General features: G+C 43.4%; 3 protein-coding genes across 4 annotated transcripts; 1 reads left to right on the plus strand and 2 right to left on the minus strand.

The window, feature by feature from the left end:
* Positions 1-12355: 12355 nt before the first annotated feature.
* fzd9b (frizzled class receptor 9b) lies at positions 12356-15221 on the plus strand. Of its 2 annotated transcripts, XM_071530082.1 has the most exons (2): positions 12356-14241; positions 14287-15221. In XM_071530082.1, the coding sequence occupies exons 1-2, from the start codon at positions 12815-12817 to the stop codon at positions 14573-14575; spliced, it is 1716 nt and encodes a 571-aa protein (XP_071386183.1). In that variant the 5' UTR covers positions 12356-12814; the 3' UTR covers positions 14576-15221. The 2 variants fall into 2 exon arrangements, with proteins under 2 accessions (XP_071386183.1, XP_071386182.1); XM_071530081.1 differs by having other exon boundaries at positions 12356-15221.
* Positions 15222-32720: 17499 nt separating this feature from the next.
* Positions 32721-53923, minus strand: baz1b (bromodomain adjacent to zinc finger domain, 1B). The gene is made up of 21 exons (XM_071530118.1): positions 53158-53923; positions 51566-51682; positions 50137-50281; positions 49513-49705; positions 49122-49243; positions 48743-48940; positions 48229-48417; positions 46775-48095; positions 46231-46413; positions 45744-45882; positions 45055-45233; positions 44432-44546; positions 44040-44138; positions 42947-43124; positions 42498-42683; positions 40828-40975; positions 39649-39796; positions 38884-38999; positions 36431-36570; positions 35924-36030; positions 32721-35218 (listed from the first exon to the last, which is right to left on the minus strand). The coding sequence occupies exons 1-21, from the start codon at positions 53274-53276 to the stop codon at positions 34537-34539; spliced, it is 4824 nt and encodes a 1607-aa protein (XP_071386219.1). The 5' UTR covers positions 53277-53923; the 3' UTR covers positions 32721-34536.
* A 509-nt stretch (positions 53924-54432) lies between these two features.
* bcl7bb (BAF chromatin remodeling complex subunit BCL7B b) lies at positions 54433-60559 on the minus strand. The gene is made up of 8 exons (XM_071530120.1): positions 60529-60559; positions 60316-60397; positions 58364-58476; positions 57814-57889; positions 57589-57676; positions 56823-56981; positions 55385-55488; positions 54433-55159 (listed from the first exon to the last, which is right to left on the minus strand). Exons 3-8 carry the CDS (start codon positions 58474-58476, stop codon positions 55088-55090), a joined length of 612 nt encoding a protein of 203 aa, XP_071386221.1. The 5' UTR covers positions 60316-60397; positions 60529-60559; the 3' UTR covers positions 54433-55087.
* Between the last annotated feature and the right edge of the window lie 389 nt (positions 60560-60948).

Below are 60948 nucleotides of genomic sequence, written 5' to 3' on the forward strand. Positions count from 1 at the left end.
AACCAGCCGATACTGCGCTAAGATATACAGTTCCATGAACAGAGATATTCATTGCCATTCCAATACTGTAAATTGCAGCGTGTCAACAGTGCTTATTCCTGCTGTGGATAATAAAGAGGCAGACTTCAACATACAGAAAAGAAAGTCTGTTCTAGTCTCCACCTTCTTGTATTGCCATGCACATTATTTTCATTTTATCAGCCATAGAAAATTCACATCCTTTTCACCTCCTTAGTGGCATCTGGCTGTCCTTCGTTGGTCCTATGGCCCCCCAGCACCCCAACTCCCCCTCTCTACCCCCCGACTCCACTCCAGCTACTCTCAATATCACACTCTCAATCCAACCTCAATCCGAGCTGATCCTGCTTTATCACACCGGACTCGCACCAGAATCCTGGAGCCAGCTCCTATCTGATCGTTTTGGTCTCTGCCTCTCCTCTACCTTTCATTCCCCGTCTGGACAAGCATCACATACCATTTTAGTCACATAAGTAGCAATGTGTGCACATCCAGAAGTCTTTGTCAGGTGCGAGTTTCAAAGTGCCATGCATTTTTCTTTTTCCTCACCATCCTGCACTTTATCAGGTGTATAGTTTGGTTCTATAGCTGTTGCTTTCCACGCTTCTATATGTATGGCTTTTGTCAGGTATTTTACTATATAGAGCTGTGCTTTTCAAGGACTGGCTTGAGACCCCAAGGTGAGTCATGGCAAAAAGAAATTGGTATCTAAATTTGCTGGCTGTGTTATGTTGGCAAACCTTTCTCAAGCCCCTGTAATGTTAAGTAGGCTGATAAGAATACTACGTGAGGGTAAGTATAAAATTGGTCAGTTTTGCTTGATTAACCTGAATAAAAGCTTTCAGTCAAGGGGAAAGCTATTTTTAAAAGGTAGAACCCCTGGAAAAGGTTTACAGAGAACTATTATGGGGTATTTCCAAACCTGCAACTACGTTACTGTATTAAGGGAAGCTGCGGTAGTCTCTGAAGCATCCACGGAGGGTAATATCATTCTCCTCGGGGGCCTGTACTCGCCCCGTAGTACTGTTGGCACCGGGGCAGTAAGGTGATCTGCAGGCTATCAGCAGCCCATCAGAATCAACTAGGGTATCTGTGTCATCTCTGGCATGTTCCGACCCAGGAGCCAGATTCTGTCTCCATTTCCATTACTCCATCACGAAATCAAAGATGAAAGATCGCAGTGTGCTTGGGACCAGACAGCCCACCATCAGCTTTGCAAATAAGGCTTTTGTTTAATGTCGTGCTGCTCAGTGTTTCTACATGCCACCCAAATTCCATAACAGTGCTGCTATATGAGCCTGCCAACATTCATCATATCAGCAAATGACTCCAGGAAACAACCGTTTGTTAAACCTCACATTTTCAGGCACGCTCAAACACAAGCTGCTGCTCAGCCGCTCACTCACTCACTCACTTTGTCGGATGGCATCGGTCTGGTCTTGCATAAAACACAAAAAAACTACCTCGAAATCTTAGACATGTATCGGAACAAGGCAGAACACTGTCTGGCCTGCCACACACACACACCCCCCACCCCAACCCGCTGGCCCCCGCCGCCATATGCCAAAAATTATCATACAAGTTTCTCTTTGTATCCATATTTAAACATGATGGAGAAGAATTGAGTCTTTATATGAGGGGGAGGTTGTGTGTTTATCCAGCAGCGCCAGCACCAGGAAACAAGAGAAAGCCCCCATTGCTGCCGGTGGAAGCAGGAAAGGGTCGGAGTCTGTGGGGCTGGCGGGAGCAGAGGTGCAGCGAGCGAGAGAAAGGACCCTTTGAGTGACAGTAATTTAGGAACCTGGGCTTTTTATGATTTTCCTGCTTTAAGGAAAACATACTGACTTCTGGGTATAGCGTTTGGGACCAAATCAAAGGAGTCTTTTTCCCCATCAAGACACACGTCTGTGTGTGTGTGTGTGTGTGTGTGTGTGTGTGTGTGTGTTTGTGTTTCCCTGTCTGTCTATCTGTGTGTACAGTGTTCATGCATCCATGTGCAATATGTACACAAAGCAAACCGATCATCAGCCAATCACCAAACAAAACTTAAATAAGCACATTCAGTTGTACCCATCATATATTTGGCTGAACAGCCCAAAGGCTTTTTTTATGCATACGATATGAGGCTCACACCATAGCTGTAAACATTATGTTTTATTAGACCGTGTCTCCTCAGACACCACAAGTTCTGCCGCCCCAGTGAAGTTTAAGTATCCTCAGTTAAATTGAAGGATCATGAGGCATCTTAAAGATGCCATCCTCAAAATAAACTGTACATTTTGGTCCTGCTAATTAATGTTGCATATAACGAAAATAATATCTAAAAGCCCTTTTTAATCTCACAGCCAGAAGGCAACATTTAAAGCCAAGCAAGAGAAATGTTCTGAAACTACAGCCAGCACATTGTTGAGGAGGGAACAATGTGTAAGAATGCAAGGTTTTCTAAATGGCCCTACTGATGGAGCTGTGTTTTCGCCCGTGTCAAAGCAGAGCCAGGACTGAATAGGCCTCCTCATGACCCTCTGGCCTCGGTTCCGTGTGCAGGCCGCTCAGGGAGGCTTGAGGTTTGGAGGTTTCAAACCACAACGACCTTCTCGCTCCTCTCGCTTCATTTCTGCACTTTTTTATTCCGAAATGAGACACTGGATAAATTACGTTGACTATGAAGGGCCCCCTTGTTCACTTAGAATAATAAAGAAAGGATACCCTAGTAGAGAACTTCCCAATAATTTTGCCTTTAAGTGTGTGAGTGCGTCTGGGCACAGGAGTTGGCTGAGTGTGGCTGGCTCATACGGAGCGGAGAGGAGAGAGCAGGGGAGAGCCTGTCTCATTTCCTCCATGATGGATGAGCCTATTAGTTGTCCAGTGTTAGCGCGGGTTTAGCCTTACACCTCCGCAGCCATTTGCCTCGTGGCACACAGCGATGTTGATTATGGCAAAGTGAAGAGAAGAGAGGGACTGCTTGGGGGACTGGCTTGATCCATTTTTAGGGAGGCTTTCACAATGAACATTTGGTTACTGCAAAGGCTTGGCCTGATCACTGAGTGGACTTGATTCAAACACCATCCAGTGTTTGAATCCCCAGCTCATTCTTGCTTGTTTTACTTCACTGAACTATCTGACAAATTATTAACATAATTGAAAGAAAGATATGGACTTGGGAATCTGTGGTGATAAAAATAATGCAAAAGAAGGATAAATATGAACACACAAAGAAACAGGGAAACTGGTATTCTCACACTCATATTGTGTGGACTTGACAGATATCTGTTCTAGCAGCAACACATTAGCGCAGCAGAGCAGTAGGTCTTGGGACACATTCTCATGCACATTCATAAGGGGAGACGTGCATATGCAACCCAACCCCCCCACCCACTACCCCCCTCCACACACACACACACACCCACCCCTACATTAACACATACACACACCCTTCAGATGTGGACTCGTTCCAGAGGAGAGTCCACCTGATTCCCTCATCCATCCACAGGTTATAAATAGGACTTGTTTGGCCCGTCAGACTTACCAGTGGCCTTAGGGTGGGTAGATAGGGGGATGGGTGGGGAAGGGGGGGGTTCTCTAGAAGGCGATGGGGGTCAAAGACAGTTGATATCCCTGTACTTGTCCTCTATAGCCGCTCCCTCTATCCCCTTCTCTCTCCGCTTCAACACCGCCCGCTTTCTCTCACATGCCTACTTCTCTTTCTTCCTTTCTTTCTTTCACTCTCTCTCGGTCCAGCATGTGTTCTCTCTCTCACTCTCTCTCTCTCTGTCTAACATGTGTTGTCACTCGCTTTCTCTGGCATGCACACTATCTTGCACACACTCTTTCTCTCTCAGTGTCTCTCTCTGTTGCTCTCTCTCTCCAGCTGACAGCATGTAATTGAAATGGTCAAACACATGAAAAGATGACAAATGGCAAGAGGTATTTGTGCTTCATCATCACCATTGCAGAGACTAAATTGCTCTCTCTCCCTCCCTCCCTCCCTCTCTCTCTCTCTCTTTCTCTCTCTCTCTGTCTTGTCATGTGTTCTCACTCTTTTTGGCAAGCGCTCTATCACTCACACGTTTTGTCTCTCTGTCTTTACTGATTGCTCTATTTCTCTTTCTCTCTCTGTGTCTCTCTCTGCCTGTCTGTCTGTCTGTCTGTCTGTCTCTCTCTCTCTCTCTCTCTCTCTCTCTCTCTCTCTCTCTCTCTCTCTCTCCCTCTCTCTGTCTCTCTCTCTCTCTGGAACCTGGCCAACAGCTTGTAATTGAACTGGTCACACACATGGCAAATGGTAGGAGATATTTGTGCTTCATCATCATAATTATAATGGAGCCCTAAACCTCTCCCCCCTAAAATATCTGCACACTTGGCTGTAACACAGCATGAGTCTACATGTGTTGAAATATGAATTGATTATGATTATTTTGCCTGCACATGGTATTTCCCAACAGAGAGTTTCTGAGAACAAGGATATGCAGATTAACAAGATTAAGCAAGATTAGCAAGATTAAATGCAGAGTCTAAGTGGGTGGAGAACAACAAATTGGTTTTAAACCCCTCTCTAGACCAAGTGTATAATTTCTGGCTCACAGTATATGCTTACTGCTGATCCACAGCTGCAGTGGTCTGGGTGAGGGGGGCCTGTGGAACACGTCAAGAAGACCAAACTTCTTGATGTCGTGTTGGAGGCTTGTCTTGGTCACTAGATAATACAGTAATCAAGAGGGGGGTGGCACGAAGGCTCAGTGACCGGGGTTTGATCACCATCTAGAGTCTACCAAATACACCTAATTATCAAACAAGGACTGCATATTCATGTCACTTGGCGTCCCGCTAGATAAAGAACAAATTTCCTTAGGCACTATTATTTACAAGGTGATTACAGAGTGGAATTCATATACAAATTGCATAGATACAAAATTAATCCACCTTCTAAAAGCATCTGAAACAGCATCTACATCACAAACCAACTGACTGGAAACCACTGATTTAACAAACCGTGTGTCTCCAATGCCACATCTTGCCCTTAACATGGGATGTATTGTACTTGCCATATTTCTCAAAATGTTTATGTTGCAATATCCATGTGTATTAATGCTTATTATGCTGCACTGTCTATTTGTCTTCTGATGCCAATTGTGTTATAAAGTAATTTTTGTGGAGACCAGGAAGACTAGTTAGGTATCAGCTAATGGATTTCTGAATAAAGAATTATGGATAAATAATAAATAATATAGGTCTCTTTCATGCTTATGTAGTACAGAGAAAACTACTACTGCCACCAGAATGAAATCATACAGTCACACTAGTGCCTTGTAGTTAACTCATGTCGATAATGATTTGATAACACGACACTACAGACAATTACACATGTAGGAATGCAGGAGGGGGAATGCGACGTCTGGAATATCAACAACTGCTCTCCACTGCCAAATGCATAATCACGTTGTTTCGCTCTCTCCAGCTATCTAAAGCAGCCATCTTTCAGCTATCCTAAGCAGCTATCTTATGTCTCTGTCCCCTCAGACATCAGACAGGGACAGAGCAGCGAGAGGCAGACAACACTGGATATGCTGATAGTATGGGGGTCTTGTTTTCCCATGTGCGTTGCCAGGATGTGGTGTATAAATAGGCAGCAGGCTGTTTGTGTGTGTATGTGTGTTTGTGTGTGTGTATGTGAGTGTGAGTGCAGGCACAAACTATGTGACTATAGCTTGAGAGGGGCTGTATGTGCGTGTGAGAGCGTGGCTGGGCAGGGAGCGATGGTGGGCCGGGGCTGTCGGTGTCTTCTCATGTCCTGAGATCTGAGAGGCCTCTCCCAGGAGGTGGTGACGGGCGGCAGAAGGGCACGGATTCAGAGTATTTTGGTGTTAATTGAGCTTATTGGCCTGCTATTCACAGCCTTGACATGTGATTGATTTAAAGGCTAGTGTGAGACTGCTACGGGCCTGACCTCTCTGGTGGCGGCTCCTTAGATATGGCCTTAGGACTGCACAGCTGTGAGGAATAATCCTTTCCCTTCGTTTTTTCAAAGAAGGGTGAGCCATCCACCCTCCTTCAGTATTTTATGAGTTTTTCCGATAGTACGGAGAGGGAAGAAGGAAAGGAGAAAGAGAAGAGAGAAATGTGAGAGCCTGGCATTAGCTGGGATTTGAACCTGTGCTGCATCTATGGTTTTCCAGACCGGTGCACAAGTTAAACTAACCGCCATCAACTATCAGGGCCTGCTCTCTCAGTTCATTATGAATAGAGGACAGATCCTTAAGTAGGACCCACTGGCAGGTTTTAACACTACAGGATTTCAAGAGTTCTACTGTGACTGTTTCAACCAAAGAGCACTTTTGTTAAAAAATAAAAATTAAAGATAATTTGTGTGTTTATGTGTGGTAAAAGTGTGAGGATTTTAAAAAATTAAATTGCAATATCCAAAGATCCAAATATTATCATAAATTCTTCTTCAACTTCCTTCAGTTTGATCTCAGAAGCCAAGGAAGCAAAGAGCATTTACTGGGCATATTGGAAATTCAAGTAGAATTTCCTAGATGTTTTTTTTCACCCAGTGTGTACAATTTCTAAAGCTGATTGACAGATCTTGAAAAGAGAAATGGCAACTGCTAGTGTTATTTCAAGTCAGATATGTTACTTGTTCCTTTAACCTTGTTGGCTCCATTCCCCCCCAGTCCAATTTTAGTCCTTCCAGGCTGGCCCGGCCTACAGTCTAAAGTCGTTCACTAGCTGCTCTCCGACCCATAGTGAAATACAATCAACCCCGGCGCTCACCAATGCGGGACGCCTGCTGAGAATTCATATTCTGGGAAAGCAGAATATAACATCTTCTCCAGTTATACAAGCTTGGCAAACCGGCATTGTTTCTTCTCCTATCCTCCCGCAGAAATGTTAACAATTCAAGGGTGCACAAACAGCAAAATATCATTTTTAGGCTGCTCTCTCCTAAAAACGTTATCTTCAAATTTCCTCCTAAATCCTCTGACCCCACTTTCCCTCTGTGCAAAGCCCCAGCCATTCAAAACACCCCCACCCCTCTGCACTACAGCTGTATGACCACACAGTAGTATTGCTTTCAACTGCATTGCTCCCCAAGGACATCTGAGAGTGGACCTGAGTGTGCCCAGAAATTTCAGCTTTGAAAAACAAAGCGGAGAAGGTTAACTGTTGCAAATTGAGCTATTCTTCTGCATCAGCCTTCCTATGTGAACACACACACACACACACACACGCACATACACACAAAAACACTGATCGTTTATTTCACTTTGGACATGGCTAAAGGATAGATGATAGTTCAGGGTTGGGGATTAAAATCCATGTTTGCTGAAAACTTAATTTGGATTTCTTTATTTTTCTCTGCATTATGTGATACTATATATACAGATATTGGGATGCTGCTGATACTTAAACCCCTAAATAAACCCCTCTCACATGAACTGAGAAACCCTGTTTATTTTTTGAAATCTCTCAAAAATATTTTGCTCTTGTTGGCACCTCACATTCAGTTCATATTTGCGGGCTGCTAAGATTTCACGTTGTCTCAAAAGCTCAAAAACTCCTCTTCTCCCTGACGGAGTATGGTTGGATAAACACTCTTTCTAAGTGATACCCTGAAGTAATTAAGTTTAAAGATGTTATCCTGGCAAAAATTTCAAGGTTGGGGTAATTTGCTTAAGGTTGAGATTGTGCTGAGTCTTCACTCAGGTGTTACACATTCAGTCTCATTCGGTCTTATTAAAGATAATTACCATGCTGAACTTTATGCTACCCTTAATCTAACTAGGGGACAAAGGTCAGTTTGTGCCTATCTACGCTCTGGTACTCTTCCCCTGGCACTTGGTTTTAACAGAGTTTCAGAAGAGGAGAGGAAATACTTATGTAACCTAGATGAAGTTGAGAATGAATTCCATTTTGTGTTTTACTGCCGTTTGTACGACGACCTGAGGCAGCGTCTGCTCAGTAAAGTCTTTCAAATGGATCCAGTGTTTTGGCTGAATGAAGAAGGCAGGTTGAAATTTATGTTCAGATCTGAGATATTTAAATTTGGGCACCAGAATTGGTGTATGACACTAATGAAAATCAATGAATCAATCATATAAATGTCACAAAGCTTTTGTGGGGCTAAATCAGATTCAAAGTCTTGGAGCTTTTTCTACTTAGAAATGACTGGATCTCAAGAAACTGGAGGGATATTCACTGAATGTACAAAATATTAGGGACACTTCCTCTTCATGAAGTACATGATGAGGTGAATCCAGGTAAGAGCCATTATCCCTTATTGATTTCCCTTATTAAATCTCTACCAATCACAAAGCAGAAGCTCTAGTGACTTTTTCCAACCATGGCGTTGATCCCCAAGGCAATTTGGCAATAAAACTGTACATCTGATGCCATACATTGTACAGTTTTGATCCACTAAGAGCACGGGACTGTAGCAAATAAACTGATATGCAAATGATTGTATGATGTCATCTGGCAATTTCTAGTGACTTCTTGAGCCAATAGCTACTTTCTTGAAAAGAGTGAGGATCTTGCCTAGGTAGCTAGCTAGTAGCTACCTGGCTAACTTCTCTGCTAAATTCAAACAGTCATAGTTTTTGTCTCCAAGATTGCCAGCTAATTTGATAACAATAAGGTCTATCTGAATTCCTCACTTGAAGTAACGCTAATTTTACATATATGCCAATCTTCCAGGTAGTGTTTCCACCCCGAGTGTCACAGTAATTTCAAATGGCCACCGTGGGACTAGTTAATTCAATAGCATTTGGATCGTTTTGAATTTTCACAGTGGTGATTTAACAAAATGTTTGTTATGTTTGATTCCTGAAACACTGACATTCTGAAGATATGATATAGTCATCTACATCTAGTCATCTAACAGCAGTGTCATTCTTGCTACCTGCCACCATAGGCTGTAAAGGACATTATCTCACTCCAAAACACTGGAGGATGGGGAACACAGATGGGCCAAGGAGACGAGACAATCTGTCCCATTCACGCTAATGCACAGTCACATAACAGCAATATGTAAGACTTTATTAACATTATAGATATTTCCTCACTCTGCACTAAACAACAAGTTAAAATCATGGCTTTGGAGCAAAATGAACAACTGTGAATACGGAAATCAGCATCATGATTCTGTACAAGTGATTACAAAACAAGATTTTTGTGCTACGACTCCTGCTAACTTTCACCCACCGTCTCCTTGTTCTCGTTGCAGTGTGTGAAAACGAACAAAGAGATAATTACACAATCCGAGCCTCAACAATTCACTATTATACTCCCTGTCAAAGGCAGTATGCTGGTCCAGATGTATTGCTTTAAGTGTGAGGTGTCTCTTATTACACCCATAACAATCTCAGACAGCCAGTGTCTCTGGGATAGTAATGTCACGCCGGGCTGTGGCAAGGCTCTCCCATTGTTCTCCACGGGATGTTTATAGCTATGTGCCTGATATATGATAACCAATAAGTAAGAGGTAGTAATTACAAGGCCCACACTCCACCGGAGCGCCTGACGAATACGTGAAATAAAAGACGGGGGTTCTTTGTGGAGGCTAGTTATTACAAAGACATACAAAAACTTGACACACGGCGGTCTTATGAGACAGAGAAAGAGAGAGAGAGAGAGAGAGAGAGAGAGAGAGAGAAATAAATAATGTATATCCATTTCCTGTACCAAATGGCAAAGTAAACAGTAATGACCTTCCAAAAACAAATCATTTGTGGGTCAAATCAAAATACTCAGTTGTACATATTCCTACTCTTTCACCATTCTTTCTTTAGGTCCAGAAGAAATAACACAATTAGCTGAAAGAAAACATAGAGAAAGCACAATGGTCTTCTATTGTCCGACCCAGGACACCGAGCCGTGTTGTGGTCAGACCCTGTGTCTCCCTAACTAAGCAATGGCTGTGAATCCACACGCTCCTCCTTTATGGACGTGGACCCGGAAATATAACAGAATAAACCCAGCTAACCTCAGTGTACCCACTCTTTTATTTGAGAAACAGAATTTTGTCGCCTTTTGAATTCAACTCCTTATGATAAACATTTATAGTGTGTGTTGTAGTACGTAGAAGTTATACAAAAATACGTTTTTTTTGAGCAAATAAAACATAACCACAAATAAATTGATATTTCTTGTTCGTCTATATTGCTATTTGCTTCATGGGGATCACTGTCTTGAGCTCAAATTTGACCTTCCTTTTTATATTCCACTACAACCCATAGTCACAAACCCTCACAGCTACAGGTCGGTTAATAAGACCACTCTGATATAATCCAATTCACTTTAGAAGACAAACTTTGATCCATGATCAGTGCTCCCGCTTTAAGTAGCTTTGTGAATACAGACCCGGGTATTTCAGCTGGATGCTAATGCTTCTTGATATGTGCTGCTTACCTTGAAGCGAGAGGTATCTTTTTGATAATCATCTGTGGCCTTCTAAGGGCACACTCAGGCTTCCTAGGCCCTCTCCAATGGCCCCTCTTTGAAGTGTGAACTTAAAAACGTTTAAGTGGAGAGGCTGCTAAGCGGTAATGGGACTTCAGTCAAAAGCGTTCTATTTGATTCACCAAAAGTCTCTGTGCTGACGTAAAATAAGATATCATCTCAGGGTCTGGAATGTATTTCCTCCCTCGCTCGATCAGGCTTAATTTGAAGTTGGAGGCTAAGGGAAAGGGGTTTTTACCTCATGCCAGATCTGATACAGCAGCACACACTGCCTTCATCTGCCTCAATTTGTCACCAAGAATGCATAAGAAAAAGAGATTTCCTTTCTTAAGATAGGGGTAAATTCACAGTCTGATAATAAAAAGTGCGGTATGTACGAGACACTATTTTCAGTATTTTCACACTTCAAAGGATGTGTAAGATGTATGTTAAACTATATAAAGAAAACTGTGGTTGGGGATGCAGTGATCTTAAGAAAACACTTTTTTGTGTTAGCTCTTGCATAAGAGGCCACAGCTTCATGCTAATTTCTGACAAATATTTACAGTACTGTGCAAAAGTCTTAAGTATATGTAAAAAAAATTCTTTCAAAAGGCTTTCAAAAATAATGAAATCAAAAGTTTCTAAATATTGGAAAAATTTACTATAAAGAGCAGTCTGACACACTAATGCAGAAAACACATAAATGAACATCTAAGACCAAATTTATATAAAAATTCTAGGGTGCCTAAGACTTTTGCACAGTGCTGTATGTTTGTGATCTTTAGCCTGCTATTTTACGACAGGCAATTCTCTGACCAGGCTAGAGCAGATTTGCCCTGAGTTTTAACAGGGGCTAATAGAGACAGCAGGCAGTTGACAGCCAATTCAGTCCTGCAGGGCTAGAGGCCAAAATCCTCAAGTTCCTCCCCTGTTCGAGAAAAGATCAAATGCTTACTGGAACAGTTGTGGAGTTGTTGGCTCTCCCATTCAGCCACTAGATGGAAACAATAGTCTTTTCCTCAGCACAATCACTTGAGCATTCATTTGTTGCATGTTATGCTTGATTCTCTGCGCTGGTTTGTCTTTGACAGCCAGGGGGTGATTTGAATTGGCATGATAGGCGAAAGCAACCCCCTTGTCAAAACAATTATGATCCCTCTAACCACAAACACACACGCACATTTTGTTAAACGTGTGTGTGGTTAGAGAAACCATCCCTCAGCTGGTCCATGCAGCTTCCAGCATCTGCCCTGCTGAAGTGTCCTTGAGCAAGACACTGAATCCCTACCAGCTACACGGCTGCTGTGATTATGGCTGAGGGAATTTCCAACTGGGATCAATAAGTGTCACATTACATGAAAATGTTGAGTAATAGTGACATCGATTCAGGTAATTCTGAATCACTAAAAATCCGCTGGGATTATAATTTTACCAGTAATGTGGCTGTCGTAAAGAACCATTGCAGGTTATTGTCTATAACCATTAAGGGGCAAAATAAGGAATTATTGTTTGATTCAATGCAATATTGTAAGCCCTCTCCTGATCGGGGATCTAGTGGAGGGTAAACCCACCTAAAATCTGATTACCAGCTTTTAGAGTTTACCCATTACTTTAGTGTTGATACTGTTAATTGGTAATTAATTAATTGTTACAGGTCATATTGGTTGTTAATATGGTGCCTCGTGATGATCACTGACCACTTACCACTGTATCTCCGCCCCCCCTTCAGAATAGACTCGTTTGAGGTATTTTGACCAGCCTCCAAAAAATGTCAGATAATTTTCCTTGTGTGGTGCGTTGCTTGCGCGCCAGGCGAATGTGCGCGTCACGGAGTGCCCACCCCCCTCTCACTGAAGTCCCGGAGAGCTGCAGGCAAACTTCAGTGTCGAGTCCGAAAGCACTGGATGAAGAGCGGACCAAGTCTCAGCCAAACAGATCCGGACCCACCGACACGAGAAACAGCCGCTTGAAATCTTCTTCTTTTTTCAATTAACAAGCGATCGATTCGAGGATTATGCTTAATTGTCGCTCTCGGTGTCTCGGTGGTTCGTTTTGATCCTTTTCCTCCATTGTTGGTCGAAGTTTCCGAGTCTCACGTTTTAATTACGGACATTTATCCCGATTGCGGGGGGTGTTTGTTTTTTAAGACGCTTCCCCGGCTCAGTAATTAAACTCTGACTTTATTTGTGTTTTGCGTCTGGGAATGTTTTTTGTAACGGAGCGATAACGCAAAATTGGGACCTGCCTTCGCAATGTGGAAATAGTGGGGAATCTCTCTTGACCCGAACCTGTATTTTTCACTTTTTGCATGGACATTGTTTCAGAAGACAGAGCTCCGTTTTTTGACACATGACTAAAAATGAGCATGGATGGCTGTCCATTGAAGATGGTGATTTTCCTGTGGTGTCTGCTGGTAATCTCTGGCTCCAGCTTTGAGATAGGATCCTATGATCTGGAGCGAGGCAGACCAGCCAAGTGCGAGCCCATCGTCATACCCATGTGCCAGGGAATCGGCTACAACTTGACCAGGATGCCCAATTTCATGGACCACGACAACCAAAAGGAGGCTGCGATCAAGCTGAATGAGTTTGCCCCGCTGGTGGAGTACGGCTGTGATGTGCACCTCCGTTTCTTCCTGTGCTCCCTCTACGCCCCCATGTGCACAGACAAAGTGTCCACCTCCATCCCCGCCTGCAGACCCATGTGTGAGCAGGCCCGGCAGAAGTGCTCCCCCATAATGGAGAAGTTCAACTACGCCTGGCCCGACTCGCTCGACTGCTCCAAGCTGCCCACCAGAAATGACCCCAACGCTCTGTGCATGGAGGCCCCCGAGAACGACACCAGGACCGAGTCCAAGAAGGGAGAGGGCATGCTTCCCGTCCCGCCCCGGCCCAGGCAGCCGGGCAGCAGCAGCGGGCGCGCGGCGGGCAGCCTGGGGTCCTGCGAGAACCCGGAGAAGTTCCAGTATGTGGAGAAGAGCCAGTCGTGCGCGCCGCGCTGCTCCTCTGCTGTGGATGTCTACTGGTCCAGGCGGGACAAGGACTTCGCCTTCATTTGGATGACGGTGTGGTCCATCCTGTGCTTCATCTCCACCGCCTTCACTGTCCTGACCTTCCTCCTGGACCCGCACCGCTTCCAGTACCCCGAGCGCCCCATCATCTTCCTCTCCATGTGCTACAACGTTTACTCCGTGGCCTTCATCATTCGCTCGGTGGCCGGGGCGGAGAACATCGCCTGCGACCGTGAGAACGGTGAGCTGTACATCATCCAGGAGGGGCTGGAGTCGACGGGCTGCACCATCGTCTTCCTCATCCTCTACTACTTTGGCATGGCTTCCTCCATCTGGTGGGTCATCCTGACTCTCACCTGGTTCCTGGCTGCGGGGAAGAAGTGGGGCCACGAGGCCATCGAAGCCCACAGCAACTACTTCCACATGGCCGCCTGGGGCATCCCCGCTCTGAAGACCATCGTCATCCTCACCATGAGGAAGGTGGCCGGGGACGAGCTGACGGGACTGTGCTACGTGGGCAGCATGGACACGGGGGCGCTCACAGGCTTTGTCCTCATCCCTTTGTCCTGCTACCTGGTCATCGGCACCTCCTTCATCCTCACCGGCTTCGTGGCTCTCTTCCACATCCGCAAGGTGATGAAGACGGAGGGCACCAACACGGAGAAGCTGGAGAAGCTCATGGTGAAAATCGGCATCTACTCCATCCTGTACACGGTGCCCGCCACCTGCGTCATCGTCTGCTACTTCTACGAGAGGCTCAACATGGACTACTGGAAGTTCCGGGGGCTGGAGGGGAAGTGCGTGTCTTTCCCTGGCCGCAGGAACGAGGACTGCTCGCTGGAGACGTCCGTGCCCACCGTGGCCGTGTTCATGCTGAAGATCTTCATGTCTCTGGTGGTGGGCATCACCAGCGGCGTGTGGGTGTGGAGCTCTAAGACGCTGCAGACCTGGCAGGGCCTGTGTAGCAGGAAGCTGGCGGACAGGACTAGTAGTAGGAAACCCTGCAGCGGCGTCAGCTGCGGCAGCACGCACTGTCACTACAAATCCCCTGCTGTGGTCCTCCACATGGCCAAGACAGACCCGCACTCAGACAGTCCCACGCACGTCTGATAGGGAACACACACACACACGCACACTGCCAAACTCATACACAGACACATACATGCAAACACACACACACACGCACACACACAAACCTATGCCCTGTGTAAGGAGCTGCTAAAAAGACTTGAGGAGATGAGTGGTTGAACTGGACTGTCAATTACTGCTCTGCTGTTGCCAAGGGACACACAGGCATCAGTGTGAGGAACTATCCATAAACAGTATTCAATGCATAAAGGGAAATGTTCAGTATTTGTTATCCATAGTTTTCTGTTACATTGTGTTCTGTGCAGTAGACATGCCCAGCATTGCAAAGAAAAGAGACTGATATGGGAGGTATCCTGGGAGATATTAGCCTGTTCTCCTCCCTGAAAGTGGCATGAATAACTGTATAAATTTGTATAAATGTTTTATTTATTGTAAATATATTTAATTTAAGTTTACCTTGGCTATTACCAGATCTGATGTTTAGGTGCATTCATTAAAGCTTGAGTACTGAAGGTCGAGGGAAATTAAGTGCCTTTTATAAGAACTCTGGTTCTGGCCTTTTGGAGGATAATAAATTGTGGAATTCATGTTCAACTTCCTTACTGCCTGGTTTTATTGTTGTTGTTTGGTAACGTATGCAATAGCTATACCCCTCTCCCAGTGGCTTATGATACATATTTAACAAATTTGAGTCTTAAACAGTTAGTTACAATTAGCAAATGTTCATTTCAGTCTCATCTTTGCCTCTTCCTGATTCTCCTATCATTCTGTTGCTGGGATTCACACATTTTTACAGTGGGACTTCCAAATGTGTTGTGTTGCAAGTGCATGCTACATCCCAGAGGCGTCCCCAACAATAATCCTCAAAGAGAATCATTGATGAATAGAGTGACAAACCGTGGCAAGTATTAATGTTCGCATCATCATCTTTAAAATGCAGGAGCAGTTCGCGGAAGAATATATTTAATTAATGGCTGTTTTAATCCTTCCCCAGAATCACTATTGTGCCCTCTCACTTTCTCTGCTCTGTTTGATCCCCATGCAAATACTCAGCACTTTGATCTAGGAGGACAAATCTGAAGTGGATTTCAGCCTTATTGCATGGATCCGCTGGCAGCTTTAAGTTTGGCACTAGCACATGAAATTGCGGTTGTCCATATAGGTGGTTTATAAACTGTTCATACTCAAGTTTATAAGTCATTTATGAGTCTATGTGTATCTGCTTGTGCTAGGAAGCTATATGTCTAATATGTTTGGAGAGAATTCCAATAACCAACTTAAAATGACTATTTTTAGCAAAATTTCCCAAGATCTATATAATGTTTTAATTGGTGATGTCTCCATTTTTAAATTTAGTATTGAGCAGTTTTTTAATCTGTGTTGCCTGGCTGAAGAATTCATATGCATTTAATTCTTGAATAACTACCAACAGATATAATTAATTTGTAATCACTGAGTGATTCAGAGGAAAAGTATGCATAACACTCCTCTCATTTAAAATACCCTGAGTTGGAGAGATTTGTCTGAGATTGGGTTTGAAACAGCTAACTTTTCACTAATAAAGCACATTTTTATTATGTGCAACAGCCACCATATTCCTAAACGGGCCATAAAAAAGTAAAAATAATAATAATAATAGCTGTTACCTTATGAAATCCATAGACGGTACTTTAACAATTTGAATGTCAACGTCAATTGCAGCCACACGCAAGTCATTTCACAGCAAAACATACTGGAAATTATAGTGTTTGACAGTGGATTTGATTGTTTATTATGTCTGTGTGTAATTGTGTGCTGTGTCACCGCCAGCGTATGGGAATGATAGCATGGAAAAGTGTGATGACCAGGAGCTTGTTTTTCTAGGTAGCGTCATTACATTACTGGAACCTTGCTCAACAGAAATTCTTCTAGTGTTAACCGGGCACGTGCTCACTGACATCTCCAAAGGTTAAAAGTTGTTGTTTTTGTTTGCAAGTTCATTTTGTCCTCCATTTACATTCCAATGGAGTTAAAGAACATTTAAAACTTGTACTACAGCTTGTTCCATGTGCATTTTAGCATTCATTTACTTTCCACACACACCGGAGTAAATCAAAGTCGAATTTAAAAATGTCTCTGTCGTAAATTAACCGCATTTCCACTTGGTGCAGCGCCGTGTGGATGTATGTAACGCATGAGTTAACTTAAATTACTGATTCCTTACTTATTCAGAACGAGATGTGGGTTAACGACCAACATCCTCCCTTTTGTTTTCATTACTTAGCCATTGTAGACGTTGTCCACGGCTTGGCAGGCGAGCCCTGCGAGCTCTGGGCTCTGACACTGTGTGGATCACATTTAACTATTAAAAAGGAGTGTTTTGCTTGGAGCATGTCGGCAGCCAGAGACTCGGCTGGTGGTGTTGAAGCCACATGTTCCAGTTCATGGGCGCCTGAACGGGGGCGCGTGCTTCCTCCCCGGTTTACACTCCAGTGACATGACCCAGAGAGGCCAAACACTTGCTCTGTGAGACACAAACCAGCCTGTCCCACCTGCGCTTTGATTAGATAGGAAGGAACCAACTGCAGCGGGTTAAGGACAGGGGGATAGTACGGACTACAGGGCAAGTTTCTTTTCAGTCTTCTGCAGCATGGCTTTGTTTTACTTTCCTTTTTTCCTTCTCAGCATTTCTTTTTTCGTTTTGTTTTTGCTCCCTTTGCATTTCTTTTTTTTTCATTCATTCGATTTATTGCTGAACGTTACCAAGACAGGTTTCTACGAATTCTGAAGGTCAACAGAAATAGCTGGTTATAGTGGCAACAGGATGTTGTTGCAGCAAAGTCTTTGCTCTGTTTCTTTTTCCACAGATATGAATTCTATCATTACTTTTTCAGGTCACTGGCAGCTATTTTTAGCTCGCTGTTCTGTCTTCGCAGAGGAAAGAAAGAAATCGCACAATATGCTTCAGATAGAGGCAAGAGAGGAGGTTCGTTCCAAAAACAGAGTTTGTTTGAGCTGTGGTTCCTTTGGCGCCAGAGTTGTGGCTGCCGGTGCAGGACAGAGCCGCTGCCGGGAACACCTTCCCTACACACACACACACACACACACTCACACACACACCTGAGGTCTGCACTGCTGGAGCCGGGCCAGCCAATCAGCACAGGGGCTGCCCTGAAGACCCCACCCCATCTTCCAGTAATGCCCAATTTCAGGAGTAAGTAAGCTTGGTCTCGCTCGAAAGATTTAGCTTGGCTGAGTATCCGCAGTGTTTTTCTTCTCTTCTGGCTCAGGAGGTTAAACAGTGTCAGAGTCAGTCGCCCTGAGCAGCTACTTTGTCTGGGCCAAAACTGAGACTACTCCCTGAAAAGTGAACATTTTTCCCTCTAAATTTCCCAGGAATACTGCATTGTGTTCACTGTGAGCCTAACAGCGTATTTATTGACAGAAGAAATATGGTACAGTTGTATTTTCTCAGGATTTGTAAAATTTGTTTTCTATAAAAAGGTGTGTGTGTTAAAAACTTAAGCGGCTATCCTGGTTTCACTGCTGACACCATGTTTTTGTCTGCCGATGTGGGTAGAAATCCCTCCATCTGGTCATGGGTCTGATTAAAGGCGATCATTACGGCATCAAGGCCCCTCCCTCCCAGACTCCAACCCCCCACCCAACCCTTGGGGGGGGGGGGGGGATAAAGCATCCTTCATTACCCTGCCCTCCCTCCTTCTACGGTCCCTCACCCCCCTTGAGCGCTATCCCTTTCCTGTGCTGTTTTGATGTGTAAATGAGCGTATTGAAAACCTGCAGGCCCCCAAAGAGATGCTTTCCATGAAAATGCGGCAGTCAGAGAGCACCAGAGTTCACACAGCTCACCACTCCTCGCAACCGGACTCCAATCAGACACCCAGTCTGCCGCTGCTGTCTCGCCTCCCAGAACAAGACACACACACACACACTAGCACAAAACCGCACACACAAATGAACAGACACATGCTGACTCATATCATTATGCAAACATAAACATTTACATGGTGACCTCCAACATGAATCAGCTCTAAAGGTGCAACAGAGGTTTGTTTGAGAGTTTGGCTTTACTGTAACAAATTGTTGAAAGGAGGGGAAAGTCTTAAGTATCTGGCTGAAGAGATACAGCAGCTGAAATTTCACTGCAGTGTTCACCAAGTCAATGAAACGAAAGCTCACAGACCAAGAGAATTAATTATTTTTTGCAGAACAGAGCAGTGTCTTGGAATTCCAGAAGCATGGCAGAGGAAATACTTTAAGCAGGATCGGTAGCGCAGTGCCATCCACCAAGACTTTGATACTGTTCAAAATAACATTATTATACGTCATATAGTCACAGCAGCACATCTATCAACATTTGATACAATTCAATCATCCAAAAAAACTTCAACTCTGTAATTTCATATTCCTCCTCCTCTAGGCAGAGTGTAAGTTGTAACTGTATTTGAACGGAGCTCAAGGATGTAAATCGTCAGCCTCAATCAACATCCCCAGTCTTTCTCCTTTCATCTCAATCTAAAAAGGGTTGATACATGAATACCAATGGAAGGAATCTGAATTGATTTTTGACAGATCTCTTTTAATTCAAATCAGAGTGAATAACTAATTAAACATTCTAGGAAAGACCAAAAATAATTTTAATTTAAATTAATAGAAAAGTCAGATCAAATTAAGATGTTTTTACTGTATGGCAATGAGCAGTGTTGTAACTGAAAAGCAGTGACGTTTACATATACATTATATATATATATATACATGTGCTAATGCAGAGGAAGCTACAGTAAGTGAAGATTACAGAATAAATGAATAGTTTTATATTACCATTATAACAAATAGCCGATAGGTTGCTTCCACTTTTATACATCAAGTGGTAGGAATCTACAATTATCAGAAAATCAGAATGAGAGATTTCTTATGCAAGATAGTTACATTTTTTGACCACGTGCAGAAAGTGCAAAGTCAGGAACAGTGTGCAAACCAGAGGAATAAGTGGATATTTTTATATTACCAACATTACAAATACCATATGCATTACTTTCACTCCTATATTTCTGAAGACCCTAAATGCTTAAGCTACTGACAAAGATGCGAAACGTTCATCACAGACGCAGACGGGAGCCAGTATAAGTAATAAAGAAGTGCAAAGGCCGGGAAGATTATGTTAAGAACCCAGTGCAGTAGGAGGAAGTTTCTAGAAAAAGTTTCCAGCTTTTTGCTGTATCTTTCTTCAGTGGGTTTTTTCATCTCCTTTGATCAATAAGCAGAAGACAGAGAAGTAAAGCTTTCTCATCCCTCTGTACTCATCCCTGTGCTCTGTCTGCCTGTGGCTGAAGTGAGAGATGAATCAGTGAACAGAGGGAGGTTCCGCCGCTCTCTCGCTCTGAAGCGTACAGCATTGCTGTGATCACTGTTAATCTCCTTTGCCACTCTGCTGCCATCTCCTCAAATACATTCATCTCATTTCCAATAGTGTTCACAGCCTCCTCTTCCTTTCCAATTAGACACCGTCAAGATTTCAAAAGTCACCCTTTGGTGTTCTGCAGCAGGCGAGATTGGTCTTTGAGCTGGGGGTCAGCGATGGCAAGTATTTGTTTGAGGGTTAAATCACGGCAGGCCTTTCATCATGTTGTTATGTTGCACGATCACAGGCTTGGGATTATGTAGGTCAGACGTTGGAGAGCGAGAGCGCCCCTTTTGTAGCTGCCATTTTTATTCAGTTGCTAGGCAGCACCCGCTCTAATCTCTTGTACCAAAGAGTCTCTCCCCAGAGAAAAAGAGAGGGAGCAGGAGTTACAAAGGACGAAGAAAAAATCTGAAAACAACATCAACAAAGAACACGAACCCATGCAAGGCCTGCTTTTCGAAACGCTCTAAAGAGAGGGAGTGGAAAGGGACAGGATGTGAGAGTCTTAGCTCGGCCCAGAAACCTCCTCCAGCCTGCCTCTCTGCGGCTGAGCGTCTTTACACCCCTCTGCTTTTGTTTGTGCCGCTAACTAAATAACGAAAGGAGGATCGCCCAATCACACAGCGACCCCTTCAAGACAGCATGGCAGATCACAGTGTCTGCTGAAGCTGCATTTGCACTGCTGCACATATTGTGAAACAGATTTTAGCATTAGAGTAAGGGTAATGCAACATTTATAGAGTTTATATATTAACGGGGCTTTCGTGAACGCTTTCCAGAAGGTTGCAAAAAATCACAATGAAATGTGTTGCAGTGGGACAGTGAAAACAGGGCAGCGGCGTGATTCACATTTGGGCGAAGCGTCTGTCAACAGGTACGGAGAGGGATCAGACCGGTTCGGATCTGGGGCTCGGCTGCCTGGCGAGTGTACGGCTGCTGTCACACTGCCGCTGCACCCCCCATCCTAAATGTGCTCATGTCACGCTCCGCCATCAAAGGCTCACCCCTCGGGTCTGTGTTCTGAGAGAGGAGGCACAGCCCTCCCCCATCCGCTGATCCCCCCGGGTCGCTAAGGATCTTCTCTTCTCCCTTGCATTTCTCACTCTTTGATTTGGAGTTTTGAAGTTTTTTTTTTTTTTTTTGCTCGTCTATGTTTTTTTCTTTGGCTTGGTTTTGTTTCACGTTGTCTGGTTTGATTCATGAAGCAGATGATGTACCTGCTACAGAGTTGGCATTGGGACACTGATGCTGCCTTCAATCGCTGATAATCAAACTGTAAAACTTTTACTTGTAGTGTTCTCAAAGAAAGAATTTGAATTATCATTGAATGTCTGAGATGAAAGAACATTTGGAGGTTGCAGGACGTAATGCTGCTGCAATGTCCCAATGTGTGTGAGTGAAGGTCCTATTTACACTGACAGAAAATGTGTCTTTTTACAGCTGGATCTCACATTTATACTCCTACAAATAAGCCCTGTGGTGGGTGAGTGAGTGAGTGAGTGGGTGAGTGAGTGAGTGAGTGAGTGAGTGAGTGGGTGAGTGAGTGGGTGAGTGAGTGAGTGAGTGAGAGAGTAATGTGCACTCCATTCCTTTTTTGGCCTTAAATTGGACTTAAATTGTACTTGTCTTGGTCTTGGATTCTGTTGGTTTGAATCTTGACTCAGTGTTGATTTGTACAATTTGGACAGTCTTAATAATAATAATTAATTACATTTATATAGCGCTTTTCTAGGTACTCGAAGCGCTTCACATATCGGGGGGGGGAGCTACTCAACTCATCCACCACCGATGTGTAGCACCCACCTGGGTCTTGACCTTGTATATAATAATTATATTCTTTATTTATATTTATTAAGGTGGTCTTATCTCCAACACAGCGACTGAGTGAGTGAGTGAGTGAATGAGTGACTGACTGACTGACTGACTGACTGTTTGAGGTGTGGTTGGCTGATTGCAGTTTCCCCTTGGGACACATGAACACAGTCTCACACACAGGAGTTATTTTACTCAACCAGACCATCTAAAGGTCTAAAAGTCCTTTGTGAGGCTGCTGATAGGTTTGTATGGAGGGATGTAATGAGACAGCCCCCCCCGCCCACATTCAGTACACTGCTAATTAAAGAGATGGTGTGTGTGTGTGTGTGTGTGTGTGTGTGTGTGAGAGAGTGAGTGTACGTGTGTGTATGTGTGCACATGGTTTGGGGGTCTCTGGAGTGTCACCCAAGTTACACCAATGGAAACAGTGTTCTGTGCACCTGGTTTGTGTCTTCTGTTTCTCCAAGTGGACATTTTTAAATTAACATCGATCAGTGCATGTTAGCACATGCTGCGCGGTGTGTACAGTGGGGAGGCTGCTGGTGAAGTTGCCCAGTGTTCTCTGTATTTTGTGGGCAAAATGAGACAGAAAATTCAATGGGACAGTTCTGGGCAGTTCAAACACATTTGCCCCAAAAATTTCCTATCATCAATTAAGCCTGTTTTCCGGTGAGAGCTGTTGACTTAGGCTGATCACTGTACATTAGCCAGTCTAGTAGTAAAGGGAACCAGCTGGGGCCACACTCACTCACACACTGGACCTTTTGTCAAGGTCTCAGCCCCCCTACAACCCAAATAAAACCTTGTTGCATGAGAGATATTCTTTATGTAGAGACAGACATTGTTCCTATTGTGGCATGTCAAAGCTTACACGCCAGGTCCAATACAGCGCTGAATAAACTGTGGTTTGTGTACATACTGTAACTGTAGGCTTTGGAAAAGGAGCAAGGCAGCGGTCTGTGATGATCTTGGCGGCTGGTGAGGATTTGGCATGCAGAGCAAGAGCTAGAGCAGCAGCACCACATGCAGCCTGTTCCCCCAGGATAATAACTGCTTGTGGAGTGGAGGGAGAAAACCTGCAAGGATCAGCCTTCCTGTTCACACCCCATCATGCATGAGCTGGCATGATCCTTGTGTTGTTATGGTCATGAGACATTTCCTGTGTGTGTTTTGGGGTTGCATCTGGGCTTGTTTACAGCCTGAGGTAGAGCCTCATTAAGTGGAACATGGTGCTGGGCGGATGTGGGGGGGCTGAAGTGCCTATTAGTGGGGCCAGACTGTAGCCCCAGACCAGAACCCAACTGGGCCAGGTGCTCCACTCTGCAGCCTGGTTTCCACAACACCGCCAAACAGAACTCACTCATTATATCATTAATTCTCCCCCTCCCAGATTTGTGTTTTGTTTATTTGTTTTGTGTCTTGTTACCATCAGTGATGATTTGTCAGATATAATTTGAAATTAAGGGGTTGTGAACTTGCAAATGCAGCCACTCAACCTGGAGTTTGCCAAAAATATGAATGAATATGGTTTCAAATATCTGAGCTAGTCGAGGTGTTGATTCATCTTATCTTTGTATGTGTACATATTTGCACACTTGTGTATGTGTATGTGTGTGACTTGACCTTTTTCCCTGTGCGTGCATGTGTGTGTGTGCGTGTGTGTGTGTGTGTGTGTGTGTGTGTGTGTGTGTGTGTGTGTGCATGTGTGACCCTCAGAGACAAATGAAGCCCCTCTCAGAGAAAGCAGCCACAGGAATTCCTCCACAGCTCCAGTGTGAAGTGTCCTGCAAGAGTAAAGCAGCTCGGCAGAGGACAAAGCAGAAAGGGATTAGCAATCTCTTCCCCCCCCCCTGTTTCTGCTCACGCACACCCGCGCCGTGCAACGCTCAACATAATCAAACACTCGCCCAGTGTGACACACAACACAACCAAACACTCTTCTGGGGCTACGCTACTAAAACAAACCGCTCCGCTGGAGCCCCGGGGGCCGAGGCGAGTGGCGGAGGAGCTGCGGGGGCGGATGTGAGGGAGGCCAAGAAGCCGGGGTGTTTATGCTGAACAGCCAGAGAGTGGGAAACACACGGAACACGATCCCCATGTTTTCCTTACCCTGGCTAATCCGACAAAACGACAGAGGGAGCAGATTCCCTTACAGAGAAAGCTGCCACTTAGATATTTATCCTCGCTAAGGCAAACATCTGGCCCCGGCGGGCTCTTTTCATACGGCGATATGAGTGGGTGTGATACTCTGCTACATTTATTTGGGTGTGAAGTTTTAATTAAAAGTGAAAAGCGATGCCCGGCGGCTCACCACCCCCGGCTTTGTCTATCCCCTGAGTTTCATCTAGGCATGGAATAGAGGCATAGAGAGAGAGAAAGGCATAACTAGAGAGAGAGAGAGAGACAGATGGATGGATGGATGGATGGGGGGCAGAAAAAGGAGAAAGAAGGACAAGTAGACACACAGAAAGACAAGAGAAACAGGCGGGCAGGAGGAGAGCGAGAGGCAGAGGGCATAATCTATCCACTCAGGAGGTGCTGATGGTGTGAAATTTCCCTTCTTCTTGTTTGTTTTCAGTTGCAGTCAGACGGAACAGGCTGGGTCACAGACAAGTGCTCAGCGCCCCCACACAGAGCGGCGGGGCGGGCTGCTTACAGAAGAATCTGCTTACTCTCAAGGGCCTGGTTTCCCTAAAGTGCCCTTGCATGCAAGATCACCTACTGGCTTAGAACAGATGCGCCTACACCTCTTCAACCCAGAACCCCAGGCAAACAATGGCACAATCCTTAGTTTACAAGTGGTAACTTACAGTTCAGCAAATGTGATTTTAGTGCTACAGTGTTTTGGGGAAATGTCTGATATATTAGACTGATCTATTCCCAACTGCCTTGCTTCTTGGCTTTCACTCCGTTGGAACTGTTCGTTGATTCAATGTTCAATGTTGATTCAAACATTCATTTAAATTAAAGTGAATATATTTTGAGGAAAGTAAGTTTGACAGCACTGCAGCTTTTGCACATTGTGGTCATGATCAGACCTGCCTCTGGAGTTTAGGAGTGGGACAGAACTCATTGGCTTGAATTTATCAATCGCCTCAGGATACAAGTGCTGGAGCTTCATTTATGAACTGGTGCTTGGATTCCCTCACCACTTTGAACTAAAAAAAATCTTATTGTACACCTTGTTTATAGAAATGCAGGTAATAAAGCTGTACCTTCCATCTATCAGTTGCAATTGCCTCAGGAGGTAGAAAGTGTGTGAATGAGCGTCAGTACTTTTTTGAAATGCAGCAGATTTAGCATTGAGCATGGAGGGTTTTTTTTTTTTACATTTCACAGGTTTTATAATTACAAGTTTTATTATAATGTAGATGTGGTTTTCTACATGTAACCCAGATGAGGCCTTGTTTATATTGTCGATAGATATTGTGATAGATTCTCATCACACATAACGTCCACCCAGGACCCGTTGCCCCTAGGTTCAGGTTACAGTGCTTAACAGATAAACAGATTATTATAAGGGATTAAAGGGGTTACATACATATGTAATCCATCAAATCTCTATGATTTGATTAAACTGTAGGATTTTTTTTATAAATGAAGTTCCTGATCTAGAATCAGTTTTGCTCTTCTGAACATTGTGAATATAATGAATGAGATATCAAATGATACCTGTTGTGACTCTAAATCAGCATTTCTGCATTGAGAAAACTGATAAATGAACTCCACATTGCAAACAATCTACTTGACAACAACCCCAAGGTTTGCTGACCAGACTTTCTTTTGGATGGGATTGTTGGTGATAGGACCAGCCAGAGTGTTTTTATTCAGACATTAAAGCAGTAGAACAAAATGTGAACACAACATGTGTGAAGTTAACTAACTGTCTAGAGTGTTGCCCTCTTATCAGCCCTCTGAGTTATTACCTTGACTCAGCCGGTTTTTGAACTTTTGAACTTTTCTTTCCAAGGTCCCACATTTTCATAATATTCTTTTCTTGTTATTTCTATTCTGCCTTTAGACTCCTACCTGACTAATCAACAGCATTTTATTCAGCTTAACTTACCTTGTAGGAACATAGAAAGGCTTTTACAATATAACAAAACCACCAGCTTTAAGTAGCAGTTTCTCCAGCGTAATCTGGAGACTTATGTTTTTTTTCTTCTTCAGTGCTTGAAAAACACTTGCCTGGGGTCGCCCCACTGACAGATGTCCTGCGTATGGATACGGTAATGAGACTTACCTCACCTGACTGTCACTCACCAACTGGCTGCTGCGGCTCTTTGTTAGAAAGAGTCTGGCCTATCGTGTGTTACCTGGCCGCACTCTCAGTGTGAGAGGATGTTAATTGGCGGTGAGGCGCCAGTCTCTCCGCACCCCTCCGCCGGCGTCAGTCAGAGCCAGGAGAGGTGGCATGGAGCCTGCATGGCCTCAGAGCGCTCCAGACTCCCTGGGTCCACAGGGAACCAGGAGGCATGTTCCAATCTGCGGAGGCCGTCCCCGAGGCCGACACCTTGCAGGGAGTTTTATACTTTCATGGAAAACCTGCAAGCAGCCCAGGGGACTCAGAGTTTCTAAAAACTTTACATAAAAAGGACAACTATTTGTGATTTAGAAGCCAGAGTGGCTCAATGAAAAGCTCTACTCTCTCCTGCTTAGCGCCCTACAGAGGTCCCTCCTGGCTGATTGGAATTCACCCAACGTGTGTGTGTGTGTGTGTGTGTGTGTGTGAGTGTGTGTGTGAGTGTGTGTGTGTGTGTGTGTGTCTCTCTCTCTCTCCTGGCTCCTGTCTGCCATCCGTCTGCCTCCCCTGGATTGGACTCCTGTCGCCTCGCAGTGAAGGGCCACTCAACCTGGGCGGATATTCTTTCCTTCACATCTGCTATGAATTTACCAGAGCCAAGCCATTCAAAGGCTCCTTTATGGAGCCGTCAGCAGCGCTGTGACTGCTTCCTATTAAGACACATGCACACTTAGTAGGCACGCACACACACACACACACACACACATACACACACGCTCATGCTCAAACACACACACCTTTGTACTTGCACACATTCACACTCACGCTTACACACACATTTGAATAAGCATTTTCCTATATGTTCCCTGTTTCTCTCTCTCTCACTCTCTCTCTCTCTCTCTCTCACACACACACGTATACATACACCTCCAGTTTCTTACTAAACCAGGAATCTGAACTTATGTCAGGCCCAACAGCTGCAGCCTTTTTTTTTTTTTTAAATGAATCACCCATGTTTGGTTGAGCGGTGCATTGGTGGTTATGGGACCATTACACACTTTAATCTATTTATTGCTGACATCCCCTCACCAGGCATATGCACACTCCGGAGAAACATGAGCCATCAGGTAACTTTAGATGGATCTGATCTGTGAAGGAGAGAAAATGTAGATTTAATGATGAAAAAAAATCTGTATGCTCCAGGACCCATGTTGAATGTGACTTAGTGCTGCTTTCTAAATTTGTCATTTCAAAATTTACATTGTAAAGATTTTGATTTCTTCACAGAGAGGAATGAGAGACTGAGCTTGACTTTGGAAAGTAATTTACCAAAGACATGGATATCTTCTTCAAGGATAATTCTTAGTCCACTTTCTTCAGATATTTCATCTTCACTAACACACAGAGAGAGGAAAATTTAATAAAGTGGGGCTCGTGTCAGGTGCACATGCTATGAGAGAACCATTACGCCAACTCTGAGCATATTTTGGCCATATTTTTTAATAGCCTTTTACTCTATGTGCCTACTCATAACTGTGGGAGAGAGAGTTAATTGGCTTTCTATCATCCACAACTAAGCTTTATAAAGAATACAACAGTTCAGCCCAGAGATACAAGCCTGACCAATATTTAGGATCACTAACTTGACTCAACCATAAGATGAAGCCTCAGTATTTATCATGAAACGCCTCGACCTGATGATTAGCTCTACAGGTTTGATTGCCTTTCATCTTCCCCATTGCACGTTCATCCAATTGTTGCTACTGCCATATATATCAATCCCTGACTTCAAAGAAATCCCTAGGTGATCCCTGGGTTATTCTTTTCATTGTTTTTTACAGATATAACTATGTTTTTTTCTTGTGAGATGCATCCATACAGTAGATAAAATCCTTTAATTAAAATGTGATTCACAAAGAAGGGTGCAGCATGTAGAGGAACCCTTCATTTACCTGTTTGATGCGAAGCCAGGCAAAGGGATATAAGCATTGTAACCAGGCCAAGTCTGTGTGATGTCGGCTTGGCACTCGTGTGTCTGATTGCAGTCATGGCAGCGAGGATATATGACTGATATGTAAATGCTGCTGTTTGGAGTCTGGTCTACAGGAAGATTCAGATGAGTTTCAGAAGAGTGCAGGATCCCCTTTGGGATGAGAGCTCCGTCTTCCCAGGAGAAAACCCCATCCTCTGAACTCCTCTATTTCTGCACTCACTTGCTTTTTTCCCCTCTTACTTTGGTTATATCATCAAAGGGAGAGGACGCACATCAGTGGAGAAAATTGGGGGAGAAGGGTGGGGTAGCGAGCTCTGTTTTGTGAATAATGCATTAATAATCATCCATACTTGCATTGAAAGCAAAAGGAAGAGAGGAATTTAGGGCATGTCGCTGCTGCGGTCATATGAGTTGGTTTTGGCACTCAATTTTCAGGTCACCTTTATGCTCTGTGAATGATTATGTTACTGTGTCTCTCCGTTCTGGCAGACTGTCAGGATTTTTCTGTCTCTTTTCCCTGTCCTCATTTTCCTTTTCTTTCGCCTATGTGCCTTCCTGTGACTGCCAGTGTGATAGACTGCCGTACGACTGGCTGAGCTCATTCGAAAAGAGTGCCATAGCATGACACAAACTGAGTTTACTCTTACAGCTCAGACTTCCCTTCACACACCACAACAATGACTCCAGCAGGAGAGCCTGATGCACTATGAGATGTGGGTGACGGCACCGTTGGGACAGGTGTCAATAATGCTGTCAAGTGCTATAACCTCCTCTTAGTCTGTCTCCTGCCAGTATAACAGAAAGCCTCACCTATTGTTTAACCCATTACACACATCGTCATTTTGATATTAAGTGGAAGAAAGGGAGAAATCTCTTGTATCTGCATTTGTTAGCTTGCAGCATCTGCATCATCACACTGTAGGTGTTGCAGAGAGAAACATTGCATTGATGAGCAGTCAAAACTCTACAATAGTTGATTCAAATTTACTGTGATCATAATAATGTCAGTATAGGCCACACACATCATGAATATATACCGGAGCCTACAGGACATAATGTTTCATGGAATGAGAGCGGGAAACACACTCGTTTGCCCTCTGCACTCAGCTGGGCCTTCTAGCTGTAGGTAAATATTTGCTGGGTGGGTTGCATACATACAGGCTGTGGATGGCTCTCTCATTCACTCCTGCTGTCAGTTTGCACAGGGTTCAAAGATTACTCTGCGCGTGGCCTGTGTTTGCGTGTTAGAGTGCTAGAGCACCTGGTACTGTTTCTGTTGAGTCAAACTGTGTGAGATAGTAGCTGACACAACCTGAAACCTAGTAAATAATTCCTTGTGTATCAGATGGATAGGATTTGCTGCACCAAGACAGTTCACATCACAATTAAATATTCTAAATTGAATTTCAAGTACTTTCCTGTAATTATCTAAACTTTCCAGTACTGAATGTTTTGTCCTGTCTGTCAAACCCCACCCGCCTGGTACTCCAGTGTGACTAAAACAAACACCAAGAATTATTTGCAAGTATTATTTGAACCAGGTGTGACTTCGACCCATTGGACTTATATGCTGATACTCCGATAATTGGGCTGGGTTCCCGAAAGTATCTTAGTCCTGAGATTATCTTTCTTTGTTCTGCTGTAAGACAATATGTTAGTGGTGAGGAGGGACAGTTTGAATGTAGAGCTCTCAGTCATAATATGAATTTATCCCTCTGAGACCCACATGCGTGTCTGCATTTCAGCAGAGAGGTCAGAGTGCAGGCTGCAGTGTTTTGTGAGCTCTGTCACCTGCCACTTAAGTTCTCAACCACTCTCTTGTTCAATTATGAATTATGAATCAAATTTACCACTTGTGCCAAAATGATTTTCGTGAACAGGGCCTTCATTTGTGTGCAATGTGCCACATTTGCACAAACATTCAATCATCTCCACACTTGCTCTGTTTTTACTCTTTTGAGAAATGGCAGCCTGCGCTCCTGTCACACACCTGAAGGGACGGTGTGTACAAAGCAGACTGAAGGCAGACTCGTCTTCTGGCCACAGGCTGATACAGTAGGCAGCGTCTACAGTCACTGATTGCTTTGGCCTCAACAGGGAGTGAACCTTGGCTATTTATCGCACGTCTCTAGCATTGTACACTGCGTAGGATGCACAGCGTGAGGAATGTACGCTTGTTCACATATTTTATGAGCTTGGAGAGAGAGCCTGATAGATTCAACACACTTCTAAAAGCAGAAGTTAAAAGGTTGGGTAAACTGCAAATAATGTTAATGTGAATGCATTGTATTGTATGAAATTAAAGTCAACAAACAACAAATGCCTGAATGCTAAGAGGACCAAGCCTTCCAAGAGCAAACTGATCCACTTCTCAGAGTTCATCTGAAGTTCAATCAAAACATATTCATTTTGGTTTATCACAGTTCAGTTGGTGTTGGAATCCATTTCCCTGTGCGGTGAACAGTCAGCCACCAGAGCTGTCTGTCTGTCTGTCACAGTCAGCAAATCTCAGCCAGCAAATATTGCTTCTAACACAAATAACAATAAGACAGTCAAAAGACTGCAACACCACACCAACGCCTCAGGGCTTGTAGCTCATAATGTCCTCAATCTGCCATTAGCTTTTTTTTCTGGGTCAAGATCATGTATTGTCCCATGGACCCGCATCCTGTTTCTTCCTCCATGGCTCAGTCTGGGACAGTTACAAAGATATCTGGGTGGACGGACACAGAAACAGAAACAGAAGACACACACATACCCACACACACACACACACACACACACACATACACGTAAGCATTTCAAACACAATTCATCTTGACACATACAATATTTATATGGAGAATTATTTAAAAGTTATGACATCTAGTGGTTAATACAAATCCCTTGTGGGTTAATGTGAGACTTTGACATTTTGTGGTGTTGAGGGGAGAGTCCTGGGGAATTAAAATGTACCAAAGTGAAATATCACTTTAGGTTCATTAAAGTTATAGTTTTGTTGGGTTTGGTACGTCCTTGCTTCAAATCCGAACCAGGACCCGTGTCACATGTCATCCCCCGGTCTCTCTTGTCTCTCTCTACTTTGAACTGTTGAATAAACGCAAAAAAAATTGTAGCGCTGTCACCAATTTTCCCCACATAACATCATTGGAACTTGCACTAATCAAGTGCTACGTTTCCACTGACTTTTCACATCTGTGACCTTTACTCCGACCCATCCCAGTCTCTGCACCTGTTGCCAAATTACAGATGGCTCACAGTCTGTCAACACCTCACTATATATTTCCATAAGAGCTTGCTGTCCTACTCTCTCCTGCTCCATACATCACTATGACTTCAGTTGCACTGTGTAACTGTGGAAAACTGTTTTCCAGTTGGTAGGGACTGTTCCTTTGCCCTGCTACCTGTATGGGGATATTTTGGAGGAGAAAGTGCTCAGTGAAACCAGCTCTGACCACTGAGAACACTGAAATCGTTATTTTGATCCTGAAAGTACATTTACCAGCAATCAAGACACTGTAACAGCTTTGTGTAAAGATCCCATCTTTCCCGGAATTGTTGTTTTTATTCTTCAAATTTAGTCTCACTGTGAAAGCCAGGTTCATGAAAATATCTCAAACTAGTGTCATGTGGGGACCTACTTGAAAAGGTCCACAACCCAATTAGAGTTGCAGGCTACAGTATAAGAAACTGTGATGAGTGCAGAGCCTGTGTTGTGTGGTTAGACTCATGTGGAGAAGCTGTCCCGTCCCGTCCCACCTTAACCAGTGTAACCCACCAAGCTCCTGAGTTACAGAGCAGCTTCACGTTTTCCACAGAAACAGCTTCCATGGAACAATTTAGGGCGAAGTCTCTCATTCCTCTCAGTGAAGAATGAAGCCATTTGTCGTGTAATGAAAATTTCGGGCCTAAACATACCATATCTGTACCCAATTTAACTACTGCGTGAAGATTTGACCCATTTATAGCCTTAATGAAGATGACTGCAGTCAAATGTGACAGCACACGTCATTTGTAGAAACTGTTGAGAAAGAGTCCACACCAGAGAGTAAGAAAATTGTAGGATATTTTATTAAAAAGTAAAGAAGACATAAGTCTGCGGTCATGGCTACCCCGTTCTCCTCCCCATTAATTATCAATCACAAGGTTTACAGCTGGCAGTGATGTCTGGCCTGGGGACCTCAACACAAAGAAACAAGTAGGACTACGCTCTTCATCCATTGCCTTTATTGGAAATTCTTTACATGTGAATCCCACCCCATACCTCCCCAAACCCAGTTTTAGAGACTATAAATATATATATATCAAAAAATGAAGTGTAAAAGACTTTTGTAGTTCCTCCAGAAATAAAGAAAGCATTTACAGTCAGGTCTCATCTTGAGGAGGGCAGTCACTTTTGCATGTTTTTTTTTTAAAGGTCAAATAATTATAATAGTGATTTTAACAGCCAATGATGAATTCTCAATAATGTCATGTACAGAGGTGAACGAAAACAAAAAGCATTCTGATGCACTTATAAAAAAATAAAATAAAAAATAAATGCAGTGGCCAAATTAAATCCAACAGAAATCAGAAAAGGCTCGATGACACCAGCACTAGAAAAATACGTAGGAAAACAGCACAGCACAGTACAGACAGAACAGGGCAAACCAATATTTGTAAACCACTGCCTAATCAGTATATACATTGCTGCACCCCCCACCCACCCCACCCAAAAAAAAAGAAAAATCTTGACATTCAAAAGTGTGTCAAAAAGGTTGTTTGATGGGAATTGTGCCCATCTGATTGAAAAATGTACTTTCTGCTGCAGTTTTTCTGTCAAATTTATTTTTAGAATAGAAAAGAAGCTTGCTGGTTACTGAGCGACTTGACGAACTCCAAGCCAGAACTGACCAGCGCTGTGAAGCTCCCCAGTTCTGCAATCACTTCACAGTCTGAGTCGAGGCCACTGGATTGCTGTGAGACCTTTGGAAAAGGTATTCAGAGTGCAGGAATAGAGCACCACCTGGTGACACTGACAGGACATATGCTGGGAATTAGTCAACTGACCTCATTTGGGGTCTCGCCCCCAAGGGGTTCGGTTTCACCCGTGTCTTTCTGTGTCTCCAACTGAATGTGAGGGACACAAAATGTTTGTTGCAAATGTACAGATTGGAGCTGTGTTAAATGAAAAGCAAAGGATTATGACACGTGTTCTCTGTGCTGACTGGGACAGCCTTGGTTGGACCTCGCAAATCTGTAGGATGCTATTTAGACGAACTAACAAGTATCATATACAATATCAAATAAAATGTGCAAAAGGTTCAGAACAATTTCAAAATGCCCATTTTCTCAACAAACATAATATTTGTTGTTTTAAACACTGGTTACAAATGTTTATGCACATCATTTCAATAGAATAAAGCCTGGTCCTGCAGCGGTTGGCATTAAGTGGTGCACTTTTTTTATAGGGGAGTGCAAACTGACAGAGTATTGTGGTACCAATCCGATATTGAGGCGAAAGGGTAGTCAGCTCTAGACCAAGAGTGAGACTTCAAGAACAGGGATCCTGTTCTTGAACTTAGACTTCTTGGCACCAAGATCCAGGATGAAACTCAATTTTCAGCGCTAACCTGATGAGTCTAGTTGTGTCATCTCTAACCCGATAATAAAATTATGGCTTGTGACAAATGTGTATTGTACTAACCTGGGCTGAAAAAACATAGCCTCGGGCTATGGGACTAGTAAAACTTCATCAAGTTTGTCCATAGATTTGCATTAGAACAAAGTTCTAGTGATCTTGGTGATAAGATGCTTAGTGATAAGAGCAATGGGGACAGGAAACAGATTCATGTCAGCCATCTGCGTTCCTTTTTATAAAACCAGGACAGAAACCTCAGGCTGCAGAGGGTTTAAGCAACAAAAAAGTACTTTAAGTCACTGATCAGACTACGAATCGTATCACAGATATGGGCAGGACAGTCCTTTTACAGCTACAATTCTCCATTTTGCAACACCCAAGTCAAGTGATGGCTGGACTGTTTGTGTGGCCTGAGGGAAGATAGACAGACCTCTGATAACACTGTAGACTCGTGTTTCAGGGTGACGTAGAGCAAATATAAAGCAGAAGATAACGGTTCACATGACAACATTCTCCTGGATTATTATTTACCAGCTCAACCCTTCTGGCAAATTGAGTTAAATTACACTTTATAAAGACTAACATGGTGTGAGGTTATTGACTTTGGACTGAAATTCAAATTAAAGTCTCTTAAGAGCTTTTAGGACATCTCCATTATCTCATTTTTCTTGGTTGAAAAAAAACTTCACCAATATTAAACATGTTACAAATATAAATCAGTTTTCTTTTCATTTGTTTGTTTTTCAAAATACGAACATAAATTCCAAAACACAAAAAGACTCCATCTGAGTATTAAGTCTCATTTGTGGGAGGAGGATATGGGGGGGTGTTCTTGATCATTTTTAGAAGAGCGGGAAAGAAATTAAAAGAAAAGGGAGACAACAAAACAACAAAAGCACCCCGGACTTCACGAGCGTTTCTGCCTCTTGGAATGTCGCAGATCAGAGTTGTCCTCATCGCTGGTCCCCCCCCCAGCATCCCTCCGGGCCCCCCGCTGCCGAGTTCTGCGCGTGTCCCGCTCGCCATCGCTTTCCTGCTCCCTGTAATCCCTCTTGCCGGAGGTCCGCTTACTCCTCCTCCTGCCATTACCCTCATCCTCCTCTTCTTCCTCGTCCTCACTCTCGCTCTCCTCATCCTCCTGTCCCCTGCCATGTCTGGTTTTCCTTTCCCGCTCCGCCGCCTCTCTCCTCGGCCGGCTCGACTTGCCGTTCTGCATCTTCTTCACCTTCTGCTCCTCTTCTTCTTCCTCTTCTTCTTCTTCTTCTTCCTCCTCCTCTTCTTCTTCCTCAGAGGTTGCAGGGGCCCGGCTGACGCGTTTGCGTGAGCGGCGGCGGAGGTAGCTGAGGCCAGGCAGCAGCTTTTGGAGCAGCTCGGTGAAGCTCTGCTCCGTCTTGGTCATGCAGGAGAGCACGGGGCTGCCCTCCTGGTTGTACTCCTCGGCGTTGGAGAAGACCAACTTCATGTCCTCCAGGAAGTCCTGGGCGTGGCGGTAGGAGCCTTGGCTTAACTTGCCCAGCATCGTCTGGAAGTCCATGGGGGTGGAGATGATGTCCAGGTAGTCCTCTGCCTCCTCTGAGGACACAGGCTCTCTGTAAGAGGAGGAGAGCATGAGGCGAAGGCCGCAGTGGAATATAGATCAAGGATCGTATAATTTTCTAACCAAGTTCCACACTGCAAAACATCATCTCTCACCACCCAGACATTATTTTTGCAATAGCAATATTGTGAACACATGTTTTTAGACTAAAAAGCACCAATTAGATTTAACCCAACCTACATCATGTAGCAAACAACAAAGTTGGCATAATAAGCATTTTCTCCAGGATTATTAGATATATCTTTATCTACCACTTCTAGATCCTAGTCTTTGAAAACTCTTGCCTAATCAATATTACAGTGATGTTTGCTATGAGGTAAAAATGTGGTGATTAATTTAGTCTCATTAAAACATACTGCTAATCACGTGGGTTTCAAACCAGTTTGAGAAGTGTGATACAGACCAAACCACATATACACTCAGTATCCAGTTTATTTAGGGACACCTGCCCATTTATACAAACAGCTGGCTCCTCCAGACAGTGAGTTAGGTATAAATCAAGCATAAAGTATAAAGCATGCACAAGGCATGCAGAGGTTCAGGTACTGTACTAGACAGACAGTTATTTAAGTCTCTTTGGACGTGATATGATGGTTGGTGGAGGCAAAAGGGGTCCTACCTGGTACTAAGGTGTACTTAATAAACTGGATGCTGAGTGTAAATAAAAACATACAGACAGAGCAAGTTCTGTGTTCACCTGAAAGGCCAGCTGTAGCGGAATTTAATCAGTTTCTGAAGGATTTCCTCACACCTCTCCAGCTCCAGCGCCTGCCTGCGAACTCCTGTCCGGGAGCTCTGCCGCACCTGCACAAACAACACAACCAACAATTAGCAGACAACACAGCTACAGAAATGTCTGCCTCTGTCTCCATGTTCACACAATTTTTAGACCACAACTGCAAGTAGGTTTCCTATATGAGGAAAGGAGGTAATCTATATCTCAAATACTATAACTGCTGTGTGTGTGTGTTCTTGCACTTCTATCCATGTAAGGACCAAGTTCACATCCTCACAAACAGAACAACGAGGAATCTTCACTTTGACACTGGACTCTTTTAGAGTAACGGTAAAGTTAACACTTTAAATGCCTAAGTTAACACTTAGGCATTTAGGAGCTCTGGGAAGGAAAAGGCGTCAGTGGAATGTGCTGACATGTTTAGCGATGCCTGTGTGCACGTGAGAGAGCGTGCACGTGTTTTCTTACCAGTTCATCAATGTCTGCAGGGCTGCTGGGGCCGGTCCTCTGCTTGCTACTCCGACCACTAGAAGGCGACTGCTTCTTGGATTTGCTCTTTGAGCCTTTGGGGCGCGACGAAGACTGCTTGTTTTTCTTCCTTGGTCTCACTGTAGAGCAATAATTAGAGAGGTGATCAGAATAAGAAGAAAAACAGACAGCAGGATCATGAAAAGCAGAAAAAACGATATCTCTTTGGAAGTTTTTCTAAGCAGCTCATGTGCTCCCTGAAACTGAAAACTTTAAGAGCACAGGAACAAAATTCAGGAGCATCTGATGTATGACAATGGAACACTGAAATTGAAAATACCTTCAAAAAAACTCAATCATGTGTAACTGTGTCAGGCCGTGGTTAACTGAAACTGACTGAAGTCACTCATGCCCTACAACCTGCATATAGGACATTATTTTGCGCTGAAAACAAAGACCAGGAGAACTTAAGATCTTTGTGCCCCATGCATAATCTAGAAATTATTAAGGTCTAGACAACAATGACAAAGTAATCATGTTTCCATGAGAACAATGCAGACATTTGGCAACACTGGGGCCGGCGCTGGGACCAGATTTGTATTCGCTGTATTCCAACCTGGGCTGGAAATTAACTTATCCATTGTACACAGTGGCCAATGGTTTTAATAGGTGATTTTACAAGACAAATGTTACCTGTATGACACTGGTCCAATGTCAGGCTATAAGTTGTTTACTTTTAATTGTGATTCAATGTTGTCAGGCAATGTTCCCTGGCAAGTCTCTCCTGCTTTTATTTGCTGTGATAATGACCTTCTACAACAGCCATTTTGTGTCCATCTAAACAATCCTTTGGCTTAAAACAACCGGGAGCATGAGTGGTAGCGAGCCACTTGCCTAATAGACTTGTCACAACATTAAGGACTATATCAAGAGGGGAAGAATCCACATGCTGATAATTATTGGTTGTCTGATAAGTTTCTGTTCCACCAGCCTTTTAAGCAGAATAACTATCATTCAGTGGCTGAATTTTGAATCCTCCAGTTACTGAGTGAACAACAACTATAAAAGCATCACTTGTAATATGAAAAGCAGATCCTGATAGTTAACCATTTTCTACAGTGGATAAATGAAAAATCGCTCTCCGCAAACATTTTTTCTTGGTCTGTCGAGCAAGTTGGCCCTGTGATGAGTATGCACATCTTTACAAGGGAAATGCCTTGTGACCTTGAAATGCAAGAGGATAAAAACACAAAACAAGCAATGAAGAGCTCCTCAAACGATGTTCTTTTGGCAGAGATTTGGGAGGGATGGATGGCAAAAATAAATGTCACAAAGCTTTAGTTTCAGGCGTCTAACACAATAGCCCGTCACTACCTTGACATGCGGGCCTGAACTCACAGAGGGATCACCCTGCCACATACTCTCAGTCAAGCCGGACTGAGAGGCTGTAACATCAAAGCAGGGTCCGGGCCCGAGCAGTGCTACACAACAACACAGAGACAATGGAGACGGGGAGAGGACAGGGGCCGAATTTCCCCCTCAGCATTCCTCCCATTCCAAACCCTCAGCACCCGGGCCCCGTTTCCCAAAAAGCATCTCAGCTCTTAAACATTTATCTTATCTTTATCCACCAGCCAACAAAATAACTACAATGTCCTTAGCATTAGGATGCTTCTGGAAAATCCCACCCCAGTTATGGCTGATGGCTAAAACTCTATTTCATGCCATGGCTTTTATTATGAAAGAAATTGCAGACAAATTTGTGCTAATTGCACTATAGAGACTTAGATAAACTTAGATAACTTGATTAACAGACTACAGAGAGACAGCCAGGCCCCTTCCAGCCCATGGCAATATTAGCCAAATGAAATGTGTGTCTACAATGAACATACAAAAGTGCTCACAATCGCTTTCACTTGTACCATTTTGTGTCTACATATCAATTAAACAAATGTTTGCTGGGAAGGATGCAAAGTGGCACTTAAGGCTGCAGAAGACATCAAGCAAAAGCAAATGATAGTACCTAATATTTTGACATTATTAAAGGATGGCAGAAGGATTCCAATTTTGAGTGGGTGCATACACAATAACCTGGATAGGATCATATCCCAATGACAGCTGGGATGAGTCCAAATTTTACTTGGATGGTGAGGCATTTATCCATCTTATCCAGTTTGTCTATTTTTATGGTCTGTAGCTTCCATTTTCATTTCCATATTCCAAATATTATTTTTACTGATGTATGCAGGGACATAGTAATATGGGTATGGAGATATATACACTAAAAGCTTATCCTGGTTAAGTCCTTCATTGTGAACCATTAACTAGAATACTACATACAGTGCACTCATCAAGATCATCCACAACCATTGGCTTTAAATGGATTCAAGATTATGCTTGCTGAGACGGTTTTGTGAAACCTAGACTTAATGATTTCCTCCACTGATACTCACAGCTGTGCCCCATGGCCGTGTAGTCATTCTCTTCATCCTCTTCATCTTCCTCATCAGAATCCTCATCTTCGGAATCATCCTCATCATCTTCTTCATCGGTGTCTTCGTTATAGTTCCTGCAACGCAGAGAGGTTGTCATTTAAAAAGGGATTTCACGTTACTGCTGACGACAGAATATGATCTGTTATTAAAGCAGTCGTGGGTAGGTTAACATCAAAAAGGTAACATCAAAAAGCAGCACATAGTGTCTTATGTGCTGCTTTTTGATGTTACCTTTTTTGTCCAGAGTTGTCCAGATCCATTTAGGCCCAAATTCAACTTAACAGCAAGGTTCTGTATGTGTTTGGCGCTCAATAGTGGCTGCCATGACAATGGTCTAACCAACTCTTCCTTGGGCCCACAGGTGTAATTGTAAATAAGGTGTCAAGTTCCTCAACAGAAAAGAGTTGCTTTTGTTTTTCATCTGTTCAGCCCAAGATCTGAAACACTATTATGGGTGTGCACACAGACAGTCACTGTAAATGTCTTTCTTTGAGAGGGATCATTCGTAAAAATCAAACTGTTCTCTTTTTAGTTGTGACAACATACAAGCAATAGCCTGTCAAGTAGTCATTTGAGAGATACAAGTTATGTGTAACAAAAACCTATTCAATACTACTACAGACGTAAAGTACAATGCAGTCGCAGTGTAGTAGCATATGTGGAAAATGGAGGAAAACGACAGCCTCAGCTGCACACACTCCACTCAGTGAGGCGGACGGTTACCTCGCACGGGAGCAACGCCTGGCCACAGCGGGCTGGCAGGCCGGGCACAGCCACTCCCCGGCGGGGATGCGGTACAGGGCCGGGCGCAGGCAGAACAGGTGGAAGGCCTTGTTGCATTCATCGCACAGGATAAGCTTCTCATCGTCACCTAGAAGAGATCAATACATATCGTTTAAATTGAGTTACAGAAGAAATTACCGTTTGTAGCCGTTTCAGTAAACTCTTACAACATCAGGCATTGGAAACCTTTGAGATTCATGCAATTCCATAGGATTTATTTAGTATCCTAGCACCCATATCCTTGTTCTCCCAGAGCCTTACTTGTCCTAGTCTTCATTCCAACAAAAGGTCAAGAGGTCGTGATACGCAGGGCAAATATTTGGGTGACATTACTTTGGAGACTCTAAGACAACTTGTTTCATACTTTGCCCAGTGTATCTGTGTTGCTGGGCAAGTGGCTAAGCCTTTATCCTCATCTTATCACTACACGTTCACCTGTTGGACTCCGGAGCTGCCGGCACTGAATGTAGACCTGCCTGACACTAATAGCCTGTTCTGCCCTGAGCCTGCTGCTGCAGCCCTGTCTGGATCTGGGCCTAATCTCCGTCAGCTGCAGCACAGAGAGGCTCTGCTCTGGCGCTAGACAGGGAGCAGAAGACAACAGGTCAGCAGGCTGGAACAGCCTGGGTTTCCTCTCGGTACAGTGGGCATTTCTGCCCCATTAACTTGCAATGGCAAAGGATGAACTTTGTCTTGAGGCACTTCAAAACACCCCAGTGGTGTCCGAAAATGGTTTTCTACCGCTGCCTACTGGTGGGGTTTGGTATGGCACCGCTTCAATCAATGGGCAGGCGGGACTGATCCAATGACTAGATTTACATGCAGGCCACAACTCAATCTACCAAACCTGTTAGAGTCAGACATGAATACTGTATTAACTGTTTAGCTGAGAGGAAAAAGAAGAAACCATGGCTTGTGGTAGTATGCTACTTCTGTTGAGGTGTTTTGAGGTCATTTTAATTTGGAATCAGAGCTGATTTTTCCTGTTGTTGGTTTCTGAACTGCATGTAAATACATGCAGTACAGTTCTTACTGTGCTAATGAAAGCAAAAGTCTCTACATTTCAGCACACAATCCATCATGCACATTTTATTTACAGCAAATCTCTAACACCCTTACCTTTCCTGCGGCAGACTTTGCAGCGAGCGTTCTCAGCAGACATGTCCCACTTGATGCAGGCGTCCAACATACCAAGCAGCACATGCATGCGGGAAAAGGTCTGGGCCTCTCGGATCGCCGTCTTCCACTTCTCAACTGCCGTAGCCACCTGGGAAGAAGAGAGCCAGACTTCTTTAGCTCAGTGGAACTCAACATGGAGAAAGTCAATGGACCACTCATTATACAGAAGCTACAGAGAATGGGACCTTGTGCAAAGCAACAGCATGACACAGACCTGATAAGACTGTAATTGCATGTAATTCTTTGGGCCGTTTTAACCTGCATAGACCCTCAGATGGGTGGGGTTTAATGTAGCAGGACAATTCAGAACGGTCAAGTAAGTCATCAGTAACAGCTAGGGCTGGGCGATAAATCGGTTTTATCAATTAATTCGAATTTATGGTTTAGGACGATGTGTAAAAATGAAAATAGAGTTTCACTTTAACCTGGGTAAATACGGCACGGAACCGCTCTGTCAATCAAGCCCCACCACTTCCCTGAGCTTCCGCAGTTGATAACAACGACCACCGAGGTTTCCCCTCAGACACAAACACAGTATCAAGATGGCAGCACACGCTTCTACAAGTGAGGAGCTCGTTTCCAAAAAAGGCAGCGTCTCCTCAGTCGTTTGGAAGTGGTTCGGTTTTGCAACGTCCGACATCAAGCAAACCACTGTCTGTAGTAAAGTTTGTCTAAAGTCTGTGGCAACTAAATGCAGCAGCGCGACAAATGTATTCCAGCATCTCCGACAGAGGCAGCAGCCGAGTGGAGAAGCGTGTGACACTGCGAGACGCACAAGCTAGCGGCAGCCCCCAAACGCCTGCCATAAAGCAGGTAACATTAGCGGCATCATTTTTTTATTTTTAAAGTTAGGTTTTCACTTTATTGATCCCCATGGGGAAATTCATCCTTTGCACTTTTACCCATATTAACTACTAGGAGCAGTGGGGAGCCACTGAGCAGTACTCAGGGAACAATTCCAGTTCTAAGCCACTTCCTACATGTCTTTTTGTACAAAAGAGCCTTCAAGAAGTGTTTGTTTTCTATTCTTAAACATCTTGTTGGTAGATATTGTTAAAATAAAAACAAAACATTTGAATAATGCCTTTGTCTTTTTTTAGTTTGTTTAAAAAAATTGCTTAAAATCGTAAACCGGGTGTAGGTGTGAAAAAATCTGAGATTTATTTTTAGGCCATATCGCCCAGACCTAGTAACAGCAAAGTATTTTCAATTGATATTCAAATACTTAACAGTGAATACCACAAGGGGTTAGGGTGTTATTTAACCGGGCAGGCTTGACAATTTATCTGCTACAAACAAGACGGCCATCATTTTCGCAGAAATTACAACACGCAGTGCAATATTGTGACAAGAAAATAACTGCTATGTCCGGCAGCACGGCAACACAGTTCTAAGTATTTACAATTGAATCTAAATCTATTAAATTGTTTTAATAAGGTCTTGAATCTGTTAGTTTTGGTAAAACCTTGATTTATACTATTAAAGGGAAGAAGAATAATACATGACAGAGCAGTTAAATTAACTTTTGAAGGCCCCTGTTACTTGGGTCAAGGGTACTGTGAGAGACACATACTTAAACCAAAACCAATTTAACTCCCATCTCTTCTTACCCTGGCCTCCTCCGCCAATTTCTTCTCCTCATCCACCTCCTCAGCCTTGCTGTTCTCTTCCCCTCCGTGCTTCTTTTTCTTCTTCTGCTTAGGGGCCATGAATCCCTGCAGGAACTTCTTGATTACACAGGCCTGGATAGTGATGATGCACTCTCCAAATTCTTTCAAGCTCTCCATCTCAGACACCTGTGTAGGGAGAAGGGACAGACACACACATACATAAAAGAGTCAGTTTTATGTATTATCCTGGTTACAGGCTCTCACAGATGTTGGACTTATTCCAGTGCGTATTTGATGTTTTGTCCACAATAATGACTCGCTACATGAAAAATCTGAATAAAGACATCAAAGACTTCTCAGCGTCAGCTGTATATAATGTAGGGTTGAGAGGTCAGACGAATACACAAAATTCCCTTACCAACTGGATATGAACAGACAAAACCAATCACCTGATGTTCGATGTTCGTGTTGTCATCCAGGTATCCAAGGCCTCCCTTCTGGAGTCGGGAGGCGACTTCCTGGATGTCACTGCGCAGGTATTTGACCAGCTCCTGGTGGCCGTCACAGGTCCTGAGGCCCATCTTGCCCTTGCGGCACAAATGGATGGAGTGGAGGATGTCCTGGTACCTGCAACAGGGACGGGCTCAGAACCTTAGCTTTGCATTGAGCTTCATATATTTTTATTGCCTCTGTGTTTTTAAGCTTTGCAGCAGAGCAAGCATCTACGTCTAGATCCCTCTAGCCTGCCAAAGTCGCTAAGTGACTGTAGGATTATTATTATTAGGTCCTGGTTGAACTGCACATGTCTGAAATGTCTGTTCAACAGCCCAAATTTAATGTCATTTTCATCTTGAAATAATCAAGTAACAGGGGGTTCCCCAAGTGCCGGCTATTTAGCCGTCTACCCACCTCTGTGTGGCCGGCTACTTTTAGAACTGAATGTCACTAAGGCTACGTACACACTGCCAGAATTTGGTAGTGACAACCGAATTGACTGAATGCGCATATGTATGGTACACGGGGATCTAGCGAGGCTATTGACTGAACAATGTCATGTTAATCTGCGCGAGCCCTTGATTTTGATGTTGCCACACAAATTTAACCAATCCTGACAAGTCCCACTTGCACACTGACTCCATTTTGCCAATGTTCAAAATATAAATAATAATAATGATAATAACTTTATTTATAAAGTTAAATAAATCGGAGAAGTAAAAGGAGGAACAGGGAAAGATCATCGGGGCTTCTGTTTTAGGAGGGTTTGTTAAAGCCCCAGTATGCAGGTGTTATGACCATGTAAAATTGGGGCATTTCCTCATTATTTAAACTGATTTATGTTTCCTAAATTATTGGATCTCAGTTCTGTGAGTGCAGTAGTACTCAGGAGAGAGATCCAATATTGCTCTGAGAAGCATAAAATATGAACTTTGTGCACAAACATCCCTTAGCCGGTTACTTTTCCCATCTGGCTGGCTACTCAAAAATTTGGGGAACCCCCTGAAGTAATCATCTGTCTCAGTGAGTGTGAACACACGCTTTTACCTGCTTTGTATCTTTGCCTTCAGTTCACTCTCTCTGACCCCCTGAGGATGAAGGTTCTCAACCAGCTCCTCTAGATCTGCTTGGGCATCGCATACAAACCTGTAAATATAGAGAGGCAGGATGATTAGAATTGTTGTGTCTGTTCATGTCAATGATCAATTGTAATTGGATTTTAAACAAAAATTGTGAATAGCAGTCTACTCCAAATGCCATTTTGTTGTACACATCACCTGCTTCGCTAGTTTTGCATCATGAAAACTTATTTTTCTCCATGTGACCATTGGAAAACCATTAAAATGCTTCCATTTTAGGGATGGTTGGGAGAAAAAGAAAAACAGACAAAACAAAAAGTAGTCATTGCCATACACCAGCTGACCATGCTATGCTCTTACCAGAGGTTTTGTCCCTGTTTGGGAACAGTGGTCTCTATGCAGACGTCTGCTGCTGCTCCCTGCTGGGCTACCTCACTCATAGCACCATCTGTGCTGCCATCATCCTTCTCAGCTCCTAAAACATAGATCATAATTACTAAAGTCTCAAAAAGAAAATAGCCACCCATCTCAAAGTTTCGCTACTCTAGGATTCATAGGAAGAAGAAAATGCACTGTGTCCAAATACAAAAAAAAACAACCCAGCACCCCTTGCTTTTCATAACAAAAGTACAATTGTTCATTTACCAATTAGAAGAGACAAGACAGCATTAAACAAAAAGGACAATCAGCAAAAGCCATGAATCTGAAAAATGGGTGAGGAAAATAGGAAGAATACATAAACGTGGAAAAGCTGGACTGAATGGAGTAGAGAAGTACTTCATTAAGAAGAGACATTAAATTCGCTCTGATGAAAGAATTAAGTGAAAACATGCACCCTGGAAGCTATTTTCTGAACTAATTCAATTTGTCAAAGAGGCATTGACACAGAATTTGTACAACGTGACATGTTGTGGTCACAATGTAAGTAATATCTGTATAAGTGTTAGCAGACTTTGTCTTGTCATGTGTAGTGGCAGACTCACCATCCTCATCCTCTTCTACATCAGCCTCTGCTGGTTTGTCCTCTGCTGGTTTGTCCTCTATTGGTTTCTCCTCTGCTGGTTTCTCCTCAGGTGGAGGGGTGTAGTTGTAGTCGATGCTTTCATGCACCCAGCCCTTCTCAATGTACAGACCAGGAACCACGTCAGAGAAGAGCCAGTACCTGACAAAAAAAACAACAAAACCCACCAAGGTTAAAAATCTACTAAAGCTATTCAAAGTATTTACATTTTCTTACATATATTTAATCTCATACATATTTCATCTCATTAGCAATGAGTGCTTGGCAATTTTGTGAGGCACTGCATCAATTCAAGATATAATATTCACTTGCACTAGCACAATACATTGGTGTGTATATTGCAGTAGTACATTGAGCATTTAACATACAGAAGGGACAAAGCCTTTGTGGTTCTGGCCAGTGGAAAAGCATACTTTCCCTCAAAAAATCCAAACATTTTCACATTCAAAGCAATCAATTTTGTTAGTCACCTTTTGAGTTGTCTTAAAAAAAAAAACTCAAAAAAAAAACTCATGCAACTTCAATGTATGTCATCGATCAGTGAAATCAATTGAGCTCCACTGGATGAACACAAGTTTGCCAAGCATCCCAACCCTGACTCAGTAAGACTCAGGGTTTGGATGGGTAGGACTGTTTGTGTGCGATTCTAACCTGTTATGATTCCTGTCAGTGCCCAGTGGCGCCCTGCGCAGGACAAGTTTGGCTTTGGTTATACCGTCCTGGAAGGCCCTCTCTGCGGCGGCCTTCTGCCTACGGATTCGCTCCTCTTCTGCCTCCTTCTCCATGCGCTCTGAGGGGAAAAAGAGGAAATAACGCATGAACAAATACGGGTGATGGATACCGATTTTTATGTATAACACATATGATGACAAGAAATTTATATTTACTTGCAATGAAGATCAGATCAGTAATATCTCACAATTGCAGCATTCCTAACTTGTGTGCTGCATGACTGGTGTCAATCAATTTCCAATTTAATCAGTTAGGGGTTTGCATTTTCTTCAAAATTCAAAAAGTAGAACAACCTTTGCTATAAAGGCTCTCACATCCAATAACATAATCAAGAACACACTATCATGAGTAAATGAACTACATTTCAAATCCACATTTTGAAATGAATGAACTGCTCCAAACTCACCTTTGTTCTGTCTGTCCTGCTCCTCCTTCTCCTTCTTCGCCTGCATGGCCATCAGCCGCCTGCTCTTCACTGAGCTGATCATGTCCTCCGGCTCTGGCTCCACCTTCACCTCCTTCTTGTTCTCCTTCTTTGCGCTCCCGTCTTTCTTCTTCTCTCCTTTGGGTGTGCCTCCCTCCTCTTTGACTAGGGATGGAAAACAATGGATACAGGATAGCGATAATTCAATACACTGGTGTCAAGTGACAATACCTGCATGCGCATTTCAAGGCTGTTAATGGCAGATACCTTGATGATTTTTCTATTCACTAGTATTGTTAAAAATGGATAATGGTCCAAACATCTTAATTTCAAATGTATACCCGATTTCACTCAATAGTATAACAAGTTTTGGCATTTTATGGGTATTATTTTTGTATTTTGTATGCTTTTTAGTGCAGCCAAATCAGAGGAAAAAACAGTAAATCACACTATTAAAATCCCAACATTTAATGCACTTTTACATTATAAACTGCAGTTAGAGCTCTCTGGTGATTCCCACGCCTACCTTTGCCCTCCATCTCCTTACGCCTCATCTTCTCAGCCTTCTTGCGGTCATTGACCTCCTTGAGTGTTGCCAGCCGCTCCTTCCACAGCTCAGCCGACCGTTGCTGCATCGCGTCGACGTGGTCTTCAACCGAGTAGGTCATGAGGATGCGGTGGCACAGCGCCACCAGCAGGCTGACCTTCTCCAGGGGGTTCAGCTCAAACACTTCGGCTGTCTCCAGCCTCTCCAGGAACTCGTTGGTCACCACGTCATCAAAGCCCCCCAGGGCCCCCCAGTCCTCCGAGTCCTGGCCGCTCTCTTCACCGTGAGCGTCACACGGCCGCAGGCACAACCGCACCAGCTCCGACACCGAGTGCATGGTGAGGGGGATCTCCGATAAGGGCATGTCCAGCTCACTGTAGCCCTCCGCCAGCTCATCCTGTAGCAGCGTCTGGAGCAGCACCACCAGCACGCGGTTCAGGTAGAGGAAGCCAGACCTTTCCCCAGCCAGCGCCTCCATCAGAGCCACTCCTGTGATTGGGTACTGGTCATCTGGCATCAGCAGCCCCGCGTAGCAGTTGAGGAAGTCCACTACCATAGCCACATCGCCAAACAGGGCGTTGGGCAGCCCCTCGGGCATGTCTACGAGTCTGAATGTCGGCAGGTTCTTGCCACCTTCGATCTCCTGGTCCTCGTAGCGGCGCGACTGTTCGCGGCGAACCAGCATCTCCTTCTCACGCCTCTCCTTGGCCTTCTCCCGCAGCTTCTCTTTGAGTTCCTCGCGCTTCTTCTTCAGCTCTTCCTGCCTCTCCTCTTCGCTCATGGCCGCCCAGCGTTTCTTTTGCTCCAGTAGCTCCCAGCGTTTCTGCACCAGCTCCTTGAGCTCCTCAGGCAGCCGGCCCCGGTCGTCTGGGGACAAGGTCTTGGCGGCCTTGGAGATGAGGGAGGACAGGGCGTTCTTTTTGTCCTCTTTGCCCTTGTTCTCCTTATAGTAACGAAGGAGGTGGAGAGCCATGGGGTGCAGGGGCTTCCCCAGTTTAGGTGTACCCGCACCAGTACTGCGGGCTCTCTTCTTGGGGCTGCCAGCGGGGGTGCTCTTAGCCAGATGCAGCAGAGTCATTTGCTTCATCTTCGGAGTCTTGGCACCCGCTTTACCGTCCTTTTTAGAGGCTTTGAGGCAGTTGAGCTTCTTGTCGCTGCTCTTTCCAGCTTTCTTGCCTTCTTTTTTGTCCCCCGACTTCTTGCCTGATTTTGGGGTGGAGGGGGCTGAGCTCTTGCCTTCTCCTTTCTTAGGGGTTCCTGAATTCTTTACCTTTAGTGGGGAACCATTCATTTTCATTTTCTGAAATAAAGAACACATGGAATTACATCTTCATCTGACCCATTTTGCAAAATTTGAGAAGAGCTTGACTTTTAAGTGATACCCCATAACTGAGTAATAACTCCAATAAGACTGCATAAGCAAGCTGGCTAACCTGCATGTGACCCCAGATAGTGGGACTCAGGGGCATGGCGAGAGCGTCTTTCTTCTTTTTCTTCTTCTTCTCTCCTTTCTCATTTCCAGACTCCTCTCCTGGGGTGTCAGAGGTCTTGAGCTTCTTGCTGGGTTTACCCTCGGGAGACGTTAAACTCTTGCGCTTGGCGGAGGGATTCTCAGCTAAAAACTTTAGACAAGCAGAAACAACAGTTTTTAAATCAAGTAAAAGAAATAACAAGCACGTAATTTGTGATGAGTTGCAACCATCTTGGTGCTAAATTGACTCAGTTGGGATTAGAACCTGATATCTCTGGTGTGGCAAACCTATGCTTTACCAACCAAGCTAAACTCAAAGTGATGCAACCAGGCTCAGAGTCTTTATAACTGTGTCCCGCAAAGGCACGTGGGCAGTAAAGTGTTTTTTTGGTTTTTTTTTACTTTTGGGACCGACAGAGTGACTTACACTAGCTTGTGGTCACAACTAAAAAAAAAGAAACAAATTGGTAAATTACCTTGTGTGGATCAAGGAGGAAGTCACTGAATTTACTGGGCAGGTTGAACTTTTTCACGAGTTCATCCTCGACCACCCAGGGGGCGCTCTCTCCCATGCCCAGCCTCAGAGCGTAATGCCTGATGAAGTAACGCATGATCTCCTTGGTTGGAGGACGCTCTGTTCTGAACAGGCTGTCTACTGGGACATCGCTGATCACCTATGGGAGAGTCGATTAGACACAACAGTTTAGCATTCCTAGTACCAGGAGCCCCTTTCTAGGAAAGTTTTATATGGAAAAAGAATATACATACATAGTGCAGGGCTGATAGGGATGATTTGGGGGGTTGGGGGATAAAGTTTAAACACCATTTATTGGGAGCTAACAAGAGGTAACAAACCTTATCCTCATTGACCAGCTTCACGTCGTACTTATGAGGAAGGAATTTGGGCATCACCCATTTCTTCCTCTCTTCTTTCATAACGGTGGGAAGTTTCCTTGGCGAACGTCGTGCTCGGTCACCTGATAGGACAAAAAAACAATAGATATCAAACAAATTGATTCTCGTATAAAAAAATATTTAAAGACAGAATATTTGTCAAATATTAAGAAGAACAGGTTTAAAAGCGAAAGAGTGACAAAAAGGGGAAAAATCTAAAACATTACATAAAAGCAAGTCTATAAAAGTGCATTCTAAAACAGTGATTTAAAGATCCATCTCACATGGAGAGATTTTGGATGTGCCTAAAACCTTTTTTTTTCCGTTGTCAATTTCTACTGACAGTACTCACTGAGACTTTCCCTCCGGCTCTCCTCCTCTCGGAGCGGAGGTTCCTTCCTCTGGTTCTCCTGGCTGGCGTTCTCCTTGTCACTGGACGGAGAGTCGCAGGCTCCCTCCAGCTTCTTCTCCCCTGTCTCACCCTCTGGATTGTCTAAGGGATGGATCTTCACCACCTTCGCTCGCAAACTTTTATCCTTCCCCACCTGAAGAAAACATAGGAGTGGGAGTTGTTAAGGAAATGTATTTACAGTTTACTATAAAAGACGTGATCAGTAATGATCACATTAAGATCTTTAGGTATCAGAAGGAGGAATTCCCACTGAGTGTCCTTTCATAAAATCAAGTGTGAATGCATTTCTTTTTCATAACATCCTGTATGACCTGTACATAGTGGTTATGTTTAGCTCAATGGGTGAAGCATGACAATCACACTGCTAAGGCTATGGTTCTGATTCCCCATGGGGACACCATATGTCCCATATGCTAGGTTACATAACAATCATCAAAACAGGGAGATGCGGGGGTTTGGAGAACAAATTTGGACATGCAAGGTCTCTGCAGGATTAAGACAGTTTCAAACTTATATAAAATGAATGACAGCAACATCTACTGTCCATCAAGAAGTCAGACTGACCAGGAAGTCGCACTCTTCGCCCACAGCGTACTTGGTGAGGATCTCCACCCAGGCCATTTCAACGAGTTTGTCCAGAGATATTGTGTTGTGGTGGACCATCTCCAGCACCGGCTTCTCGAACCACTCGGGATACTCCTCCTGGAGCCTGCGTGTGCAGAAGATAAACAGTATTTAGTCTATCAACCTACTTGAGTAGTATTACTTGTCTTTTGCATCCTCATCATTCTGTCCTTCACTTTATATGGTATAAAATCACTGTTTATTGCCTTAATGTAGTTTAAAAACATGCCCAGGACGGCAGGTGAAAATTCACTAGCTGTCTGCTCAACTTGACTGTAAATGTGCCAGTATTAGCCAAACGACTCAATAATGTAAAAAAAAAAAAAAAAAAGTTAGTGGATCCACTTCCATTCAAGAAGATGTTTTCTTTCACACAGGTTGGGTTTCTGTAGACCGTCATTTTTATTAAACCTATTTTATATTGTTTGTGATAGTCGAGTTGGAACAGTTGAAATTTAACCCTTTGATCTGCCAGCTACACTGACTGGACATCTATCACAGCCGAATTATCCACCATTCACTAGGTTGGTGTTGCCCATTTTGTCCAACCCTGCTTTCATCACAGGAGGACCAGAGCATTACATAACAACGTAACAAAGAGTTGAGACTGACCAGTAGAGGGAGCAAAACCTCTTGGCTGGTATAAATAGACATTGCTTAAATACAGCTCATGATCCTGCCTGATTGGGCTCTGGGCAGCTGAGCATTACCCTGCCCTGCTTTTGCTGTGAAGTCTCTCCTGGACACAAATGTAGCCTGGTTTGCACTCCTCTCTCTGACAGCACCTATAATTAACCTGGATGGTGGTGAAAGTGGACTGTCCACGGTGCTGAAAAAAATCAATTGAGTCTAATTCGCATTAAGTTCTGTCCTCTCCTTTCGCAGAGCAAGATAAAGGTATTCTCTCCAGCCCATTCCAGATTCAAGGATGACTCAATCACACACCCTCTAAATAGAATAAGAGGAGGAGCACCAGATTTGCCCAATCAAAGCACAGCAGCAAGCCTTGTGACCTTCATCGAGAGAGAGCAATGCTCGTTCATGATGCTACTGTACTCTGAGCTTGTGTCTAACAGACTAATTTGTGATAAGAACCAAAAGTGTGAATTTTTGGGCAAGTGCCTCTTCGTATCCAGCGCTTGTTTGGGTATTCAGAGACAAATGAGATAACAAAGCTTTGCTGGACCATCGGATGCGAACACTGCCATCTACCTATGTGTATGTCTCACTGTACCTATACTGTGCTATTGTAAAGACTGCCGCATTTTTGAAACCTCTGACTGTAATCACTAGAGAGTGGACTGCTGGTTCTTATTTAACAAATCGGATGGCATCATACACACACACACACTTCAGAATCAATACTAACAGTTCGGTGACTTCTTGCTCCTCCTCCCATGCTTCCTTGTGTGTGAGCTGGTTGCTTCCAGTACTCTTGCATGTCCAGATGCGCTCACTGTACCTCTGCAGACGTGCCTCATATTCTCTGTAGTCATTTCATCAAGGATATTGCAATAGTCAAGAATGTGATCAGGACAGAGCATAAAATCCCCATTCAAATCTGAATTCTTCACTACAGGTAATCCCCCATGTAAATAATGTGTCCCTTTCTTTAGCCTTTCTGCTCACCAGCAAGAAGCTAGATACCCCTGATCCATTATTAACGAAAGATGTACGAATTGATGTCAATAATTTAAAAGGGCGAGGCACATGGGTAAATTTCAACACAAGAACATATTAGATAATCTCATAACAAAACCAAATTACATGGCTATAAACATCAGAATAGAGAAGAGTGCAAGGGATGTGATCAAAGACAATAGAAAACTTGAAGCAAAAAAGGCGAGGGGGGTTGGAAATGTCCACTTAAACTGAAAGGAGGGTATTTGTGTAAAATATGTAAAAAGTAAACAAACTTCCATGTGTGCTAGATGGGAACTAGGAAACGCTTGACTATGCTGCCTGTGATAAATCTACAGCCAGTAAACAATAGTTCTCCATTTAGCAGGGCAAATTTGCGATGTTACTGTATTGTGGGAGAGCGAGAAAGGTTGTGGCCTGCGCCTCGGTTAGCAGCTCTTCAAGCAATGACGATAAAAGTCACCCATTAAAGGTAGATAAGAAACGTCATGTCAACAAGTTAGCTGTCATTGCACGATTCATACTCCAATACATATTATGATAATGACCTGTCCATTCTTCATCGGATCTAAAGGCAACAAATAGCACTTAGTTTGTCACATCTTGACGCTGTCAACACCCGGCTTCACAAGTTTGCTAATAGTTACGGACCTGTCACGTTTGACGATAACTTTTCATATTAACAATTTCCTAACAAGTGTGTAGTGTTAGACGATTTCTAGCACAGAAAACCAGTCAGTCAACAGCTTAGTTCGCTGTTCCCCTCCCTTGGTTAGCGAACCAACAAATGTAACTTAGGAGGATTGCGGGCTAGCTGGCTAACTCTACCCAGCCAAGCAATGGCTGCACCCGGCAAGCAGACGGGCTATTGTGACTGAGGCACAAAATGGGATACCTAACCTAGCAGCTAACAGCTAGATAGCTACGCCTACTAGCGTTAGTGGCTAACAGTGGACCCATTAAAGCTGCAGCAAGAACTCGTTTTAGCAGCCCGCTCAAGTTAGTTAAGCAAGAGAAATGTGTCATTTGCTAAACGAAATATTTCAATTTAGCTAGGCTGTGAAATACAGCGACTTCGTTAGCGCTAACGTTAGCTAGCAAGCTTGCTATCCAAGCCTGTACAGTGTGTCCATGCGGGGAAACAATGCACAAATAATGAAAATGCCAGCCAGCACGCTGGCTAAGATACATTAGCTACCCCCCAGTGATGTGCATGAGGCTATGCTAACGTAAGTGCAGCTAGATATTCAACACCAGCTCGAAAGCTTGCCGGCTGGCTCGATATGGCGAGACTGGGCTTCAACATCACGTAAAGGATACTCTTTGTTCCTGAAGGCCTCCTTGCTGTGTTCGATGATGTAGACCTCCTCTCCCGGGCCTGGTGGCTCGGCTAACGGCTTAGCCAGCGGATAAGGTTTCCGGCCCAAAAGCGGTGCCATCGCAAATGCAAGATGGCACTGACGCCTACTGTAAAATTAACGCTTCTAGCAAGAAACTAGTTATATACAATACAATAATATGACCTTAGCATGTATCCAAGTGTCCCGAAATGTCGGTACCTAACGTTAGCACGTTCCACGTTACCGCCGGCAGGCCCGGTACGGCACTCAACGTGTAGCAGCTAGCTAGCTAATAGCAGGCTGGTTGGCTACCTCGCTGCAAAACAATAACACTGCACTTCTTGTCACCAGCCTCATCGCATCCTTCTTGTGTTCTCCGGTAACGGTGTCATGTTGGTTGTACACGATGTCTTTGATATGAGACGGAGTAGTTTAAGTTGTATCTCTGGATAGTTGGGAAACTTTTAGCTCCTCCGGCTTGAAGATGAGGAGATGCAAGCTGTATCGAAACCAAACTCGCGGCAAAGCAAAAGCTCGGTTCAGCAGGTCTGGCGCGCTCTCTACCTCCAGGTCTTTGCAAACTAGGCCAATTCACACGTAATGAATTGTCTTCGTGGCATTTCGCGTAGTCGGTACTCCTTGTTATAAGAATAACACGGTTAGCGATTTTTACGAAAAAGTGAACTTGATCAATCAAGAGGTTAATTCCTTGTCGAAATGGCGGGAGTTTCTAGTCCACCGGCACAATTCCGTACAACCTCAGAACTCCGTTTCCCCGGCAGCAAGCGGCGTCGCATGCACATGTCCCGCCTTCTCTCGCCTTTGATTGGTTCCCCAAGTACAGCGCCCTCATCCAATTTGGTCTACAGCCATCACTTATTGGTTATTACAGTCTGTCTGTTGTCAGTCTGCACTGCCCCTTCGAGTAAGTCACGCCTCGTAATACAATGTAAATTGAAGGTTAGAGGTCAGGTGATGACAATGAAAAGCCCATGATCAATTTGCCTCGAGATGAAACAAAACATATAAAAATTGTTTTACATTTTTTGATGATATATTTGTTGAAAATGAAGTAGCACTGTTCCTTTGACTCATCGGATGGGTTTCTAAACCAGTCATGAGGGAACCATTTTGAACATGACTGGATAGACAATAGCACAGCCTATGGGCCTACTTTCATAATAAAGATGGCATTGGCGTGCCACAAGACAAAACTGTGGACAAATTCCAAGGCCTGTGACATTAATGAACTGAAAAGGAAAGAAACATTTATTGTGGTTTACAAAAAAAGTCTTATAAACATGAGCAAATTACATTATAAATATAAAACAAAATGTATTTTATCCTTGAACTGCTATGAGCCAATAGTTGTACTGAAGGTCAATCCAAAAAGAGCGCTGTCTTAATATGTCTTGGCACATCTAAACATTAATCTGCTTAAAGCTAACAAAAAATCAATTCAAAATGTCCTATGAAACTCAAAAATAATACAATAGGATATGCAAACATGCAAAAGAAACATTCAATTGTATAAAGAGTTAGGGTTGTAATAAAATCAGAGACAATTAATCACCATAAAACTTCTACAACATTTGCAGCATGTGAATGGAAATACAAATTGCCAACAGTAACTATTAAAAATGAACTAGCCCCAGAAAATTTGGAAAATCCTTTCCAGTAAATTTGGTAATCACATAAAAAACAGCAAAACACTTGGTTTAAAGACCTTAAGTACTAGTGTACAAAGATTTGCAGTGAATGCCTCTTTTTGTTGTTTGTTGTAACTTAATGTGTAATATTTGCGTAAATACATCAAAAGAACGTTGGAATGATTCTGAAAGCTTAGCTAATCTGACAACAACTGAGGACAGGTATTGTATGCATTTTCATAAAAGCTGATTATAAATAAGCTATCTCAGAACAGCGTTTTCTCCTGTGCAGATCTTCTTTAACGGAGGTGCTCCTGATCCATCCAGTTCCTCCTGTTGAATGGTTGAACATATCAAAACAGGTTACGTAAATAAACACATGGTTACAAACAAATACAGTTTTGATGAATTGATCAATTTTTCTTCAAGAAATAGGGCTGGATATGAATTAAGCAAAGGCTTGGCTTTGATTATTTTTATTCCAATGCCAATTTAATTGGGGAAGAGGTTTTGGTCTTCCCTTAATTCACATCCATGGAGCATGCTCAGAAGGTGAACCTGTGTGCTTGGGGCGCTCCGCCTGCCACTGCCTGATGAAAGAAGGTCCTCCTTGATCAGAGTAGGAGGTTCATCTGCCCCCTCCTGTCCGGGATGAAGTGGCTCTGCATTCACCATGAGACATGGAGTTACAATCTGAGATCATCATGCTGTTATATTGATTTTATGGCATATTTATTCAATGAAAAATATATACTTGTACTATTAAATGTGGTATGTACACTGCCCGTCAAAAGTTTGGGAACACCTAGCTTTTGAAAATGCTTGATAAATAAGCATGTTTTCTTTGTTGGTTTGCAATAACTTAACCCCATTAAAGACTAACTAGATTTAGTTTGAGAAAAAAAATCATACATGTGAATATTTGTGATGATAACACTAAAACTATACTGTACTAAACTATACTAAAACTAAACTACACATTCATCAAAAAACCTCCTTAGCAGCTGTAACTGCTGCACACACTTCCTTCATGTGAACAGTCGGTTTTTCCAGGCGTTCCTCAGAGACGCTCTGCCTCTGCAGGACTTTGCAGAGGTTTGCACTGCTGGTTGGTCAGCAAAACCTTCTCTTCAAACCAAAGAGAAACTTTGATGGACATGAAGCTGAGTGTTGATGAAATATATCCAAAGTATTAGTAAATAGCTATTTTATGTTAACAAAAGCATTGTAGGCATTTTTATTCCTTCTTCATTGAAAAATGAGAAAATCAAATAGTACTTTGAAAATTTAGAAAAGGCAAGGTGTCCCCAATTCTTTGACGGGCAATGTATATCTAGGAGGAATATGTAAATCTGTAAATTCTAATTGAGTTGTGCATGGCTACTACAGATTAAAATTATTCTATTCTATTCTACTTTGCAATGAAATATCACAGCAAGTTGTATTGATGTATAGAGTCAAGGCATAGGATAGGGCTATTTAGACATGCAATATGTCTGTCTCTAAAATGCCATTATGAGATCAGGTACATATCTGATATGTGCTAAAATAGATTTAAAAAAAAAATCAGGAATAAATAGCCTGCTAACCAACAGTTCAGTCTAGATTTGTGAACATGAACAAGTCTGCCCCCAAGCTAGAAACGACACAGCCCACCCACACTTAATGATTTGATTAAGAGACAAATCCTGCAGTTCCTCCATCAACAGTGAAGACACAGAGCGACAGTGCAGTGCACAACTGGGTGACTTCACAGAGATATGTACATGCTTGTTTGTTGCTGTCGTTTATGACTGTTATCACTAAAATATCTCTAAGTCATCATCAGTGGAGAAGCTCCAAGTTTTATCTATTTGGGACGATTAGAGACCTGGTTCACTGGTTTTTAACTTTGCTGGAGATACCTTTACATTTATTAACATCAAATTAGCTCTATTTAAAATCATAGGAATACCATGTGACATTGAGTGAAAAGATGCTGGAGAGACCCACATACCATCCACACTCTCCTGGCCCAACATCGGAGGCTGAGAGTCTTCTGTGCGGAGGCTGGAGGCGTGTGGGGGGCTGACCTGCTGTGAGCTGGAGGTGCTGCTGCTGTTGTCCATCTTAGGCTGGTAAACATCCGACAGAAAGCTCTGGTTGCTGTTTTCATCTGAAGAGCAGAAGAACACGGGACTCACACAGAATAATAACAAGTGACAGCTCAAACTTCTCCCACGTGTCATTGTGTGACCAGGGTTTCAGTCATGTAGTTCAGTCGCTGCTTGAATCTCATCACAGTTACATTATTACATTGTATTCAGCACTTCCTAGTTCTAGAGAGGGTCCAGCAGCATGACACCCTTTGTAAAAACTGGACAATCTCTGTATCAATGGCTCTCTTTTTGCCTTATACACATCATCATGCACGTAATGGTTCAAATATGAAGAGTTTCACTCTGAAATGAGATATCCACCATTTAAAAAAGGGGACACCTACTCTTGCAAAATGAGTAAAGAGTAAAGCAGATTGTGGTACTTTTTAAAGGATACTAGGTAAATTGTGTCCTTTGTTGAGAAAATGGTCACATTTTTACTGGCTGGATCCTCTATATTTTAAAGATATTGAATGGTGAACTTCAGGTAATATCTCTCTCCTAAATGGATATACAGCATTTTGGAATTAGAGTCTTCATATTCTGATCAGTCACTTGCATTTCTGATAGTCTTGATATTTTCAGAGACTTACCTACATAACATAATAAAAACACAGCACTCACCAGTGAAATCCAATAGAGAGCTGGTGTTTTCTAAGACCACGTCTTTCAGCCCTCTGCCCTCTCCACCTGTAGATTTGCTGCGATATATCTGACAACAGGAAGTAGATTCTTAGACTAGAATATTGGCTTATCAGCTGTAGAGAAGCAGAAAATAATGTAATAAATAGCAACACTAATGTGGTAAATAGCAACAATGTTTGTATTATATATATTACATAGGCCCACCTGCTTGGTTTCTGTCACTGGCACCCACTTGAATATGCGCAGGGACGTGTCTCCCACTGTCACCCATTTCTTCTCCCTGGGAATGACAGCGGTTTGAAGAATATGGAAAGGAGCTCGCTTCAAGTTTAAGACCAAACCATCTGCTTCCTATAAAATGACATTACTACACACTAAGGTCTCATGCCAGAACAGAGATACATATCCTGTAATGCTCAATTGTATGTAGATGTAGACCACAGCCACCAGGCACGTTAATGAGTCTGTTATAACACTGGAGAAACGGTTCAAAGCTGCTTGGTGAGTTATGTGAGAGCAGGACAGCCTAAATTGTAGCGCGCAGCATGTGAGGCTGTAGCCATATTGACAGCTCGTGGCGGAAAAAAAAGCCGTTAGCCCCGCCTCTTCTTTCAACCGGGGTCATCGATTGGTTTATACGTCAGTCAATCATCTAACTTTTCCGACTGAAGTTTGTTGAGCGTCGCTGCAGATGTTAGGCTACAGTGTAACAAACATATTTCCCTCCATATTTCCCCCCGTCAGCGTCACGTACCACTTGCGCACTTTCTCGATAGCTGCCAGGACCTTTTTGATGTCATCTTTAGCTCGACTTCGGGTCTCAGCGCGGCCGGATCGTCCAGACATCTTGATGCTGTTATGATTCATCTACAGATGCATCTGAAAACTTCAAAACCAAGCCCTGCTCCTCCGTTACAGTGCTAGTCTCGCGAGGTTTTCTCGTCTCACACTTTTTTTTTGTCTTCATCCTTCTCACCAATCTTAAGCAGATGTGTATCTATTAGTACTGCACTGTGATGGTGCAGGAGGAGGGGCAACTTCAACACTGTAAAACTAGACACCTTCATACCGACATAGACATGTGGGGGCCTATATACTCTGTGTGTGTGTGTGTGTGTGTGTGTGTGTGTGTGTGTGTGTACAAATGTGCGTGTAATGGAAGAGTGAGGTATGAGTTATAAAATCTGTTGCTTTGTTGTAGGTCAGTTGCCATATTGAGACCAATGGCTGAGGGGAAGAAAGGTTCTACTACTTAATATGATAGGTTATTATTATTATTATTATTATTATTATTTTTTGGCGTGTTTTGTTTTCAAACCAAACTACCTTCCCCTAATGCACATGCACAGGTACTGAGGGCCTAATAGAGGCTTTTCGGCCTCTTGTCCTGCCACTAATGCAGTTTACATTCATTCATTAGGACTCACTTTCAGTCTTCCATCCCCACTCTCGAGGAGTCTGCACTCATTTATTTTTTGTTTTCCATGGACCAGAAGTGTCCAATCACAGTCCTGCTCCTTTCCTCTGATAATAGCAAATGTTGACTTTTTGTCAGTTTATAAAGCTCCAATTTGTCATGCATATATTTGTTATGTATTTAGACAAAAGATATCATGAGAAAAGGAGATGGTCTGTGTGCCAGAAATTGATTTCTGATTGCCATGTTTGACCAGCTGAGGGAAGCCTTGAGTCATACAGACCAAATAAACTGCTTTGGCCCTGAGACTGAAACTAATGGTGTACAGAGTCTGGAGCAGTTTGTTTGTTGTTGCCCTTACAATAAGATAGGCCTATGTGTTTAAAATAATGTGAATTGAAACTCTGTTTTCACCTGCCCGCCCTCCAGGGAGATCAGAGCTTAGGGTTTGGTTCAATATAGCGCCTCTGTACCTGTTAGTGATCAATACTGATCAGACAGTACTGACAGTGCTTAGTAACACTCCCTACTGACAGTATAGTGCTTAATAAATACTAGTCTATATCTTTTTATGGGCTCACTTCTTCTCATGCAGAGGTCATGGCAAAATGTGACGTTACATGTAAGACCATATAGGAAAACACAATTTATTCAGAGTTTTGAGGCCCCATTGACCGCAATCAGAGCTTCTCACTAGAGGTGCTCATAAAAATAAATTAAATTAACATTTAAGCACTTGGACAGTGATTTGAAATACATTTCTACTTGAAGACTCATACAGGCCCTGGTCTCTCTCATTCAACACACATCTGTCTGCAGTTAACATATGTAGCCTTAATAAAACAAGCCTAATTTGAGCAAAATTATAAATTAGGACTGTAATTTATTGCATTTTGCATTTATTATGGTTATTTTTGTTTGTTTTGCTGCATTAGTAGAGGAATTTGGCCTGTTAGCAACATAATAGTTACAGCAACGGAGACTTTTAAAATAATTCTTGTTTTCCTGCCTCTCCTCTCTTAATCATACCATATCACTGGTGAGTTGACATGAGTTTCATTATTAGTGCTTGAAGTTGTCTAATGCTGCCATATTACCCCTAACAAAATCAAAATCACAATAATATTCCTGCAGGGGCTTACAGGTATGCTGTGATATTTGTAAAGTATCCTAAAACGTATGATAAGATTGCTATTGTTGTTTTTCGTGCGGGCTAAAACCCTTGTAAAATTAAAGACAGTTATAGAGCATCTTTGGTTATATCAAAACAGTTATATCAAAACACATACTGTATCTGTAGTTGTGGGCGGGCCCCGCTGCAGCCCAGCCAGTGGCTGACAGCAGTGGGAGGAGTCTGGACAGTTGCCGTGCCTGGCTGGACAAATATCCAGAAATCAGCGCTGTTCGTCAACATGCAGCGGAGCGGCGGGCTCACCTCGGCTCACACACTCAGCAGATATGAAACGCGTGTGGATGCTCCTATAAGTGACCAGAGTGCGTACAGGTTTACCACAGATGTGTGTTTGGGACAACACCGCTGTATAACATGGAGGAGTGTAAATCATGAGAGGATGGATAGACGCTGTCAGCTCCGTGAAGCTGCCCGCAATCAGCTGCAACATCACTTCTGGTTTTGTCACTGACGCACGTTTACCTTTCAAAATAAAAGTTACCGATTTACCACTGTAAAAGCGAGGGGCAATACTGCCCAATATTGTTGGGGGGGGGGGCATAAGAACACTATGAACTCTTCCAAAAATATCATTGCTCTGTAGACGAGTCTGCTGATGGTAAAGACATGCAAAATGTGTACATACTCTTAGGGCTGGGCAACATATCGATATTATATCGATATCGTAATATAAGACTGGATATCGTCTTAGATTTTGGATATCGTAATATCGTGATATGGCATAGGTGTT

This window comes from Centroberyx affinis, unplaced genomic scaffold (genome assembly GCF_046629955.1).
Source record: "Centroberyx affinis isolate AG114_WGS23_722 - 3 ecotype Tasmania unplaced genomic scaffold, CSIRO-AGI_Caff_v1 ptg001882l_1, whole genome shotgun sequence".
NCBI lineage: Eukaryota > Metazoa > Chordata > Actinopteri > Beryciformes > Berycidae > Centroberyx > Centroberyx affinis.

Bases quoted from the DNA above. Each gene is read 5' to 3' on its own strand.
- fzd9b (XM_071530081.1), top strand. From the start codon at position 12,815: ATGAGCATGGATGGCTGTCCATTGAAGATGGTGATTTTCCTGTGGTGT.
- baz1b (XM_071530118.1), bottom strand. From the start codon at position 53,276: ATGGCACCGCTTTTGGGCCGGAAACCTTATCCGCTGGCTAAGCCGTTA. The intron at 50,282-51,565 runs GTTAGTATTGAT...CTGCACACGCAG, and splicing joins GAGCAAGAAGTCACCGAACT to GCTCCAGGAGGAGTATCCCG. The intron at 48,096-48,228 runs GTTAGCCAGCTT...TCTTTATTTCAG, and splicing joins CTATCTGGGGTCACATGCAG to AAAATGAAAATGAATGGTTC.
- bcl7bb (XM_071530120.1), bottom strand. From the start codon at position 58,476: ATGAATCATAACAGCATCAAGATGTCTGGACGATCCGGCCGCGCTGAG. The intron at 57,890-58,363 runs GTACGTGACGCT...TGTCATTCCCAG, and splicing joins ATCGAGAAAGTGCGCAAGTG to GGAGAAGAAATGGGTGACAG. The intron at 55,160-55,384 runs GTTCACCTTCTG...ACCATTCAACAG, and splicing joins GGAGCGCCCCAAGCACACAG to GAGGAACTGGATGGATCAGG.